The sequence below is a fragment of the Lampetra planeri genome, chromosome 1, assembly GCF_965212315.1.
Source record: "Lampetra planeri chromosome 1, kcLamPlan1.2.h2, whole genome shotgun sequence".
Taxonomy (NCBI): domain Eukaryota; kingdom Metazoa; phylum Chordata; class Hyperoartia; order Petromyzontiformes; family Petromyzontidae; genus Lampetra; species Lampetra planeri.
Window position 1 is genome coordinate 17,486,063 of NC_136107.1, and position 72,089 is coordinate 17,558,151.

The 72,089-nt window shown below is 50.4% G+C and overlaps 1 protein-coding gene across 3 annotated transcripts; it reads right to left on the minus strand.

Moving 5' to 3' along the window:
• Nucleotides 1-13,766: 13,766 nt before the first annotated feature.
• On the minus strand, nt 13,767-47,305 carry LOC144719294 (ETS translocation variant 1-like). 3 transcript variants are annotated; one of them, XM_078595124.1, is made up of 13 exons: nt 46,878-47,305; nt 44,852-44,910; nt 44,031-44,094; nt 43,849-43,896; nt 41,290-41,343; nt 36,396-36,525; nt 35,794-36,108; nt 34,788-35,110; nt 30,091-30,156; nt 28,476-28,544; nt 27,295-27,473; nt 25,897-25,998; nt 13,767-16,936 (listed from the first exon to the last, which is right to left on the minus strand). In XM_078595124.1, the coding sequence occupies exons 2-13, from the start codon at nt 44,894-44,896 to the stop codon at nt 16,694-16,696; spliced, it is 1,638 nt and encodes a 545-aa protein (XP_078451250.1). In that variant the 5' UTR covers nt 44,897-44,910; nt 46,878-47,305; the 3' UTR covers nt 13,767-16,693. The 3 variants fall into 3 exon arrangements, with proteins under 3 accessions (XP_078451250.1, XP_078451242.1, XP_078451257.1); XM_078595116.1 differs by lacking the exon at nt 46,878-47,305 and adding an exon at nt 46,051-46,143; XM_078595131.1 differs by lacking the exons at nt 13,767-16,936; nt 46,878-47,305 and adding exons at nt 16,944-17,656; nt 46,051-46,146.
• Nucleotides 47,306-72,089: the final 24,784 nt, after the last annotated feature.

Consider the following 72,089-nt stretch of genomic DNA (forward strand, 5'->3'; position numbering starts at 1 on the left):
CCTCAATATTTCAAGAGCCGCTATGCAATTTCATAAGGAGACGGTGGTGGTGGGTCCTTAATAAACAACGTCACGAAGGCAGTCATTAAAGAGCTGCGTGCGGCTCCGGAGCCGCAGGTTGCCGATCCATAACTTCACCACGCTGGTCATTGCATGTTGGTGATTGGGGGACAGCCACGACCGATTTAGTCAGACACCTCTGATGTTAGCCGTAGCCGGAAAATCAATTGCGGCCGCAGGATTCGTAGCACTGCGCCACCGCTCCACTCGGTCGTATACAGTATGTGTAAACGTTGCTGCTAGCCCAAGTCCACGCGTATATTTTTTGGCTAAAGGTGACGGGCAGCATTACATACTGTGCCTCGGAGCTTCTCATTGGCTGAGGACCCATTTCCCAATTCCATTACTCATTCGTCACACAGCCCAGTGGCAGCCCAACACTGACAAGAGAAGACACGAAATTAGGTCCACGCGTATATGTTTTGGCTAAAGGTGACGGGCAGCATTGCATACTTGCCTCGGAGCTTCTCATTGGCTGAGGACCCATTTCCCAATTCCATTACTCATTCGTCACACAGCCCAGTGGCAGCCCAACACTGACAAGAGAAGACACGAAATTAGGTGACTCCTAACTTCGCCAGCCCTCGCCTCGTCCTTGAGTCAAACCCCCACCACACCCCCTCCCCTCGGCATATCTCGTGGTATCATTGCTTCGTCAACGTTACTTGCAGCAGCAGGAGCAAGATATCCATTATGCACTCATCGTCGTCGTCATCACAGCCCACGACGACCTCGTCAGCCGGAGGAAGCGTTAACGTCTGCTGGCATTACGCACGTGTCCTGTGGGCTCCCGTGGTGGTTCCGTTTACAGTTTTTGTTTAATTCATGAACAGGCTGTCAGGGAAGTTGTGCTTGACAGTGAAGAAGGTGGGGTTTGTGTGTGTGTGTCCGTGTGTTTTCATTGTAGTTCCAGATGGACTTTGGTTGCTCCAGGTAGACTTTTCATTAAGGGCAGAAATGCCCATATATGAAACGCGAGGAGTCTGTATTTCAGACGCGGAAGTCACATTGCCAAACCAGTGGCGTATGGAGCAGGTTGGCACGGGCCCTGGTGGAAGGAATTAAATTCCAATCACCCGGCGCCTGGGTGCCTCCGAGCCGTGGGCCCCCGTGCAGTTGCACTGCCTGCACTATCGATAGCTGATGCCACTGCACCACCGAACGCTGTGAATGGTGACAAGAAGCACTTAATGTATATAATTCTTATGGGGCGAAAGTTGGTGATTGCGTTTTCATGGTATGCATTGAACAACCAAAATACTGTTAAATTCGAATCAACTTAAGAGTTATTTATGAATCTGCACTGGGGTAAGAAAAACAAAGAACCCCACGTTGCACTCTATATTATGGGTCTTAATAGGTGCTCGCTAAGAGGATTGGCCCGTTAGTCAATACAATGCAATAACACAAATATTGTATCTCACTGCGAATACTATTTGGCTTAACAAATAACAATACATTACAGTCCTTTGTGGAAAGCCCAGGGCATGTATCGCTCGCCACTGATGCTAATCCCGGCCAGGAATCTCAGTCCACCGGGATTCATTGCACGAGGCGCCAACCACTGTGCCACCACTCGCCCGTGAACATCATATCAATTCTCTCACTCGTAATAAAAATGTACTGAGAAATGCCTCGATGATACATAAATGTCTACTTCTGGAGGGTCCTGCATTTGTGTAGTGACATAGAATTAGTTATGTAGCAGCATAGTGCTGGCTGCTGGCGGGGAAGGGAATCTGCGGCTTACAGCAGCCCTGACGTCAGCAGGCCACGTGGTACACCAGAGGGGGATATCTGGGGGAAATGTTACAGAAGGGGCACGTGGGAGAAGCCCGGCAACCCGCTAGTAGGTTCTAGAGGGGGGGCGTGGCCGGGGCGGAGTGAGGCCACGCTGGAAGCATAAAAGGGGGCTCTAAGCGAGAGCTCCAGGCTGCCGTTTGGAGTGGGATCCCTGTTGTACTGTTGAAGATCGTCACTGTCGTCTCGTCACCATCATCGCTGTCGTTTTCACTCGATATTGCGCTGCTAGACGGTAGTTGTCTGTCTCGGTTCAGCGCCGTCGGTGTTAGACGTCTCGGGTTGTGTATCGGCGAGCAATCCACGTAGAGTTGTGTATAAACGAGCGACAGAAGAGTGTCTACCAGCGTAGGGTGTGTATTGTGCAAAGGGTAATTGGTAAAAAAAGAAGTACCTCCAAGTCTTAGCGTCTCCGAGTAAAAAAAAACCCACAATACAAACGAAATGGGAAACAGAAAAAGTGTGCACACGCACGACATCTGTAACGCTCCCCAGCATGCGTTTATCCTCGTGTAATGCGGGCGTAAACGACCTCCCGGAAGTGACGTCATGTGGGAAGGAGTTACGTCACGTGGGGGAGAGGGTAAGTGTCTATAAGGGGGGTAACCGGAAGCAGTCGGGAGTGATCGGAGACTGGGAAAGTGGGAGGCCACGCAGGGCGAAGGGTGAGGAGAGAGTGGCGAGATCGCCACACACCCGAGCCACGAGGATCGGCACCGTCGGCCAAGGGTGACCGACCCCCGGGCAGCAGGAGCAGCGAGGAGGCTGCAGAGAGCAGCGGGTCTGCAAGGGAGGAGTCGGGCAGCAGGGGTCTGCACGATGAGACAGCAGCGGGTCTGCTAGGAGGGAGTTGGGCTACGTGAGCGACAGCAGCCTGGGGCTGCAGAGCAGAGAGTATATAGGGGAGTGCCGTGAGGGAAAAGAGATCGAACCCAAATAAAGGGCACAGGACAGAGAGAAGCGTCCGAGTCTTTTATTACACTGGTGTCAGAAGTGTAACGGCATGGCTAAACAACTGAGAAAAAAGAATATTCCGTCTCCGGCATCGGCTTCATCTTCCGACGACGATGACCTTCCTCCTGCGGTGGACCCGACTCTGGCAGAGGAGGAGATCCGTGCTGGGACCAGTGTGGGTCCGGGGGTCCAAGATGTCGCCGCGTCGGCGGACCAGTCTGCACCAAAGGACGCGGATTTAAGATGGAGTCAGATGGCGGAGCAACTTGAAACTCTCAAGAACGTACTTGCACAGTTGTGTGAGCTCGTTACGCCGAGGACGGCATCGGAAGGAGATGTTGGTGGTCCGCAGGAGCCCGGGTTGTCTTCGATGTCGACGCCATCAGCCAAGCGGCACGAAGACGCCATCTTTGGCGTGGCGCACGACGAAAGGCGGGAAGCCGCCATTTTGGGCCCTCCGCGACGGAAGGCTGCCATCTTGTCGACACCACGCTGCGACGCCATGTTGAACATGCCACCGGAGGAGTCAGCGGCTGGAGGGAACGCGCCAAGGCGTCGCAGTCGTCACCTAACGACTGTCAAGGAATTCTCCATCGGGGGCGATTGGAGTGCGTTAGCCTGCAGATTTTTGGCAGCGGTACGCTCGGCGAGGTGGACTGACGCCGAGGCATTAGAAGTTCTTCCGACTCTCCTTGATGACGAGTCCGTTAGATTCTTTTGCTCTATTAAAGCCGCGAAGAAGAAAACATTGCGTGGTGTGTTCGACGAAATGGCAGACGCTTACGAGCCGCCGGATGATGCTCATCGCCGGTTTGTGCAACGACAACGCGCACCCGAGGAGTCTCCGGTGGCGTATAGAGGCGCGGTACTGGAGCTGGCAATGGCCGCATACCCGGAGATGGAGCCTGACCTGTTGGAACCTCTCATCCTGGGGAAGATGCTGGAGTTGTCCCGGGATCTCGGCATTCCCATGCCGGTGTGCGGTCACGAGAAGCTCACATCCCGGGCTGCGGCTAAGTGTCTGGACGCCCAGTTCAACCTGCGCCGGTGGAAGCAAGTTACGGCGTGGACGGGTGGGCCCATCGTCGAAGGGGGAGCTGTGGGTTGGGACCCCAAGAAAGCAGTTTATGTGCCGGACGACAGGAGCCCGCAGGAGCTGTCGGCTGCCGCTGCTCCGTGGCCGGAGCCGCGGGCTGCGCCGCCGACACGGCCGCGTCGGGACGGGGCGCCCGCAGCAAGGCGCAACAACATCGACTGTTTCCGCTGCGGGCGTAAGGGCCATTATGCCAGGGACTGCTGGGCCCGCGTCCCGGGTCCGCCCCAGCAGGAGGCCTCAACAGCGGCCGCTCCAAGAAAGGATTCGCCAGCACAGGCAAGTCGGTGCGCACCAGACACCCGGCAAGGCTTGACACCTCACTCATCACCGTTATCATGCGATCCGGGTGTTTTTAATAACGGGAGGCCATTGACTGCGCCTTGTCGTTCGGTAACGCAGTGGCGTAAGTTGGCTCGGCGGGTCGTCGCGGCCGCTACCGGTTCGTCCACCGTACCTGGGTCGATACAAGGGGTGGACGTACGGATTTTGGTAGATTCTGGAGCGTCCGCGACCATTATTTCGGATGTAATATTCCATCTCTTGAACATCCCACCAGAGGCCGTGAGTCCGGCTTACGCTTCCTGCGTCGCCGCGAACGAAGGTAGCATGGGCATTGTACGCTACAATCACTATCGGGGGAGTGTCGGCCTCGGGCATTGTGTTAATTTCGAGGTCTCTTGCGGTTCCTTGTTTATTAGGGACCGATTTTCTGGCCAAAATGCCCATTCTAATTAGAATTAATGAGAACTGCATTCAATTACCGGAAGGCCGTAAAATTGCCTTTTTGCCATCGCCCTGGGGGCGACCTGCTCCTGTCGCCCAGGTGCAGGCGTTGTCCGAAGTGTCTGTTGATATTCCACCTGGCTCACAGATTCTCATTCCGTTGCGTTATCGGAAGCCTGTACCTGGTCGTCAAGGAGCGATTGGGGTTTTGTTGTCACCGTCCGCCACCATCACGGGTGGATCGGCGCTGGTTGGGGCACAAACTATTGTTCGGCCAGACCAGCAGCCGTTTTTGCAGGTGCTTAACGCGAGTGCCGAAAGCGTGTGTGTGCCGGCGGGTACCGTTGTGGCACATGCCACTACTGTGTTTACAGCTCATGATGATCTGTCCGGCCGGGGGTTTGTTGGAGGTGTTTCGGGCCTCGGAGCTGTAGATGACCGCTGGATTGCTGAATTGTGTGGGGAGAATTCAGCTCTTTCCGGGGAACAACGTTGTGCGATTCGTACATTATTATCGAGCTATTCTGATGTGTTTAGCTCCGATGATTTGGACTTAGGACGCACCTCGTTGCTTTACCATCATATTGACACAGGGGACGCTGCCCCTATTCGGTTTAACTCGCATCGGATGAGTCCGGCTGAGCGAGAGCATGTTCGAGGGGCAGTGGATGACATGTTGGCTGCGGACATAATATCTCCGTCTAACAGCCCATGGGGCGCACCTGTTGTTTTGGTCAAGAAAAAAGATGGCAAATTGCGATTTTGTGTAGACTTTCCTAAACTAAATAAGGTGTCGGTGGCAGATGCGTATCCCCTGCCTCGTATGGACGACTCTCTCGATGCCTTGTCGGGGGCGAAGTTCTTTTCAATGCTAGATCTCTCTTCGGGCTTCTGGCAGCTTCCCCTCGACGAGTCCTCGCGAGAAAAGACTGCTTTCCGTACGCCGCAGGGGTTATTCCAATTTAACTGTCTTCCGATGGGGCTGAATGCGGCCCCTGCCACTTTTCAGAGGTTGATGGAGTTGGTATTTACGGGGTTGCAGTGGGAGACATGTCTTATATATTTGGACGATATTATCGTTTTCAGCCGCACATTTGACAAGCATTTATCGCGGTTGGAGGCCGTGTTCATCCGGATGCGTTCTGCTAATTTGAAATTTAAGCCCAAGAAATGTCACCTACTGCAACACTCCGTGCGTTATTTGGGGCACATCGTCATTGCGGACGGGGTGACCACAGATCCGGACAAAACTGCGTGCGTCCGTGACTGGCCAACCCCTGCCACGGTGGGGGATGTGCGTCGGTTTTTGGGGTTCGCCTCATTATCGGAGGTTTGTTCCAAATTTTGCTACGATCGCGAGGCCTTTGCATCTCCTGACGGGTAAAGGACACAAATTTGCTTGGGGACCGCCAGAGGAGGCGGTGTTTCGAGGCCTACGCGATCTATTGGCTACGGCACCGACGTTGGATTATCCGGATTTTGCACATCCCTTCATTCTGGATACGGACGCGAGTGACACGGGCATTGGGGCGGTGTTATCTCAGTCCAAAGGTGGTGTAGAACGCGTGGTGGCGTATGGTAGCCGGGTTTTGTCTCCCGCTGAAACCCGCTACTGCGTCACTCGCAGGGAACTTTTGGCTATTGTTTTTTTTCTCCGCCAATTTCGACCGTATCTGTACGGTCGTTCGTTTATTGTTCGCATGGATCATGCGGCCTTGAAGTATGCTCTTAAAATGGACCAACCATCCGGCCAGCTGGCGCGGTGGTTAGACACGCTGCAAGAATTTTCCTTCCAAATTCACCATCGGAAGGGAGTGCGTCACGCTAATGCGGACGCACTTTCCAGGCTGCCGCAGCGATCCCCTTGCGCGTGTGCGTCGGGGACGCATAGGTGTGGCCCGATTCAGCACCCCCCTCCGCCTGTCGCGCTGGCAGTCGAAGTGCCGGAAGCTCCGCTTGAGCCGGGGCCGGCTGATGCGGGGCCGGCTGATGGGGGACCGGCTGATGGCATTCTACATCTCCCGAGGTCTGTGTGGATTCGGGAACAAATGTTGGATGATTCTTTGGTAACGTTACGTAAGCGGCCTGTGAAGGGGAGTGGGCGACTCTGTGCGGGAGGCGTGCCGGAAACCGCTCTCCGTGATGGCTTGCTGATGTGGAGGGAAGGGATGCAGGAACGCTGGCGTCTGGTTGTACCGGCATCATTGCGGTACGAATTGATTAGGACTCTGCATTGTGACACGCTTTTACATCTGGGGGTGCAGAAGACGCTATTGACGCTGCAGCGAGACTACTATTGGCACGGCATGACGACGGATGTCGTTGGGCACGTTCGCGCGTGTCCCGATTGTGCCCGCCGTAAGCCACCTAAACATCCATATGTGCCGCCGATACAATCCATTCAGGTGTCTCGAGTTAATGAGTTGGTGGCGTTAGATATTTTGGGACCCTTTCCGCCATCCGCTAGGGGAAATAAATATTTGCTGGTAGGGGTGGAGTACCTCTCCCGCTGGCCGATGGCCTGGCCTTTGCCTGACCAGTCAGCGGCGTCTATCACAGACGCCTTTCTATTTGGGTATGTTATGGACAAAGGGGCGCCGGAGAGGCTCCTTACAGACCAAGGCCGGAATTTTTCCTCGAAATTGTTGGGGGAGGTGTGTGCGGCGCTGGGTACAAAAAAAATACGGACATCTCCCTACCACCCACAAACGGATGGTATGGTGGAACGGCTTAATCGGACCCTGTCCGCCATGTTGTGCCATACGGTTAGTGAAAAACAATCGGATTGGGATTTGCATATCCCTGGGGTGCTTTCAGCGTACCGGATGACGCCGCATGCGGCTACAGGATATTCGCCGTTTTTTCTAATGTACGGTCGTGAAAACGTACCGCCGATTAATGAACAGTTGGGAACCGGAGCGAGGGGACCTGTCAAGCCTCTTCCTGATTATATTCAGGACACCGTTCGTCGAGTCACTGAGGCGCGGGTGGGGGCTCGCATGGCTACGGCCAAAGCCCAGGCTCGGAACGAGCGGTGTGCGCGACGTTCAAAAGGGGAATGCCCCTGGAAAACGGTGGACCTGGCCTGGCTCCATTGTCCACAGGTGCGGCCAGGTACCTCTCCTAAATTACATAAGCCATGGCAAGGGCCGGTTCGCCTCATCGAGGTTCCAAACCCACAGTCGGCGCGTGTTCGGTTTGGTTCTCGGCGTTGGTTCGTCCATACATCTCGGTTGAAACCATACGTGGCCCCTCGACCGGATGCGTCATCTCCTGAGGTTGCCTTGCCGGGGTCTGTTGCTGCCGACTCGCCCTTGCCTGTGCCTGCTGACTTTGCTAGAGCGCCTGTCGTGCCTTTCCCAGACGAGCCGGCCGTGACGCGGCAGGGGAAAGAAGACCCAGCTCGGGGTGCGCCTACTACGGCTGCGGAACCTTTGAGGCCCGCAGCCCTTCCAACCCCGCCGCGGACCCGATTGCGGGACGCCTCTGATGCTGCGCCTTCGAAAATAGGGGACCGGGACGTTGCCAGGCCTCCAATAGTGACAGACGAACTTCAGCCTGTCGCTCTTAAAACCCTGCCACGTTCCCGCTCGGCGGGAGGGCCACCGACCGTCCGGGACGGCCCGGCGACCCGCACCCGCTCGAAATCCCTCACATTTCGTTAATTATTGTGTTGTGTTCTTGTTCTTTCGGTATATTATGGTGTGTTCTGTGTCCTTTTTCGTATTCGGTCGTGTTCGCTCGCATTGCTTATTGGAGTTGTGTTCAGCCGAGGTCGGCTGGATTTTCTCTACGTGGGAGGGTGGTGTAATGCGGGCGTAAACGACCTCCCGGAAGTGACGTCATGGGGGGAGGAGTTACGTCACGTGGGGGAGAGGGTAAGGGTCTATAAGGGGGGTAACCGGAAGCAGTCGGGAGTGATCGGAGACTGGGAAAGTGGGAGGCCACGCAGGGCGAAGGGTGAGGAGAGAGTGGCGAGATCGCCACACACCCGAGCCACGAGGATCGGCACCGTCGGCCAACGGTGACCGACCCCCGGGCAGCAGGAGCAGCGAGGAGGCTGCAGAGAGCAGCGGGTCTGCAAGGGAGGAGTCGGGCAGCAGGGGTCTGCACGACGAGACAGCAGCGGGTCTGCTAGGAGGGAGTTGGGCTACGTGAGCGACAGCAGCCTGGGGCTGCAGAGCAGAGAGTATATAGGGGAGTGCCGTGAGGGAAAAGAGATCGAACCCAAATAAAGGACACAGGACAGAGAGAACCGTCCGAGTCTTTTATTACACTCGGAAGGATTTCCCTTAATAATCAATGCGTATTCGATCAGAAACAGGAGGACATATCGAAGACTCTTGTGGGCTGTGCTACGTGATGGCCAGCAGAGGACAGCGACATATATACATTGTTGTTGTGTACTTCTTGTACTCCCCCCGCCTTCACAAAACACCACGGTGACCAGCGTGGTGCAGTTTGGTCGAACACCAGCCCCACGTCACGCGCACTGCGCGTGAAGGCCCTTATCCAGAAATGGATTTGGCAAACATGACTGTATAGACATACTGTACTCGCCAGTACAAACACAAAAATCTCCCGTATAGCTTTAACAGACCGGTTCAGATAATCGTCACTGGTGTTTGCCGTGAGCGGGAATCGAACCCGGGTAGCCAGGTCCGTAGTGCAGCGCGCTAACCATTGCACCACCGCTCCCCACGCATTCACACACACGCGCACGTCCACATTCGGGTTATCGCCCGTTCGTTTGGGAGCTCGTGTTGACGTGCGATTGAGGCTGCCCCCGGCTGACAAACATTACAAACGAGCGAGCCGCAAGGGGGAAGACAGGAATGTTATCTAATCACAAATCCTTGTCGCCCATCATAACAAACATTGAGCCAATTCACCCGCTCGGGGTGAGGGATGGAGGGAAGTTACGGGTGGGGGGTGGGGAAGGTTGCGTGGCAAGAATTGAAAAAACAAATAACAATCTCTCCGATGTGTTTTCAGGTTGTACTGCGTGTTGTTTGGCAAAATGTCCGACGTTTTGCTCCACTTGCTGAGAGCCTTCTGGAATTCAGTCCCGACAGTTCTTCAGAAACTCAGCTCGCCAAAATGCTGAGGCTTATTTCTTCCCGAACAAGCTTCCCAGCACGTGGAGCGAAACGTCGAACGTAGTGCCGAAAACAACGCACAGCCTCTGAAACACACCGGAGAAGCTGTGCAGCACGATGCGAAAACATCGACGCACTAAAAAGTGCAATTATTTCACTCTAAACGAGTGAACGAAAGCCGTGTGCGTTACAAATTCAATAAGAATATCATTATTGCGAATTGCACCACCTTCACCGGTGTTGTTTTTTTGCTGGCCGCTTGGCGGCTTTTGTGTGTGTGTTTTTAATACCCAGTCACGGCAACCACGTTGCGCATTTACGCCGCTGTGAGTGTCCGCTCGACTCTATACAACAACAAAAAAAGCCACGGCGAGAAGAAGACTTCCTCTCGACCCCTTTGACTTGCAAATGAGCCATCGCGACCGGAGAGACGCGGCGCCGCTCACCCCAGTCTCATGCTAATGGCTGGAGACACAAGATCGCTTTCCTGTCGCCTTCGCTCGCCCATCACCCACGGGGAACGGGCGCGGGGAACAACCCCGAGCCACCGCGGGGGGTCCCCTCCGAGTTCGCCGCCGTGCTGCCGGGCAGAAGAGGCTTCCAAACGCATCTTGTTTGCTGCACCTTCCTCGCTGCTTGCTCGTCGTATGGCCGACGTTGACGCAGAGGAACAGCTGCAACTTTACATGGTGATTCTTTTTCGCGTGCGAATGATGGCAATACGTTCCAGGGACTGCCAATGTCACAAGGTCTGCTAAGCCACGACGAGAGGGCTACAGGAAGGAGAGATGGTTCATACTCGTTGGTTCTTTCTGTAAAGTCACGTAGGTATAAGATAAAACGAAATAAATTATATCACGACGTTTCGGGCGCAACACAAGCGTCCGTCACCAGGTGGGACAACCACAGCAAGAAACAATTGCTGAAGTGGGCATTTATAAAAAAAAAAAGGGATCTTTTGCCCACTTCAGCAATTGTTTCTTGCTGTGGTTGTCCCACCTGATGACGGACGCTTGTGTTGCGCCCGAAACGTCGTGATTCAATTTATTTTATTTTCTAACTACGTGACTTTACCGAAAGAACCAAAGAGTATGGATCCCTGCAGTCACGAAAACTTCAGATCTAGAGAGATGGTTCGTGTCTTGTTGCTGTTCCTGCCTCCGCTGAAGGAGCGCATGCTCCAGTGGTTTACTATATGGTGCATTCTAGATTTTAAATTTTTGTGACTGCAAGAATTCATACTCTTTGGTTTTTTCGGTAAAGTCACGTAGGTAAAAAATTTAATAAAAAAACAACTAAATTTAATCACGACGTTTCGGAGGCAACACAGACGGAAGCAGATAATTGCGTCAGGAGTCGTGGAGTGTATCGATGTGATGCCTCCTCCTTTCGTATTTGGGAATCGGGCATCGAGTCGTTGTTATATGTCCCATTGTCTGGTCAGGAAATAAATAAATATTACACATTCGTCAATAACACTCATGCCTTGAAAGGGAAAAATATATAATATCCAATGTTTCTACCAATGGTCCTTCATAGCACGTAAATAATTCACGTGCTATGAAGTGTCATTGAGCGAAATGTCGCCTATTATATATTTTTCCTTTTCAAGGCCACAGTGTTGACAAAATGTACAGTTTTTATTATTTGTACTTGTGCACCACTGCTAAATCGCAGTACCACCAAACACTGCAATCCACAAATAAAATGTAATTAGTCGGAACGCTGATGAGATACCGACTGTCAAAACCAGGCCAGAGTTTAACTTGAATCGATGCGACTAATATTGTTTGCGCACTCCCAGAAGGCCGCATTGCTGATTTGTAAAAAAAAATTTCCAGTGGAGAGACAGGGAAGGCGGCTTGTTGTTTGCTTATTTAGTCATTCATAATTTACAACTGTGCTGTGCACTTTTCGTTCACTCTCAGAGAGAGGGAGATTACAGGAAGTGGACAAGCGGACCGGCCCCAAGCAGCGCAAGGGGATCCAGATTCATTAAAAACGGAGCTGCATAAAATAGTAACATTCTAACCGCGAATAAACTAACAAAAAAAACTATAATTAAAAACAAAAACTATCAACATAACATGAAAATTATTCCGTCTTGTCATCTCACGACATCTCTACTACGTGTGCTAGTATCATATTGCAATACATCTATGGCTCTTGTCTATGGCCTTTCATTAAGATTTTATTAAATGCAACGGCGAGGGGTGGGGTGGGGTGGGGGGCCGGGCGGCACATGATAAGGCAACTTTGTTGAGCTATCATTTGTGGCCAGGTCGCTTCTGAATCATAAGTTAATGCCTCACTGGGCTTTGCCTGGTAGGATGGAGATGGTTTCGTTGTTTTTGTTTGTTTTGGGTGATTTGTTTCCCTTGCCTGTACGTTGCACTACGATCGTGTTTTCGTACTGTTTGATATTGTAACGTTCTTACCCGCCCCTACTGTGAACAAGAGCTTTATAGCTCATCACATTCCTCCTGCAGTATAAATATTCGGATTCTGAAAACACAATTATGCCGAGTACCCGTTCCACAGTAGCCTATTATAGCACCATCACTGATACAGCCATGCAAGTCACTAGCACTGGGTTTCCCCATTGGTGCTTAATCCATTGGGCCAAACGTTGGCTTATCAGTAACTAAGTGGGGTGGGGCAAAAGCTATCGGCAATTTTTCTTAAGGCACTATCTCCAGATGACGAATGTGCCATGGAAAGGTCACCCGTGGTGTTTGATACCGAACATGGTTTTGGAAATGATAAAAAAAAAACCGCGATATGAAACTACTTAATATAAAAATTAATATTAAACGTGCATAACATCAAAAAAGCGGGTATACACGCGAAGCTTTCCGCTCATGAGTGGATACTTGCCCACGGTGTATACTTGGGAGCATTTGCCACCGCAGGTGGTTACAACAAAGCCCCCTTGGCTCGTGGGTGGTACAAGCAGAACCTGGCACTTAGTCATGCCCCGCCTTGGCTCTGTTTCCAGGCGCTGCCTTTGCGTTGGTCGCCTGTCAGCGCGCGCGCGCCCCAATCGACGTCGAATATCGTGTCCGTTCACTAAAACTGCGTTGTTTCTCTGCAGTGACCGCTCCTGGAGTCGTGTGTGTCGATTCACGCGTTGTTTTCACGATTCGAAGCATTTTTCGATTTAAAGCTTTCGTGACTGCAGGGATTCATCTTCATGGTTCTTTCGGTAAAGTCACGTAGAAGGGATATAATAAAATAATTAAAATAATACAATAATACAAATACATCCATAAATATGATAAATTCCTCTGTTGATATGCAAATTCCTTTGTCAAGGCGCTCTTCCTCCCCTAACCCAGCTTAAAATAACGCTGCCAACCTTGGTGGTGTTCATTCAGACGCTGTCTTTCCGACAGACCTGTTCTTCACCTGAGGACAGCTGCTTGCGTTGTGGCCAAACGTCGTGAGAATTGTATTTTATTATGTTTCATTTTTATTATTTTATTATTTCCCTTCTACGTGACTTTACCGAAAGAACCAAGAAGATTCGAAGCATCTACGATTAGATGAGATCTGTTACGTGCGGCTTTATTGAAATGTAATTTGTTGCATACTTAAATTTACGCCGCAGATTATACAATACGTGTGCACAGTTTGGACCGATGGACCAAAACAAAAATGAAATTTTATTTAAAAAAAAAAACCCGAATCAGGTGTTCATTTTATTTTGGTACCGCATTATCCAATTCGACACACATTTCTCTTTTTAAACAAACTATGGGGGGCAGAGGGTGGGGGGTCTTTATAATCCATTCGCCGTGTGTGATACCATCTGTATAACTTTATTGACACGGGCACAAGTTTGGGTGGGTGAGTCTTATTTTCCAGTCGACTGAAATCCGGGAAAATATGGCAACTCACGATTTCTCCACGTCAAACGGTTTCTGTTATTCTTCAATGGCAATTGGAGAGAAAAAAGCCCGTGCGAGGAAGAGAGGAGAGGGCCCTAGCCTCGATCACAAATCGCAACCAATAAAACCACAGAGACGATTCGATGCTGCGTAACTCATACTTTTTTTTACTGTAAAACAAATGTACGGAATGAACAACAGATGTACCCAAGGCTACACAACAGAAACGATACAACGCACTCGCATGTAATGCGGAGTGTCTGTTAATCATGTATGTACAGAATACAAAACAAGCACTATCAGTAGCATCATTATGGAATATGGTCAGAGTAAATATAACATAACGCGTACATACATAAAGGCCATAATGCCGCTGGTTATGATTATGCTGTTAATACGCAAAAGCCAAGGAAACGCAAGCAGAACAGATATCAACGTCGTGGAATTTAAAACAGGACAGCTATGAATTTGGTAATTTTACGTTGTTGTCGTTATACGTATAAACTTGATAAAATATTGAGGATGAAAAGCGTCGGCGTAGGTGTATGTACAAAATTACGAAACGTTATGTTATATATAAAAATTAGAAAACAGTACAAATATTTCAAACATTCCAACGTACCTCAAAACAAATTACACTTTTTTTTAAACGTCGGGCAATAGTGTAAACAATCGAAATAAATGCGGAAAGTATACACACCACCCCACAACGCTGCGGACAACCGTTACTGCCTGACCCCTCACCCTAAAAGTCCATGGGGCCCAGGGAAGCTTTAAGTGAATGTTGGTCTCACACTCGGCGAGGCAACTTGGACGCGTTTTTGTTTGGTCCAAATCCCACAGATGAAATTTAGATGTCATTCACCAAATGTGTGTGGGGGTAGAGTGATCACACAGTGGCGAGCACACCGTGCTACAAATAGAGGGACCCAAGTTCGATTAGATTCCTGGCCCACGGCAAACAGCGGAGAGTAATATCTTAACCGATTCTGGGTCAGGCCCCAACTTTCCTCCCTCCTAACTTGACCAACCCACATAGACCAACCTCGTCGAGAATGGTCATACAGATCCATGACCGACACAGTGCGGGAATGCCTTCGACCAATGGTGGATTGACGGTTGAATGTTATTCGGATGATTTAGTCTCACAGGGCCCATGCAATCGTTTGCAAATTACATTTGCAAGGTTTGCAAGTTACAATGAAAAAATGTTAATTCAAAGGTTGTCTCGCAAATTCACTTTATTGTGGTTTTAACGGCCATATTAAGGCATAGGTATCATGGGACCTTAGTGTCAGAATCAAAGTATGAAAAATAGTAGATTTTACACTTTATGGCAATAAAACAAGTGTTAAGATGGTCAAATACCAAGGGTAAAACCTATTATAATTATTGATACTTTGATACTGGCAAAAGGGTCCCATGATATAGCTACTCACCTTAGCTATAAATGCTCTGATACATGCATTGTCTTTGTACTGTTTGCCTTTTTGCGTTCTCTGGTCTGACACAGGTGAGGCGAGGCCATAGAGAAGGCCATCTCTGATGTGGGCCAATCAGTTTCAAATACAATGCATATATTATCAGTTTGTTTGCATGTTCACCACAAGTACGTGTGATTCATACTTGAGTCCTTTATAAAGGAATAGGTATCACCACTAAATCATTACCAGTTCAGGTGGTACCCATCTCTGCTGCATCCAACGTTTAAACAAATGCTGCTGGTTAAGTCTGGAAGGCCAAGAAGACCACGAGATATTTAATATGCGGAGACACAGGAAGGCAATATATTACCCAGAATGCGTAGGTATTTTTAAATAAAATTCCGCAGGGCTGTTCTATCTTCATCATAGCAACTGTGAGGATACATGCCGACACAGCTGTCCATATCCAAGGGGTGGCAAAAACAATGATAACAAAGCTATTAAGTGGGCAAACGCCAACTTAATTTAGCGACTAAAAAAACCCAAACCTAAACGTTTATATATATTTTTGGGGGGGGGGGCGGTGGGTAGGAAATGTGACAATTTATCCAACCGTAAAAAAAAACGTGTTTAATAGCTACTTGAACTAAATTACAAACACTTTCTTCCTGTTCTTCGGTGAAGGCTGCGGCAGTTCCACCTGCTCGCTCGTTAGGAGCTTCGCGTTACAGCGGCCGCGACGACGACGTACAAAACGGGCGGGACTACAAAGTTCGCTTTACGTTCCATGCGCTATACAAAACAAACATTTTGCTCAGCAAATTATGCAACAGATTGTCGTTAGCTTTTATTTTATTTGCAGGCTGTGTGCAAACGCACACTCATTCAGTTGGCAGAGAGAGCGAGAGAGAGAACGAGTCGTCCTCGCGTCCAAACCCATCCATTCCGTCACGGTTAGCAGCCGAGGAGAGGGGGGGGGCGTGATGAGTTGAGGGGAACACGACGCACGACTGGGTTGGGGGTTTATTTCAGCGATCGCCTGAAGACAACACTGCAAGCCGCGTGGTGAAAGAGGGCAGGGTGTGCCGCATTAGCCAAGACACGCGTTCAGTTTATGAGCAATATATTTATTTATTCGGACGGCCGTCCCCCTGCTTCACCCCCTCTTCCCCCTCCTCGTCGTCCTCTTCGGTGGGTTACGCATATCGCTCCGCTAATCGTGCTTCTAGCGGTCACGTGAAGCACCGTGAGAAAACTCCATCGATGCATCGACGCGGGCGACCGTACCGTCTCCCCGCCGTGCCCCCCCCCCACCAGCAGTAGGGAGAAACCCTCTTTCTCCTACGTGAGTGGACGGGGCCGTAGGAGATAGACCAGTCAGGTGGCGGAGGGGTCGGGGTAGGATGGACCCACGGAGGGACCTACAGACCGAGTGGTTTAACGAAATTTGACGTGGGCCCTGATGCGAGGAATGAAATGGGGCCTCTCCCTTACTGTCCAATATCCCAGAATCTTCATATCCTGGCACCTGGGCCCCACCACCAGTGCAGCACGATGCGCCGCCTACACCGCTCGAGATAGCGACACCAAGTGTACGGAAGAACCTACGGACGGAGAGACCCATGGAGGGGACCCCCTGAGCGCATGTCAGTAGCTGTAGGCATCTGCGTAAGTGGCGGCGCTCGCCAACTCCCCGACATACGTGGGGAGGGGCGGCGGGGGCGGCGCCGTGGTGGAGTCGTCGAAGTGCGAGAGCGGCATGGTGGTGCCGTCGCTGGGTGCTCTGCGGCACTCCGACTTCACGAGAGGTCGCTGGCCGTCCAGGAAGGCCTGCGAGAAGACCACCTCCGGGTCGCACACGAACTTGTAGACATACCGCTCGCCCGCCACCTGCGATGGAGGGGGGGCGGCATGAGGGGGAGGGGCTTTAGGGGCTGCAGTACAGGTACTTGGAATTTCAGAATCAGAATCATTATTTAGGCAGGAGGAATCTGATGAGCTATGGAAGCTCTTATTTTTTTATATAGATGTCGAGTATGGGACTGCCCCCCCCCCACACCTACAAAATGTGTGTGTACTGTATATATACTTCTTTGGAATGGTTGAAATATAATAATGGAGCCCCCGTAATATATATCCTATTGGTAATTCGCGACGCTACGGCTTCATGTGTAATGTTACCAGTTATACAGCGAAATGAAATCGTTTGTTATTTAAATGTTGACTTAGTCTTACAATTCACATAACCAAGGTCACTTCATTATTATTAGTGTTTGTTTAGCCACGGAAAGCATCACGGAGCCTCATGATTCTTATTCAGGAGGGTGTTGTGGATTAATCGTGTACCTGAGATTTTGACAAATTAATAACTCATGAATTTTTCCTTAAGCCCAAATTAGTAATCTAAAAACCAGTCATACATTCATTGTTATTCTTGGAAATGCTTATTAAAAGTTACGTGCTTAAACCGAACAAACGTGCTCTGGTTAATCCGAAATTCACGTGATCGCTCTATAGTACAGTAGTTACATATCTTTACAACAGTGGGTGGCGTTTGATTGATGTTCATTGGAGTGGCTCTTCTTTAATCCACTTCGTGGGCCAAGCCTTCTGCGTGGGAGCAGGAAAGTGTTATCACTGAGCACGCGCATCATAGACCGGCCGGTCGTTCGCATTCGTTCTCAATCGAAAGAGTACCAATCGAAATCGTCAGTTGTGCTTCATTTCGAGTAATTTATCCGATCAAGTTTTAATTCACGAAGCTGCACGATGGCAGAGAAAAGTAAACACTATTGATACCTACATTGGGAATTTGGCATAGAGAGATCCGCGGAAAATAAATAAATAAATATATATTTGGATTGTTCGTGATTTTTAATTATTCACTGCAGTCCTCCTCGTCATTCGTGTGGACAATCGAGTCAACTGCACTAATTAAGCACAGCCTACATTATTATTTAAGCAGGAGAGGAAATAAACCCATTGAGACACGTGGAGCAGCATCGGCCCTCTTTTTCAAGGGAGCGAGATCCTGGGTCAAGACATTTTAAGTACAGGAAGCACTTGCAAACGTCTTAAATGTAACCAAGCTAGTCCAAGTGTTGCCAATAATCTCATACACAATTTTAACAAGGCAAAGTAAAGAAGGGGCCAATAGCACTTCAATATTATGAATAAAGAATGGAAGGCAACTTGTGGAAAGGAAAGTTACTCGATGGGACAATTAGGAGGTAATGACATTTTAAGAAGGTTCTGAATCTACAAAGAGACCATCCCTAAAACGGTAACACCCTCGGGCCCCCCCCTTCTCCACCCGCTCCTCTCCCCTCCATAAAAAGTAACATGGCCCAGTGTGCAGGCACGACGCGTTTGAGCAGTAATCTCGCGGGAACTTTCCAATTACGAACACGGAGTGCAAAAAAACATTTAAGCTGAGAATTACAAAATATGTATTACAAGTCGACATTTTGCACAAGACGAAAAGGTGCCGTAACAACTTCTAATTAGTGATACAACTTAACCAAATCACAACAGAATTATCATTATCATCGTCATTTTTTATGAAAGTATTAGTGGCAGAAAAATAGCGGAATGCCTCTGGTGTCGCCGTCAAGACGCACTGGGGAGGGGGGGGGGGTTCGTATTCTCACCGAACATATTCTGGGTCGCTAACACTCCAGGTGGTTGGTGACTAATAACAGCGGTCTACAACTTTTTAGACGTCGTCTGCTTCAGAGATGAAATGTGCTGTTTATTATGGATTTTGACTTGCTGAATTCAAATATGACAATTAAAACAAATGATTGGCTACTGTTCCCAAGATATTTAAGTTTTTACATTTCACGTTTATGTATATTTTGTAGAGTTTTACTCATAAATTGTAAACCTAGGGCTTTTCATCTGTTTATGCTTTACATGATAACATGTCACCTGTCCTATTCATGTGACACTTTAAAAATCAGCAAAAGGGTTATATAAATGAAATGTATGATGAAACAAAAGGCAAAAAACTATTATGTATATGTAGTGGGTTCGAATTAGGTGCACACACACGCAGCTTGGAGGCAACACTATTTATTAAACGGTAAGTAACATAACGCTGTACATGAGGTGGTGACCACCTTCCTCAACTCACTAACACTCTGGAACGCGACACAGACTGGACCAGGCAGGCAACGGCCTGCCTGGCCCAGGACGACGACTCGGGACTTGACGACCGATGATGTCTTCACTTTGGAGTACAGTACAACCCCTAGCACGCGTTCACACCACGCTTATATCTGCTTTGGCGTGGCCGGCTCCGCCCAGGCGTGGCTGGCTCTGTCCAGGCCACGCCTCCCTTCCCAGGCCACGCCTCCCTTGGGGCCCCCAGCCCTCGTACGGGCCGACACAGTAGTGACCATTCTATGTCACTACATCACCCCCCCCTGTATAAACACACAGCCGTCCCCGGCTGTAACACAACTGTGAAACATCGAAAAGGTGTGCCTCCGAACCAGCAACATCAATAAATGACCGGCGACCGATAAGAAATACAATCACGTAATATATACAGAATCGACGAGGGTAAAAGGGAACCGCATAGAAAACGGGGAATTAACAACAAATATACATGAAAACTGGCTAACCCACTTACGCTCCAGCACAGCCTCCCCGTGAGAATCACTCATGCACCGACATGTGAGTGTGGCCATTGGAACGACGGCGTAGGCAATGAGCAAGGAGTCTGAGAGGCATGTAGAGCAGCCAGTCTTCAACGGCCCAAAAGGGCACGGCCCCTCCCCCCCAGGAGTCAAGAACAGGAGGAGCAGGAGTAGCTGACGCAGGCTCCACTCCCTCCCCCCCCAGTCCGTAGCCGGTCGGCATAACCGGCGACTCCAAGGTGCCAGGTAGATACTGCCTCCTGTGACGAGAACAACTCCTCCTGAGGCATCACTCAACGAACACTCGCATCCACTCTTCGGACATGACAGTCACCCGTTAGCACCCCCCCGCTTTTCCGACGTGGCGTCTCTATCCCAAACCCATGCACGTCGGCCCTATCGTGGGGGGAAATTCCATGTTACCACCCCACCGCCTTTCCGACGCGGCGTCACAACCAGTAGCACGCATCGGCCATATCGAGGGGGGAATTTCCATGTTACCACCCCACCGCCTTTCCGACGCGGCGTCACAACCAGTAGCACGCATCGGCCATGTCGGGGGGGAATTTCCATGTTAGCACCCCACCGCCTTTCCGACGCGGCATCACAACCAGTAGCACGCGTTGGCCATATCGGGGGGGAATTTCCATGTTACCACCCCACCGCCTTTCCGATGTGGCATCACAAACCAGTAGCACGCGTCGGCCATATCGGGGGGGGGAATTTCCATGTTACAACCCCACCGCCTTTCCGACGCGGCGTCACAACCAGTAGCACGCGTCGGCCATATCGAGGGGATTTTAACCCAGTCTCTCTCCAAGACTCGCATCGCAGCATATAGCTGTACCGACCGAGCTGAGACGACCCATCGTTCACTCACTGCACAACATGCACCCTAACAACTGAGGGATACAGTCCCAACGTAACGGGACAACTCCACCTGAACACTACGAATCTCCAGCTCACTTTTTAAACGCGCCTCGGAGTGTCTCACTCTCCGGGCTGTCAGGTCAAGCCATCAGACACAGCATGATGGGACCACACTCTCTGAGCCATGTGAGCGCACAGCACACTAGGCTAGACAAGCCACGGAGTGTCTCGATCTCCGGGCTGTCAGGTCAAGCTGTCAGGTCAAGCTGTCAGACACAGCATGACGGGACCACACTCTCTGAGCCATGTGAGCGCACAGCCCACTAGGCTAGACAAACCACGGAGTGTCTCGATCTCCGGGCTGTCAGGTCAAGCCGTCAGACACAGCATGACGGGACCACACTCTCTGAGCCATGTGAGTGCACAGCCCACTAGGCTAGACAAGCCACGGAGTGTCTCGATCTCCGGGCCGTCAGGGCGAGCCTACAGCTCCAGACGCACCACGGAGGGTGTAAACCTCCGGGCCGTCAGGTCAAGCTGTAAGCCATTACATGACGGGACCACACTCTCCGAGCCATGTGAGCGCACAGCCCACTAGGCTAGACATGCCACAGAGTGTTTCAATCTCCGGGCTGTCAGGTCAAGCCGTCAGCCATTGCATGACGGGACCACAATGTTCGTGTTAGACACGCAACACTCACTGGGCCATCCTGGTCAGGATCTGCGCCCCAAGATAGGTAACAGCCAGCACCACAATTCCAAATCCCTGGCAGCATGTCACCATCGCAATTTAACAGCATCACAACACACAATTTGAATTATGATCCCCCACTGAACTGATCCAATGCCGAACAGGTACGCACAATTTGTGACGATCCCGAATATTCAATGGTCACAACAATACACCTCACATCCCGTATCCGTACACATCATCTCCGAGACTCGCATTGCAGCATGAAGCTGTACCAACCGAGTTGAGACGAGCAACGCAATTTGACGGCAATTAACGGAAACGCACCCCCGATCCATGTAGAACACAAGGGGCATTCCCGCACAAAAGACATCATCTGTGCAACAACGGACAGGAACCAACCAGTGAGTTTGAAACACACCGAACCTGTCATTTCAAAATCCCCTTCAACATTAACCATGGGACTCAGGGCATTCGAATTTTGAGAGCAAAAAACTATACACAAACCCCATCGCCGAATTGATTCATACAGTATATGCAGTATACGAAGTTCGTACAGTCAATCATATGGAGCAATGCTCCCTCCAGTCCCCACATGGCAACACACCCAATCAATACTCCAGACAATCCGTACATAATAAATAATTACAAGCAAGTACCCAACAGTCCATACACTGTTAACAATTTCAAGCAAAGCTCCATTCGGTCTGTACCTTGGCAACAATGATGATTAAAGTTTCTGACAGTTACACGTGACAATCACGAGCAAAATTCCATACAGTATACACAATAACAATGGCGATTTCGCAACAAAACGATGTAACAACACGAGTCATTAACATGGCCACCTACAGGATATCAACGGAGCTCGGGACACCCAACAACGAATTAATCATTAACTACACCCAGAAGATACCGATCTCGACGCCGTAATTAACAACACTGTTACAAGCAGACACCCGCATGGAAGCCGCGTCAAATTATCACGCACACAACCGGACGAACACGCTCCGCAAACCAGCGAGTTAAAAAAAACACCCGCGATCGCAACCCGGCGCACGCAAGATGGGTGAAGTTATTATTATTTTTCTTGGGGCCGGGTGCTCGTCATGTCACGACTCGCCTGGCAACTGTGAATAGCGGAGGGCGGCAAGGTGGAGCACTGGGACGGCCCGAAGAATCTTTCATGGTGAACACGGCCTGCTCTTGCGAACCCATCCACCTCTCGCGCTCGAGCAGAAGACTGGAACTCCCCCTCCGCAGGCGTTGATGTCGGCGGGAGCGGCATTTCGGCAGCAGGAGCGGCGTTTTGGCGGGAACCGCGCCCCAACCAGCCGCCGAGTTGGCGGGAGCGGCGTTTTGGCGGGAACCGCGCCCCGACCAGCCGCCGAGTTGGCCGGAGCGGCGTTTTGGCGGGAACCGCGCCCCGACCAGCCGCCGAGTTGGCCGGAGCAGCGTTTTGGCGGGAACCGCGCCCCGACCAGCCGCCGAGTTGGCGGGAGCGGCGTTTTGGCGGGAACCGCGCCCCGACCAGCCGCCGAGTTGGCGGGAGCGGCGTTTTTGCGGGAACAGCGCCCCGACCAGCCGCCGAGTTGGCGGGAACAGCGCCACGATCAGCCGCCTAGTTGGCGGCCCCACCGCGTGGCCCGCATGCCCAGGCCTCCCCCGCCAGCCCCCGCAGAGACGACGGTGTCCTCTCCCCGCGGCTCCATCGCTCCGTTCCCGATGGCAGCGAAGCAGCGGTGCAATGCCAGTCCCGCCCCTCCGCGTGCAGCGCCATCTCTCTCTCTCTGTCACCGGGGCTGCCATCCCCGGGGCTGTCCGAAGGATGGTCGTCACACCGTCCCCGTCGTACGAAGGCGTCCAGGTGAGTTTTGTATTTGTTTTTCGTGTGCCCATTTTACTTCCCTAGGATAACACCTAGCAATATTTATATTTCCACAACTTCTGACACCAAATGTAGTGGGTTCGAATTAGGTGCACACACACGCAGCTTGGAGGCAACACCATTTATTAAACGGTAAGTAATATAACGCTGTACATGAGGTGGTGACCACCTTCCTCAACTCACTAACACTCTGGAACGCGACACAGACTGGACCAGGCAGGCAACGGCCTTCACTTTGGAGTACAGTACAACCCCTAGCACGCGTTCACACCACGCTTATATCTGCTTTGGCGTGGCCGGCTCCGCCCAGGCGTGGCTGGCTCTGTCCAGGCCACGCCTCCCTTCCCAGGCCACGCCTCCCTTGGGGCCCCCAGCCCTCGTACGGGCCGACACAGTAATGACCGTTCTATGTCACTACATATATATAAGTACATAGTTTAGTCCTTATTCAGTGTCTACTCGGCACTTCTTGGCTTGTCTCTTGTATTCATTAAATGGAGCATCTCTTGTTACTGTCCTGTAATAGTCTGCAAGCATTGATAGGCTCCATTTGCCCTGATAGCGTTTCTCCATTGTTGCAATGTCCCGGTGAAATCGCTCGCCATGCTCGTCGCTCACTGCTCTGCAGTTCGGTGGGAAAAAATCGAGATGAGAGTGCAATAAATGTATCTTTAGTGACATGTTGTAACCAAGGCTTTTGTATGCATTGAGGAGGGTTTACACCAACTCCCTGTAGTTGTCTGCCTTGTTGTTTCCGAGAAAATTTGTTGCCACTAACTGTAAGGATTTCCATGCCGTCTTTTCCTTGCCACGCAGTGCACTGTCAAATGCATCATCTCGAAGAAGTTCACGAATCTTAGGACCAACAAAGACACCATCCTTTATCTGAGCTTCACTTAAGCTTGGAACTTTTCAACGGAGGTACTTGAAAGCTGCTTGTCGTTTGTCCATGGCTTTGACATAGTTCTTCATCAGACCCAGCTTGATGTGTAACGGTGGTAACAAAATCTTCCTTGATTCAACAAGAGGTGGATGCTGAACACTTTTCCTCCCAGACTCCAATTACTGTCGGAGTGGCCAATTTACTGTGATGTAGTGGGAATTTCTCGCACAACTATCCTATTCGCAGAGAAAACAGCAGTACTTTGTGTATCCACTCTGCAGACCAAGCAAGAGAGCAACAACCTTAAAATCGCCACATAGCTGCCACTGATGTTGATCATAGTTTATGCACCTCAAAAGTTGTTTCATGTTGTCATAGGTTTCCTTCATATGGACTGCATGACCAACTGGAATTTATGGCAAAACATTGCCATTATGCAGCAAAACAGTTTTAAGACTCATCTTCGATGAATCAATGAACAGTCTCCACTCATCTGGAGCATGAACGATGTTGAGGGCTGCCATCACACCATCGATGTTGTTGCAGGCTACACGATCACCTTCCATGAAAAAGAATGGGACAAGATCCTTTTGACAGTCACAGAACATGGAAACCCTAACATCACCTGCTCGGAGATTCCACTGTTACAGTCTGGAACCCAACAGCTCTGCCTTACTCTTTGGTAGTTCCAAATCCCTGACAAGGTCTTTTAGTTCACCTTGTGTTATGAGGTGTGGTTCAGAGGAGGAGGATGGGAGAAAATCTGGGTCATATGACCTTGATGGTTCAGGACCAGAAGTTTCATCCTCTTCCTCTTCCTCGCCTGACTCAAGTGAGAATTATTCTGCTGCATTAGTCCTTCTCCGTGGGGTACTGGGTGTATAGTTGATGGAATGTTTGGATAATGCACAGTCCACTTTTTCTTCTTTGACACACCTTTCCCAACTGGAGGCACCATGCAGGGGTAACAATTGCTGATATGATCTGTTGGCTCTTTGCTAATCATTGGCACTGCAAAAGGCATAGATTTCCTTTTCCTGTTCAACCACTGGTGAAGATTTGTTGCACAAGTGTTGCAGCATATGTGTGGGGCCCACATCTTGTCCTGATCTCCAATTTTGCAGCCAAAATAAAGATGATAGGCTTTCTTCACCATAGTGGTTTTCCTGCGCTTTTGTGATGAAAACGTCACTTCACCACAAACATAGCAGAAGCTATCTGCTTTGTTCACACAAGTACGAGGAATCTCTGCTCACTTTGGCTAAACAGAAATGTGTCCCTTTGCAAAATCAAACACTGACAAATAAGAGAGCACGACACTGCATGATTTCTAGAGCTGATATAGGGCAATTTGTTCAGCAGAGGGATGTAAGCCTAGTTATGATTGCATCATCCATGACTTCTAGGAATAACATGATGCAATTCATATCATGTATGACACAATACCAGGTTCAGATTGCATCATTCATTGTTTTGCTCAAAAAGCAAGTACTGTCATAGATTTATTCATAGATCCAGTCAAAGATATATTTTAGTCATTTCTGGTTGAAATTGCGATCCCTTCCCTTTATAACTCACTTATTCTCCACCATTCCCAAGTTAAGGGTCGTATATCCTGACCCAGTAGCATATCCTGAAAACTAGAGACAATCAACAATTTTAAGCATAATTTTCATTCTTAGTGACTCAGAATGAGTAAAGTTGGACTACATTTATTTCGGAAGCAGTTTGGCTGTAGATCAGTGTAAGTAATGGGCGTAGCGCGATAAATGCGCTGGATGACGTGTGGTGGGTGTGTAAATATTCTCCGGGTTCCCGAACCCCGTGAAATGAATCTCTTTGATGAGGACGCGTGTCGCCTGTGCTTGCACGTACCTTCTGCATGATGCCCTTCTCGTAGTAGTACCGCAGGGAACGGCTCAGCTTGTCGTAGTTCATGGCTGGCCGATTCTTCTGGATGCCCCACAGCCGAGCGACCTGTGCAGAATAAAGCCGTGTTTATTTAACTGGCCACCAAGCTTTCGGGGGGAGATACTAACATCTGGAAAAAATTAGCTGCGTTTACGAAATATCTCCTTGCTTTAATCGACTCTTTGTCAATACTCCGACCGCCCCTTCGTCGGAAAACAAATTCCTTCGGAAAAATTAAGCACGCAACAACGAATTTCACCACGCACGAGCTGCCCGGGAGGCCAATGAAAGCTTGTGTGTGCGTGCGTGCGCGGGCCAAAAGAGAAAGCAGCAAAGTTGACGAGAAGAACAAAATAATTCACATCGGGGACCGCTAATTGAAATATGCCACCATCTGAAGAAATAAAGAGCTTATTGAAACGGCTCGTAATTACAGTGAATGTTTCAGTTGTTTTTTGGTTACATAAATTCTTAACACGAGCAAGTGTTGCTAGGAATAAATTAATAAATACTCCTGAAAGGAAGTCAGTGGTTCTGTGGTGGATTATTTTTTGTTTTAACCGACTTGAGTCTAGGGGCCGGAATTCGCCCACGGTGTCTCGGAGACTGTGGTAACACCCAGTGGAAGGCATTGGCAAAATGTTACCGCCAATCCGCTCATAATTGGGATCAGAAATTGTTACGGGCATAGTTGTGGGGGCAGAGGTAAAATATTCTGTATTTAATCTAATTCATGGTCAAGAGCGCGACGAGAATTAGCCAATTTTGTGGTCAATGTTTTACTGTCAGTCTTGCTGGATGTGAAACAAAACCAATTCAGCCAGCAGCCAGGACAGCGGAAGCCCCCTTTGCACTCGTGGTGCTGTAAGAAAATTCAGCTTCACAAAGCCACAATCAAGGCTCCAACCGTGGGGTTTGCCAAACAACCCAAGATAGGGCCCACAGGGCTTGGGAAATTGTTGGTGCCAGTTCTGTGTTTTCCCACACATCTGTGCGAAAAGTGCGTGCATTACATATTCTGCAGAATTTGGAGATGCAATTGTTGCTATTGAAATGTATTCTTTAAAAATATATTGAAAAGATGCATTTTTGTTTAAACATTTTGAAGGAGCAATACTAGTTACTCGTAATAGATATATGAAAATATAAAATATGTATATATATGGAAAGCGGTAGACAATAGATCTTGCAAATGAAAGAGGATCTAATTTTTTTTGTTTTACGAGGTGGAGCGGTAGCGTAGTGGATAGTGCATTGCGTGTGCACTGTGATCTCTCTGGGAAATAGATCCGGGTGTGTATCTATTTCCTAGACAGACCTGGCTGAAGTGAAGAAACCCGTGACAGCGCTAGTAGCAGTTACCTCCTCCGGGTCGAGCAGCTTGAACTCCATGCCGCGCCCAGTCCACACGATGGTGCCGGCATGCGCCGGGTCCTCCAGCAGCGCCACCAGGAACTGCCAGAGTTGCAGCGAGCCACGGCGTGGGTACACGGGCGGCAGGCTCTCGCGGAACCCACATACCTCGGGCTTCACGTCCCCACCTGACACGCCACAGCACCAGCAAGATTTAGACTGGCGCGCTTTAGGCCACAGCCCTATAGGCCAGAGCCCTTGAGGCTGGAGCCCTTAACGCCAACGTGCACATCAAAACATCTACATGCTGCGTCTTTCCATGACCCGCACAGAATGTGAAGGACTGCCCTCTGACCAGACTGCAAGGAGGACTGAGAGCTCTGAACACTGCCTATGACGATGATGGTGGGTTGCCTGGCCAGGCCAAGTAAGTACATGTGAGAAGAAGAATGTTCTACTTCTGGAGTCCATGGGCCCGTGCAGAATTTGGTACCCAAATTCGGTAACTCTAGAGGTGTCAAATGATTGAGTGACACCAGTTTGTGTATGTGGCTAATTAATGTGGATAATTTGCTTGCTTAATTGTTCAATAAAAAGTATTTTCATAATTCAAAGAAGTTGATATGACTTAAGCTTTGCCATCGCAGGTAATACTAAGTGAACTATTTGGTTTGGGCCCCTGTGGACTGACACGACAGCGCAGGTCCTCGCGTTCGTGCCGTACGGCTCCCCCGGATGTGTTTTCCCGGTTGTGTTGCATTGCTCTTGTTGTTCGGCACGACGTCTGACGCTTCGCTCCTGGGAGCTTCTTCGATCGAGTTCGTGAACAAGCGCCCAGCCCGTGGAGCAAAGCGTTGGAGATCGTGCCAAAACAACATGCAGCACAATCCCAAAACCACAACAATGAATATCCCTCGCGCTTTAAGAATCTACGTAGACACGCATGCACGCACGCGGAGAGGTAATGCCACAACACATAACGGCAAAAAATACATTTGCCCAAGGAGTCTATGTAGGTTACAATCGGGGATCTTTGTTTTTGCATGCCGAGCACATTGTGGGTATTGCGCATGTGAAAGCCAGCACAGCTCGTGAGCGGTGGTCATCCTGTGTACTTGAATTTGTTTTAACTGTGCATTTTGAAAGCAAATCTAGAATTAAAAACACGAAATACGATGCCACGGACGCACCCTCAAACCGGTCTGGTACGACACAGGCATCGTCGTAGTACGACCTCCCTTCCTTCTCGTACACGAACGCTGCACGCAGACACACACACAACAGTAAGTGGAGGAGACAGGGTTAGACGCGTCACCGGTGAGCACAAAACAAAGACACTCTTTGGTTATTTCGGTAAAGTCACGTAGGTGAAAAAATAAATAACTAAATTTAGTTATTTTCATTTTAATTTTTTTTCTTATTTTTCTTATTTAAAATTTTACCTATGTGACTTTACCGAAAGAACCAAAGAGTATGGATCCTTGCAGTCACGAAAACTTCAAATCTCAAGACAAAGATCCCCCGTATAGCCTTAACATACTCTTGGGGCCAGTGCTGTTAGCAAGTAGCACCTATGAAGGCCGGATCGGTACACGAGGCAGGTGGCCAGCACCACGCCCGACCGCCTTTGTCTCCCCAGTGGCGATTTTTACACACCAGGTACTCATTTGAGGCTGAGGCGACCTATGGGAGGCCCAGGACCGGTTCAGATAATCGTCACTGGTGTTGGCCATGAACGGGAATGGAACCCCGGGTCGCCAGGTTTGTAGCGCAGTGCACTAACCGCTAAACTACCGCTCCCCACGTTAGTGTAGCACACACACATACATTCCTCCTCTACACAGACAACAATTACGAGCACACTGGATGACTTGAGAATTGCTCGAGCGGGGAGTGGGGGGGGCGCCCCAACGATCACCGATTCCAATTAGCCGTGTTACGAGCGAGCCTCGGATGCGCCGCCGCCGCCGGCCGGAGTTGTCGCACAAGACACCGCTATCCGCCGCCGCCGCCGCACCGAAGCAGAAGCACTTTATTCCCAAGTGTCAACAACTGCACTAGAGTGGGGGACCGCGGAGGGGGGGAGGGGTTCGAGGCACCGCTTTTCTGGTCACCCAATCCGGTGGTCAAACACGCGGCGCGGGTTCTGCACATTTAATACGACGACGTAAAGCTCTAAAAATAACCTGCCGACTCACTGACGCCAGCGAGTCATTCGTTTAGATTTTAGAACGATGACTCAAGAGCCACGGCGACGAGGGCGCGAGTATTTTTCAAGCAAGAGCTGCCACCTACGCCACCCTACGCCAGTGCGGTGATCATCAGAGGCGTAGCCCGGCGCAGCCATCGGCGGTCATGCTGGGTTGGACCGCACATTACTCGGCAAGGCGAAGACGCCTGCCGGCACGGGCAGCGAAACGTCGAGCATCGTGCTGAACAACACGCAATGGTACCGTCACAATAAAAAAAACGTCAGAGGCAGCTGCCACTGGTAACACTCCTACCTGTGTTGCTGTGAACAAGGCACCATTGCCAAAAATGTCACCGGTGATATACATTTAAGGCAGCGTTATTGCCGAATGTATGGTAGGCCAATGCTTTAATTAGCAATTTATTATTGCCACTTCCCATTGTGGGCACGGGTGCAAATCTTGATGCCCGTCGCCGCAATCATCGGTGCCAACGGAGATTAGCAAAGGCAGCAACTATCGTGAATTGGAAGCCAAGGAGCTGTAGGTGGGGGGCAGGGGTTGGGGGTGGTTTACAGGGGAAGGGGTGAGCAGCAGCTCAGTGCCGCCGACCGACCTTCGCTGTGTTTGGAGGTGGTGAAGCCGTCCCTGCCCATGTACATCGGTGGGCAGCTGGGCATGTCTGTGCAATTGGAAGGGGTGCCAGGGAGAACAGACATCATTATACGAGGTCGCAATCATTAAACGCAAAGTACGTGCCACGAATGAACCACAATACCTTGGCGATCTCGTCAAGGAGCATAAACCATCACGCGAACTCCCGTCGTCATCCTCGCAGCAGCCACTTTTGCCTGCCCATCGAACAAAGACGGTCACCGCATCGCGCGCATTCAGATGCGCTTCTGTGGCTATCTGGAATGCTCTTTCTTCCGATATTAAGAAGCCGCTGAAGCTAGGCACCTTTAAACTAATCTAGATTGAAAACTAATTTAGATTGAAAACTAATTTCTTTAGAACTGCTTTTTGCGTTCAGTTTGTTGTCCTTCCGCCGCACCTCCGATTAGAACGGATGGCTACGTATCGTGCAAAAGAAGTTCAACATACATACATTATGTGTCTGCAAGTCTGTACGCGTAAACATGTACAAACATGCAGGCATCGGTGGTGTGTCTGCAAGTCTGTACGCGTAAACATGTACATGTACAAAGGCGGTGGTTAGCGTGCTACGCTCTGGGTCGACTCAGCTTAAACGTGAAGCTGTTGCGGCATGTACACATGAGTGTTGGGCAGGCAGAGGCGGCCGGGGCTAACAGCACTTACCTCAACAGCCCCTCTGGTTACAGGGGGGACGTTTGTCTCTGTCCTTTGTCTTTCGATATGCAAAGACAAAGATCCCCATATAGCCTTAATAGACTGGTGGGACAAGTACTGTTAGCGAGCACGATGAGGCCGGCATGGCACACGAGGGGGTAGGTGGCCAGCACTAAGCCCAGCCGCCTTTGTCTCCCTAGTGGCGATGTTTACACATCACACCAGGTACTCATTTGAGACCGAGTCGACCTATATATATATACACACACACGCTGTAAACTGAAGTTGGATCCAGTCGTCGTTATAATAAACGCAGCAGCGATAAACGTCACAGAGGAGCGGGCACGCTGCCCAGCATGAGGACATCAAGAACATCACAGGCAAATCGATGATGCGCGCTGGTGACGTTACACGGCTTAGCTGCGACACAACGCTTATCTCATGATCCGGAGATCGCCGAGTTAAAATCCATGGAGGAGAGGGGTTGGGGAGGGCGCGGCTTAATAATACAAAAATAAAATGAGCACTAATTTGTAGGAAGTCAACAGCTGTTGTTCTGTGGATGAAGCCGGCCCCCCTCTACTATAAAAACGTGGAAGTGCCCAGGTTTGCCAATGGACACGATGCAGTGTCCCCGTGTTCGTTTTCGCGCAGGAAGAATAATGCAAAATCATCGTGAAGGTCACTCTTGACAGTCCCGAGTCGTCCACAAAGGCCGATGCAACGACTGGAATTGGAGGAGTCGAGCGTGTCGCCAACGGTGCCACACATCATTACGATGGCTGCCCGTTTTTCAAGTAGTGGCAGAAGGGTGGGGGAGGGGGGTTAACGTAGCCTTTGGCTGGGGAGGGGCCGAGGGTTAATTTATTTAACCAAGGCGGAGGGAATAGGGGGGGGGGGGCAGGGGGGTATGAAAAAGACAAGGAACAAAATAACAGACGAAAGGAACAAGAGAACCACACCCATCTGACTCCGTCATTGTTCTCGACCGTCTGCCATCCGTCACCCCCGTTGTGCGATTCATTTGCACAAAGTCGCCAACGAGCAATTCTATGTGCGCACCGTCGCGAGGGTGAGGATCGATTTTTGTTAAATCGACGAGTTGCTTGCACGTGTTTTGGGCGCCGTGGTGGCGTGATGTTAACTCCCCTCACCTGGAGTGGCTGATAATGATGGTGCTAACTGATGTAAAAAACACGTGTTGCTGTGTTCGAATAATTATCGGCACACGATGCTGCCACGGTATCTAGACTTGCAATCGAGATGACGCCATTTTGATATCCCGAAGCGGCAGTTAGAACGACGGTGCAAGTTTCTAAATCCCTTCGCCTCTGTCCACCCAGCAGCAACAGAAATGGTTACGGCATAGCAGGTCGATGGGCAGGTCACGTGCGGGGGGGTAAAAATTATGGTACTTGCACCGATTCGATCCCGACCCTGACGCCTGTATATTTTGGAGTTTGAGCGTTCTCCCCGGGGTCGCGTGGAACTCTCTCTTGGTCCTCCAGTTTTTTCCCCTTCCACATTTAGAATCAACAATAATTTAGGATATTTGGGAAAAAAACACGTTTGCAAATAGCGCATTTTTTTCTGTGGCATTCGTCCCAAGTTTTGGCAAACCGTTTTATCAATTTGGTCGGTTTTTGATTGGCCGAATCCCGAATAGCAATACCTTAATACTATAGTTTTTTTGATAATATCCCAGTGGCGGATCGTCTTTAGGAGAGTCATGGCGCCCCTCACGCACACCCCATGCCGCATTATTGACCGATATCCAGACAGGGCTAATGGACGCATAGAAACTCGGCAGAAAGTGTCATGATATCAAACGACAGCGGTCATCCACGAAGTTGATTTTCCAGGTAAGCAGCCTGCAGAGAGAAGTGTGCACAGAGGGACGTGGAGCTCTCCATTATTAACAAGTTGCTTGCATTTAGAAATGTTCCGAACATCAGATGGAATAAGCCTAACGCATGAATGGAAATGCACTCGGTGCCGCTGCCTTGCTCGGGAACAGATTCCCACGTCTTGGGCTGCTCTGCCAAGCGAACGCTGAAACCACGTTTTTTTTTTTCTCCAAAACAGCTGCCCCCCCCCCACCTTAGGTTAGATTTAAAAAAATGGCACGATTTTTAAATGAGCTTCACGAGGCCAGATAACGCACATCGCCCCTCTCTATCCGCCATTTCCACGCAAGCGACTGCAAATTGTTTGGAAATCGGTGATCGCTAACGTTGCGCCAACCGCTCGTAAGTGGGAGTGCAGTCATTACGAGCTTCTTTCGCCCAGTGCCACTGGCGCACCTCCTCGCTTTGAAGCTAACGAGCTTGACGGCAAGGCGCCCCCCCCCCCCACCACTCCCTTCCCCGGATACTTTTTTTATTCAGCGAGACAAGGCGGATCAATAAGAGGCCCTTTTAGGACATTTGAGCGGTTTTGCCGGGGGAATCCGATATGCCATCAGCTAAGCACTGCGCCGTTTCATGCACTCGTGAGCAAGATGCATCTCAACCAATAGAATTGACCAAATATTGGGTGGGGGGGGGGGGGATTAACGATGCCAGAGAAATCAGCGCAGCGGTCAAACCCATCCGGCCGCTCGCCATTCCGCGAGCCGCCAAACCAGCCAACGCCCGCCCGCCGATCAAACGAGGTGTGGACGGCTGAGGGGAGGGGCCGAGGGGGGGGGGGGAGGGGGGGTAAGGGAAGCTGTGGGGGGGTGGGATCGGTGGAGAGTGGACCCAGAGATTTGTAACCCACCGAGTAAAATTCTGCACTGCAACTGTGCTTGACGATGCAGACATTCGATGCTCTGCTCTCCCCAGCACGACACGGGCGGAGTGGGGGGTTGCATCTCGATGCGAGCAGCGATTTTCTGTTATCAATGTCGTTTGTTTTGACCCTCTCGTTCGTATCGTTTTCTCGCAATTCCTGTCGTCAATGCAGTTTTGCTCACTCCAAGAGCACAAACATTCGTGGGACGTTTGCATAAGCAGCAAGCGACCAATTCTTAAACGTGTGGTTCGACGCTTGTTATTCTGGACATTTATATTCGATTTCGATTGAAAAATCTACCCGCCGTGATGTGGCCACTCGTCGCCATCACAGACGTCGCCTGGTGTGCTCCAGACCGGTGGGGAGGGTGCCCGAGTTGCTTGGGCGTGATACTCAGAAGCCGTTGCCACGCGTTCACTGTCACACAATCTATTACTATTTTTTATTTTACCAGGTAAGGCCCATCGAGCTAGATAGCTCTTTTTCAGAAGCGACCCTGGCCACAAATTATCGCTCAACCAAGCGGTTTATGACGTGGACACTTATAGAAGCCGAATACTCTCAAAGCAAAATCTAGAGGAAAAAAACGGAAGATCCACACGACGAGGGTTAGGATCGCTTGCGAACATGGTTTAAATGCGCACGACCAAGTCATGAATAGGGACTCGGCAAATCGTTTAATGTCTGAAGTCTGCAAAGTAGGGGGCTTAAGCGACGTTCATTTCCACTGGCAACAAAACTGAAACCTTTTTACAAGGACTCATGTCTGCATTAACCACAATACTTGCAGTCAAAATGCAAACAAGTGTGTTTTTTGTTTGCATTTTGACTGCAAGTATTGTGGTTAATGCAGACATGAATTCTTGTAAAAAGGTTCCAGTTTTGTTGCCAGAAAAAAGGGGAAATACCCTATTATTGCAAACTCTTCACCAATGAAAGTGTCTATTTCCGCCTTGTTAAGGACCAAGTCACAAAACCACTTTCATATGCATTACCTTCACGAATACAAGTAACAACAACAAAAACTATAACGGCAGCCATCAACGGAAAAGCTGTTCTAAGCACGTGCAACGCACGCACGCACGCACAGACAAACGGTCAAACCAAACTGGTTGCACAGCAGTAGCCCACCTCCTCCACGACGCTCGCAGCCAATTACGGAGATGTTGTTAAACACTCGCGATCTCATTAGCGAAGCAGCTGCTAATAAGGCACACGCTCGCTCACCCATCTGGTAGGGGCACTCGTTCCTCTCCTGCTTGATGGAGACGGGAGGAGGTGGTTGTGGTTGGAAAGGGGGGGGCGGTCCCCCCCCTAGCGTGTGGTGCGTGTGGCCGTGGGGGTGCTGGTGGGGGGCCCCGGGGTAAAGCTCCTCCCCGGGGTATCCCTGCGGCCCCACGTACTCCTGCTTGAGGCCGCCTGGGGGCCCCTGTGGGGGAAAGGGGCCCGCCGAGAGTGGCTCCGATGCCTGGCGGTGGAACTGCGGGCAGCCGGAGCGTGCCACGTGCAGCGGGAATGGAGGGCACGGATCCGACAGCTGTCGTTGCAGCCTTGGAGGTCGGGGGGGGGGGGTAGTGGGTCAGAGGGGGGAGGTGGAAATCAACACCGAGGCATGAAATATGCGGATTTAATTATTTAACTTATTTTCAACAGATGCTCGGGTAATGATATTCTGTTACCCATCTGCATTATCATGCTCCTCACTATCGACAGGTGTCGATGCGTAAATTACGCGTGGAACCTGCTGGCCATTGGAACATGTGAACACGTTGGGCCGTGAACAAGCACGGTCCTCCCCATAAATCATGATTCACCACTCCAGCGATTCGATTGTCATGATTACAGTTATGAAAAAAAACAATTATTGTCATCGATTTTCCACGTCTCCTTTGTTTTTTTTCTGGTTTTTCTCCGTCTCCTTTTGTACAGAATTGGTCTCCATTAGTCTGAACGTAATATCAACAACTCATTTGCGTATCGTATTGCAAAAATCGTATATAATACATTCTCACATGCTCAATTGGCCACACGTATCGTGAGCGACGTGATGCATTTCTCATCGCCGAATATTCCAGCGTCAATTCCTCGACGACACTCTAACCCCAAGTTCAACGATTCGCCACGGGAGACCCTCGTTCTATCCGCGCCGCGACTGCGCCCTGCAACCAGCATCCACTCACGACCCCTGACCCCCACTCTCTGCCCTCTGCCCCTTGGTGCGGGTGTGGCTTACCGGCCGTCCTGGTAGAAGGCGCTCTCGGCCGGGTTGGGCAGCGTCGCCGCCACGTTGCTGTAGCCCTGTGACGGCACCGACGAGGATGAGAAGGATGCACTGGGCTTGGAGCGCGTGGGCGACGGAGACGGCGCCGCCCCCGCCAGCCCCGGGGGCCGGGATGGGGGCCCCGACACGGCCGCTAGCGCCACCGGCCCCAGGGCCGCCGCGACCGTTGCCGGCGGCGGCTGCAGGGGAGACAGTGCGGGCGTGCAGGCCAGCGTCGGGGTCCCCCTGAGCTTCAAGCCTTCGGCACCGCCATTCTGCATGTAGGCGCTAATCGCGGTGGACACGTGGGGTGGGGGGGGTGATTTGAAAGGGGAGCGAGTTTGGAGGAGGTAGCACGTTACTAATAGCCACAGCCGTGGCGAGAGATATGCTGTACGTTGTATGCTGGGTGCTGAAATAAATCAATATTTTCGGGATTCTTGACCCGGACGGAGCAGGTGTGAATGCAGTGGCGGTGGGATGTATGTAGGTTGAACTTCTTCCGCACCGTATGTAGCCAACCGTGCTAATCGGAGGAGGTGCAATGGGGTACGGTGCGACAGGACGCTCCTCACTTTGGACTGGCGAGGTGAGCCGAGGGATACGCGAGGCGCGGCGGTGGCCCCTGGCTGCAGGCGGACGCCGGCCCCAGGCACTGGCTGGGAGCCTCCTTCTTCACCTTCACGAACGGCGCGTGGAACGCCACTGGCGGGGAGAGAGGGTCATGCGAATGCCACTCAGGGAAGGCGCCACTCAGGGAAGGCGCCACTGGCAAACAGGTACAGCGCAAATGGTGTGGGGGGGGGGTGGCGCGGGAGCGGCGGGGAGTGGTGGGGAGCCCCCCACAATCGTGAGGAATCTCGGTTTGCCTTACTCTGTTGATTTTTTTTTATCTGCCGTGAAGAAAATTTTATTTTATCTTTTGGTAGAAACAAAAAAATGCTCAATTTTTTTAAAACTATATTTCTCTGGATGTAATGACAAAACAATATTGCAAAGACAAGCCGGCGTGGCAACATGTAATTGAGTCGTTTTACATTTGTCACTCAGTCATTGCTACGTTTGTATTCTCTCAAAATAAATCTAACGAGCAGTTTCAAGCTCAAAAAAATATGCCACGGCGTTTGTGTGGCTTGCAAGAAATTATTCGGTGCATGAGCGATCAACGATCAACTTTTCCACAGGTATCAAAACAATTGCTCAGTGAGAAACATTCATTTAGATAAAAAAAAAAACCCAATGAAACCCATTTAACGGCACTAATTTCCAGACTTACAACAACAACAACAACTCTCCTCACGCATGAACGGACGCTCTGTGCCGACACCGTGGCTGCCGTCGCAGCTCCCTCGCACGGAAAGGGGAGGTGCGCGCCTGTCGACTGACGTCGAGACAAATCGCTGGTGGCTAGCCACCTGCGCGGATGAGCCAACTGAGTAAACATTCTGCGCGGTGTGGCACACAATGCCGCGCACACGCACCCAGCGACCGCGCAGCCTGGTCATGCTCGCTTGTGCCCACTCGTGCTCCGGTTACTTGGCAGGGGCCCGTGTTTAATTTTGCATCATCGGCGTCAATTGCTGTCTCTGTGTGGCGTGTCGTGGCGGTGCACGGAACAGATGTTTGCCAGCCTGTGTTATTAATCCGTGCCCCCCCCCTTCCACCCTCCCCCGTAAAACAAAACGAACTGGGGTGCGATTAACGGAGAAGTAGTATGGCAATTTGGCGAGGGGCCATGGCTGTAGGCATTCTGCACCATTACTCATTGCCTCGTTAGCTTTCCTCTAATCTGCGCTCTAATAACGCTCGTTAGGCCGTACAACGGGTCCTGCTGCTCTGTGCAGACTCGCGGGACAGGAACAGAAGCCCTTAACCGTGGCCAGGTCTGGCAAAAGGCGAATGCATGCCATTATCTGTTGCGTGCGCAATCCATTATCTGTTGCGTACACAATACGTTGAGGCCTATCTGAAGTGTCTCCAGTTCAGCAATTTTTTTTCTCCCCCCCCACCCCACTGTGGAGATTACATGAAAGTTTGTGGGTTCTTTGCTACTCGATGTCAGGAATGGCACTCATTTGGCCATGGCATTTAGGGAGACGTAGTCGGGACAACACCACCAGACAGCGCTTTTATCTGAGAGCCTTTGCGAGCGCCATTATGATGCTGTTAAACGCAACCTTCTGCTACCCGATTTGTGTTATTTATAACGGAACATTTATAACGAAGCCATTGATCCTGGCCGACTTAAAAAAACGTGAAAATGCCAAAGATAATGTTTTTGTCCGTGTCTCACAGTCTCTCAAAACCGTGGCCATGTTTTTTTGTTTTTATTTCGCAAGGTTTTTCAACTCAGAGCACCGCACCACACCGCGCCTACCGGCATGGCAACAAAGAACGACCGGCAGCAGCATCAGCGGCCGCAGCAGTGGCAAGAACCCAAGAGGGTCGGGCAGCAAACGGCGCAAACATAACGTGCACCACATTGAACACGATGGCAAAGTTTGTCAATAGTACAGTGCCGCTAATCAATGTCATCTCTTACAAAAGAAGAAGAAAAAAAACCCTTCAAGGTCACACGGCATGGACCGATGATGCGGCTGTGCCAGGAGGACATCAGCAGCACGAGTTCCATAAATGGAGACGCGGCTCTCCGTATCTCCGATCTTAGCCGGCGGGCGATGACGCGCAGGATGTTTACAGACCCCCGTAACCGCAGCGTCAACAGGGCGGGCTTGACCTTTACGGGGCAGCAGCGACTGAAAGCTGGAGCTTCAAACGCAACCTTCTCTCTCTCTCCTCTCTGTTGGGCATTCTTCAAGCCCCAGCGCTGCCATCGCCATCGGATCCGTCTGCTTCAGCTGCTGCCACCACCGCCAACCGGTCTGTAACCATTTAATAAAAAATGCTACCGAACGGGTTGTAGCGGTGGGGTGCCATTGGCTATAGGGCTGCGCTACGAAGCCAGTGGAGCAGGGTTAGATTCCAGGGCCACGGCTAACGTCGGTTGGCGAGCAATGTTTGAACAAGCCCTGGGCACCCCCTTCTCTGGTCCCGTTCACCGACCGGCGCGTTGGAAAAAAAAGAAATGGTTTCCAATCCAAGGGGGCAAAAAAAGAAAACAGAATGCTACGTTTTTGTTTTCGTTTAAATAATAAATGTTGCCGCACATTATCCAGACTAATTATACTCCCTCTCCCCATCTCGGCTGGTTGTGGAAATGTTCCATAATGTATTCCCTTTTGGGGAAACGCGCTTAAAAAAAATAGTTTTACGACCTTCAGCCCAAGCCTGCAGTTTCTTCGGTTGACTGAAACCAGACACGTGAACCCCCCCCCCCGCCACAAAAGACTTCATTCATAAAGTGGGCGCAGCGTGCCGCGGCAGGCTGCGAGCCTCCGCAGCCCAAAGTCCATTCACAAAAATCCCTCCACCCGAAAGCTCACTTCCCGTCCTCCTCTTCCCCACTCAAGCTGTCAGCAATCAAAAACCTCCTGGTGCTGCTGCTGCCCCCTCCGAAAACAAGCAGCGCCGGTGCGGCCCAGGCAGGCCTCGCTCACACACGTGGTGACACAAAAACACGCCGGGGATGCGTGGCCCCGGCGCGTATGCAACAACGCTGATGGCTGAATTTCTTTCAAACGTCGCACCGCGTACACATTTTGTCCCGCCGTCCAATCACAGATAGAGAAGGGATGCCGTGCGCATGCATGTGGGGTGCAGAGGCGCAGTGGTTAGCGCACTTTACTACGAACACGACTACCAGAGTTCAATTCCCACTCCACAGCCAAGACCAGTGATGATTATCTGATGAAAACGATGAAATGCTGTTCATGTTTAAGTGAACGGAGGGAACAAGAACCCCTCAAAACGAGAAGAAAATGTGAAATGATGCAATTAGGATGGCAAAAAAATAATAACTGGACGCCCGCAATCGTGACATTCTGCTGAAGCGCTCACCCCGTTCAGGGTCAGGGGGCGAGTCATTATGTGCCCCGAAATCAGCGAAATCCAACGGCACACAAACGAAAATGTGGAATTTGCACCACTGGCAGACTGGTCGCTAATAGCGATGAGCAAGGCACTAACAACTAATTTAAGAAAGGAGACACTCGAACTTTTGGACTTTTCTTCTGCACTCAGAGATAGATGCATCTACACGCAAAATAAACGGGCATGTGTAGGTGGAGGAGAGATGGAGAAGAGAGTTGTGGAGATGCCACCGGTGAAGGGCAAGAAAAGTAGAGAGAGACGGGGGGGGGGGGGGAATAAACGAGGTGGATGAACGAGGAATAAGGGCAAAGAAGAGTAGCAGCACATTGTAAAACAAAAAATTCTGAAAACCTGCCTCTCCCCCGGAGACCGAGCGGCCGCTGCCCCCCGCCTCTCGTGATCCCCCTCCCCAATCGATGGTCTTAAATCGTCGTAACACGCCTTGTTTCACGGTACGGTCCACACGCTCACCGCGCGTCCACTTCAAAGACTCGGGACGCATTTGGACCAACGCTCGATCGTAAAAGTGACAACGAGCGCGCGCGTTGCCCGAGGAGGTAGACATCCACCTGGCAGCATTGGCAGTGGGGCCGCGTGGGCAAAGGGACTGGGCGCTCATCAATTGGCGACAGTGCCACGGACAAGAGAATGGGCGATCGACAAGAGCCCTCATCATCGTCACCACTGTTGGCACGTGGTCATTAAACACAACGAACACCAAGAGAATGGAGACGCAGCGGTAGGAATTGATGCGTGAACTTAGGATAGCATAAAAAAATAGAAAGTTTCCAAGGCAACCGACAATATCGTGCACACGCCGGCGTGTGTCACGATCTAATGCACGGCGTAGCTCGCGCATATCCTTAACTAATGAGCGTTGCACTTCGTCGCCTTATAACACTTCAGCGACCCCGGATTTGGAAAGGGGAAGTGAATCCCAGTGTTTCTCAACCGCACCCTCCATCCCCCGACCCCGACAAAACCCCTTTCCCAATCCCGCCAGGGTCCATGCTTTCACGATTGCCAAAATCGTTTCTGTTCACGTTCGTATTAGAGCAAGCCAGCGCACAGCATACGCCTTTGCCAGTTGGTAGTCGTGTAAATACGCGTGGAGGTGGCGTTGAGAAACACTGCCCTTAAAACGGCAGGGGTGTGAGGATGAGCCTCCATGACGGCCGGGTTAAGGTGGCACTAAGCAATGAGTAAAGTCAATAAGGATGTCGCATACAAGGCCACCACACACAGCAACAATCTGACGTAGCGACGGTACGCCAGGTGAATTCGCGTGGCATGAAAAAAATAACCCACACACGCAGCATCTGCGGATTTTTGCCCGAGCGCTGTCCGCTATTTTTTTTTACTATACAAAACAGTATGGAATTAAATGGATGAATAACATTTGTAGGTGGGAGGAGAAGCTTCGGGAGAGGCACGGGGAAAAGGTGGTGCAAGTTAAAAAAACTAATCTTGGAAACTTACGGTTCTCTGCTTGGAAGTCTGGCACAAACTGCTCATCCTCATCTGGGACTTTGGCTGCAAACGAGAACACCCCAACGGTCAAAAAACGGAAGAAGAAACGCACTTACATCATCAGCGCTAGCGGCACGTAAGTCTGACACATTACAGTGCAATGAACATATAATGCGCCACTTGTGAACACCGTCACTGAAGGATATAATGACAACAACAATTTAATCAACATTATCATTTCAAAGTATATACATGTACAACAAAATGTAGTGTTGAATATTATGAAGATTTTGAAACAAAGTGCTTTGGTCAACTAACTTGACGAGCCATAAAAAGCTTGGACTTCCCGAGCACAACAACAACAAACATCCACTTCAATAAAAAAAAATCACCCAAATCCATTCAGCAAAGAAATATGAAATATGCATTAATATTGAAAGGGCGACTGATCAATTCGGCCTCATCGGAAGAACTGCCACGGCGGCAAAAAATCATCAAAGTGGCCCCCAACACAGATGAATAATGAAGGAACGCGCGGCCGTAATAAATTCACTGCTCGCCAGGAAAGGCGGCTCAATGCGAAATCGGGTGGCTCCAGAGACGAAACTCCCAGCAGGACGTGTGGGGCTGAGCGGTGGCGCCACGCTCCGGGCCAGTATGCACCGTCACACGGGCACGCCCGCACGCGCAGCGGCCACCCACCCCCCCTTCCCCCGCAGGCTCACCGACAAAACCCTCCACGGGCACGGCCGCTGCCGTTGTTGCGGCCGTAGCTTCCGCTGGCGGCACTGCAGCCCGCTGCGAATGCCACGCGGTTCTGCTGCTAGCGCGGGTAGATTGACTGCATCGGAGCCTCTATCCCACATCCCTCGCCCCGTGCGCCCCCCCCCCGCCGCCGTCAGCCGAGGCGAGTGGCAGCGGATGCGGCAGCCCGAGAGTAAAGCGCGCAACGGCACTGGTGCGGCGGTGATGACAACGACGATGATGATGATGATCGGTGTCATGCTGCTTTGCCTGCCTGCTGGCTTGCAGGCGGGACAGCAGACTCCCACCTCACCCCACCCACTCCCCCTCCAACCCACATCCCCCTCCACAAACACCACCACCCATCCATCCATCCGTCACCGCCTCCCCCCCCCCCAATGAATGCGCAGTGCAGCCCTATAGAAGCGCGAAGCCGCGATCGCCATTCACGACGTGAAGAAATGATCAACATCGTCTGCGATTATTAATCTGCTGCCGGATGAATACGTCAGGGCATCACCATCCGCCGTCCGTCAAGATGGTGGCACGATGACGGGGAGTGACAAGTAAACATCGCGAGTGCTTGAGGGGGTGTTCTGGAAAAACCCGAGAAACCACAAAAGTTCGTTTCAGAAAAGTCGTTCTCGTTGAGAAGTAGATGAGGCAAATGGATGAAAGTGAATTACAGTATGAAGTTCGTTGGAATACCAACTGTGGAGAGAGAATATGTACTAAATGAGTGGACCGGAGTGTGTTCCAATGGACCTAGCATGGCTTATAAAATACATCTGCGGGTTACCAAGATCATTCTTAAACACCTCTAAAATTATATGGACCGGTTTATCATAACAACAGATTTACACAATATCTGAGAGGAAGAGGACACAAGCGACGTGTGCATAAGAGTAGAGCTCCACTGCACATTGTCTGGCCAAAACAATCAACACCGTGATACGGAGGGGGGAAAATCATAAAACTTAACTTTACAATGAAATATTTTGAGAAGTCAAATTAAATGATACGGCACAAAAAGATGAAGACGCATTATTTGGGAGTTACAGGCCACACGGAGGAATTGTTTACGCATCACCGTTAATGACCGAGCGGCTCAAGTGGATGCTGAACACAAAGTTGCGTGCTCAGACCATTATGAGATTGTGGGACCAGACGTACACAAATTTGGGTTTCCAAGAAACAGCAGCCATCGAGTTCCCCTTTCTCAAAACGAAAACGGGACACACGGAATCATGCCTTCTTAAACGCTCTCCCGCTGCACATACGCAAAGCATCAAATCACCACCTGCCTTCAAAAAGCAGCTCAAGGCCCTCACCTGTTTAGGCAAGAGTTCTGGCTCCGTGCCTCCGAGCTCTCGATCGAACAATGCGTCCGATTCGTAGAATATTTACGTGTTCGAAATTGTGTTTATTATTATTTACTTTAAGTCAATGGAGAATAGCAAAAAAAGAAATCACATATATTTTTATTGTACAAACAACACATGCCAATTCTTGAAATGATGTAATTAGCGACAAGAACGGCAGCGCTCACGCCAGCCGCGGAGGAAGTGGTTTGTCCAAATAGGGTAAAAGTTCCTGAGCTCAACAAAATATTATCAAGTTTTGTTCCAAGTGGATCGTCGATAGGAGAGTTCTTAAACATTCCCCCCCTATAACTCCACCCTTGCATCACAGTCGAGAGACAGAGTTAATGCATTAACGGTGTTAACCTGTACTTAAAAATGTTTTATCCCGTGAAACAACAACAGCAGCAGCAGGTACCGCGAGCGCACAGCTTGGAGAGAGAATCTAGGCTGAAACCCTCACCTTCTGCGAGCCAGGCCTCCTGGAGCTGACGGAGGTCTTGAAAAAGTTCTGCAAGAAATACAAAAACACGCCACTTTACAACGATTTGGTGCGGTCACTGCGAACGTCAACGCCACGGGGAAGTCTCACGGACGTTGCCGGTGAGACGCCAGGCTGGTGTTCGTATATCTTTCAGCCCATACCTTCAGACTCCTGTGCCAAACCCACAGCTCCTTCCAATACGTGCTTGACCAAGCGATCTGGCGGCTGGAAAAACAAATCGCCAGCGAAGAAAACAACAGGGCGCGAACGTTACTTAAACACAACCATCTCATTTGAACGTCAACTTAATTGCATAGTACACATGAAAATACATACGAAAATAATGGAAATAGTTTACCCGTGCAAAGCCAGACTCTTTTTAGGCGGGTCCTTGCACAATTGCGATGTTTTTGCCCACTTACATTCATTAGTGTTTGGCTCCCCACGGGAGGAAACGGAAGTACCCGGAGAACACCCCACCCCCTGCATTGCGATGTTGCGGCACTATCTCGGCGAAGCCATCTCCTGGCTAACCTCGTGAGCCCCCACAACCTACCACACCTTGGTAAGCCCTGGCGGCGGTCACCCATAGAAGAGACACTCGGGCACAACATTTGCCTTACGTCCGAGATTCGACAAAATTGGGTGCGCGCTCATGGCGATTTTTTTATCTCGTCAAAAGGAATTCTATTGACCGAGGTTCTGTTGAATGTGAAACCTGCCAAATGTGAACATTGCGAGCACAGCGAACGAGAAGGTTCTCGCTCGCTAAAGCAAAACTGGCCAAAGATTGTGATGTGGAAGGCAGGACCCTCCTGAAAACATGTGTAGAGACTCCAGGTGAGGGTTAACATTTACTCGTATTGTTACACACACACACAGACACACGCCACTCGTATACCAGTGCACGGCACACACTCGCTCGTTCCCTAAATGACACATTCGAATGTGAACACTGCGTATCTATGTAAATAATACTTACGCCACTGGCCGTGTAAGGCACTTCTTGGTCGTAAAATCCGTCCATCACAGCTGTCGGTTCTGCCGGCAAGAAAACAATAAAATGTCACACATCCTCAATCACAGGTCCGTCCTCGTGTCACGTACGTACTATGCAGTTGTCACGGCGGCGCTTATAATCTATGGGATAGCGCCTTCTTTGGTCCTGTATCTGTACGTGCGTGCGCCTCGGTTTTTATGAATGGAATCAGGCGGCGCGGGCTGAGCTCCATTCACAAACTCCCCCCCCCCACATCCCACCATCAACTACAGCAGCTTCAGCAACTGCAGGAGGACCCTCCCCCCACCCACCCTCTCCAATACTGCCCGTGGGTGTGGGGGAGGGGAAAGCGGAGTTCGCCCCGACACACTGCTCGGACAACCCTGACTTGTGCTATAACTATGGCTTAGGGTTCTGGCTATACAGTCCTCCCAGCACTGGACTAGCACCAACAACAAGAATCAGAATCTTTATTTAGACTGGAAGAATCCGATGAGCTATGAAGATCCTTTTTATTTTTTACAGATATCCAGTATGGGCGGGTCAACAAGTGATAACTTACCAGCCTCATCAGGCCACACTACGAGAGCCGTAAGCCATAAGCCCCGGTGGTATTTGGCCTTAAACGCCCCTAGTAGTATACAGTCCTAAAGCAAACCCAGCCTGACACTCGCCCTTCGTCCTAAACCATGAAGCTCACAACACTACCCCCTAGAGTCTCAAGTCGTCTCATCACAACGTCATGTCCTAATAGTCGTAAGTACAAGTAATTCACACGAACAATTATTCGAGAACTATAAACCCAGCCTAGACACCGCCTCTTAAATATATCCCTCCATCATGCCCCCCAGATCCACCAGTCCTTAAGGCCAGTCTTCTCTCAGTTGTAAGTCCTATGGCTTTTGGGTCTGTAGATTGGTGCCGCTTTATGTCAAATTAGGAGAAAATGCCACCGATCGTTTCATGCCACCGGGCCAACGAACCCTACCTCCTCACTCTCATACTTCTCTATATTTGTATATTCTTAAAACTCAGCCTATACCACAGATGTAGTCCAAAACCCAGCTTACACCACACAGCTCGTACTAAACCCAGCCGATTCCTAAACCCAGCTAATAACACACACACCTGACGTCCTAAACCTCGCCTACGCCTCACGACTAGTCCTAACCCCAGCCTACCTTCACGAATGTAGTCCAATACATCTAAACTCAGCGCACACCACTCGCGTAGACCAAAGCCGAGCATGTAGCGCCAACCCTTGCAGTGTTCTCTGGTCAGTGAGCCCAGTCACCACGCAGGGGTTATCATCCATCCACCGCGCATCCACCAGGAGCCGCCCCCCCCCCCCCCCAAACAAAAAAAACCTCAACACAACATCCCGTTCCTCACTCACTCACGACTCGCATCCTTTCTCCGTTACTCCCCTACACCACCCGACTCAAGGAGCGAACTCATCCCCCGAAGCATTCGCCGGTAGGATAATGGCGATTGTGAGAGTTGCGTCCCTTGCGGGCCCCTGCGACACCCAAAAGACGCCGTCTCACCCGGGATGGCAATTTCATCCCTCCCGTCACGGTGTCGTCCACCTGTTATCCGTGCGTTTGTGTGTGTCCCACCCCCATCTGTGTTCCCCGAGTGTCTATCCGCGTCCGCCTGTCCGTTCCGTGTGTCCATGTGACCGACCGTTCGCATGCGTCTGATGCGTCCTCCACACGCACGGCGTGTCCTTCCATTCGTGCCGTCCGTGTATCCATGCGTCTGTTCCAATTGTCCTTGTATCCGCACGGCGTAAACGCAAATGTATGTGTGTGTGCGCGCGTGCGTTCGTCCACGTGTTTATCCATGCCGTCCGTCCGTCCGTCTGCCCCGTCCGTGCGACTATCCGCGTCGATCTATAATATAATCCACGTGTCGGTGTGTCCATGTGTGGGATTGTCCCATCGCCGGAGCGTGGTGGGACAGGAGGGACAGGCAAGGCATAAAGACAAATCCCTCGCTCGCTCACCTCTCGTTCGCGTCTTTGTCTCAAATCACACGGAGCCACCCAGCGCCGTGTCCGCTCGCGATCACGTGGGCCCAGAGCATCTGCTTCAATTGTAGTAGCACCATCAACAAACACCGCTGTCTTCTCCACACTTCTCGTTCTGCTGTCACTGCGTCGGTAGTTAATTATTTTCCGTCGGTATCATCGAGGTCCAATTCTTTTTAACAGCAGCAGCAACAGCAGCTGCAGCAGTCCGCTGTGCCGGCAAACGCTGTAGCGTCTAATTTAGACGGTGCGTGTGTGCGCCCGTGAACGTGGACGAATTAAAAAAAAGGACTGAGCGACTGCGTTGGTGTCGGATCAGGGACAGCAACAGCAGCAGCTACAGCAGCAGCAGCAGCGACAGCAATGTCCGAGTGTTTGTGTGCCTCCCACCTCCCCGCGGCTCCCTCCCGGCACCCCACCACCCCCTCCCAGCACCCCACCACCGCCTCATTGGGCCCGGGGTTTGACGAGTGGGGAGGGAAAGAGAGTGAGGGGGGCGGTGGTGGAAGTGAGAGAAGGGGTGGGGGGGGTAGAGTGGAGGATGATCGAGGGGAGATTGGGGGGGGGGTCTAGAGGCGGGAGGAGGAGTGGAGGGCGTGCAGAGATGGGAAGGGAGACAGGGGCAGGTAGATTGGAGTGAGCGATAGAGGAGGGGAGGGTGAGAATGGAGGAAGAGAGTCCGAGAGGGCGTGCGAGACGCGAGCGGGTGGGGGTGGTGGGGCGTGAGAGGGGGGGGGGCGAAGGGGAGAGGAAGAGGCGGAGCGTCACTTCGCCGCTGCGGGTGATTGACGGCGCGAGGGGTTCATTCATAAAAAAGCAGGGGGGAAGGGGATAGGAGGGAGGGGGATAGGGGGGAAGGGGATAGGGGGGAGGGGGGTAGGGGGGAGGGCGATAGGGGGGAGGGGAATAGGGGGATAGGAGGGAAGGGGATAGGGGGGAAGGGGATAGGGGGGAGGGGGATAGGGGGGGAGGGAGATAGGGGGGGAGGGTGCGCATCGCCCTGGCCGAGTTAATCGCCCGGCCGCGAATCGCCACCGTTCACCAAAGCCATTGTGTTGCGTGTGTCTGTGTGCTTTGTTTGGTAGCGCCTCAAGCGGCGGCTGAAGGCAACACACATGGCCGGTCGGGCTGAACGATGAATGGATTTCAAATGGAAATCGCAATTTGAAACAATGCGATCAGCAAATCGCAATCCTGCGATTTGAAAAGTGCTATTACTTTCTTATTGGAATTGTTTTATCTTATGGTATAACTTTATTTGTTTAACTTAACAATTGTTCTATGCTTGATTGTTCTATTTAAATTGACACATTTTAATAAATACATGTTGGAAGCAATTCATGTCTTTAAAGTTTTCATCCTTGCATTATAATATATAGAGCTGTTCATATTTTGATGGTATCATGTGGTAATGCTCCATCACATTCTAGATTTGAAGCTTTCGTGACTGCAAGGATTCATACTCTTAGGTTTTTTCGGCAAAGTCACGTAGGTAAAAAGAAATAATAAAATAATAGAAATAATAATAGAAATAAAATAATAAATCACGACGTTTCGGAGGCAACACAAGTCTCCGTCATCAGGTGGGACCGTCACAGCTAAATTTACTGTATCAAGTGAGCTCCATCACATGTTTTAAATCTAATACACTGTGAATATTGAACTGAAGCTGGAGTTATATTTTTTTTATCGCAAATCCAATCGCAATATCTGTTTAACAAAAAATAAATCGAAATTAGATCTTCCCTCTAAATGGTTCAGCCCTCCACACGGGATGCTCGCGCGCGTTGCCGACAGCGCAAATGGAAGTAAAACTTTTCTGACACATCGCGCTCTGCCATTGCCCGTTTCGTGATGTTTAACACTTCCATTCTAATGCGACGCAATCGATGTTGTCGCTCCGCGCGTGTTCGCCGCTATGCTGTTAATCTTTGAGAACAGTGGTTCTTATCACATTTACTGCAGCCTTGCACGCCTTTAGTTCTCAATTGTAATAAAAAAAAAACTATGTTTATATGTACATCGGTTTAATGAAACAAAGTAGTTGTGTACTTAACAGTGCACCCCAGGTGAAGGAACCTCGCGTTTCAAGTGTGGGTGACGCGCACCACTGGCGGAGTATATACACTGCCTGGAACTCTAGAACGGATAAGAGAACTAGAATGAGACATTTAAACAATGTAATCATTAGCCTCGCTGTGGGAAATATAAATCACAAAGAACACGTGATATATCAGGAGTCAAAGCAATGTGTCTTCTACGTATAATACTCTCCACGTAAAAAGGTATTTCTTCCACGACAATAATAAAGTAGACGGAAAGACAAATATGCTATTAATATACCGTTGGTTATAATCTATGTATTATGTAGAACTTCTTTCCCACAGTATGTAGCCAACCGTGCTAATGGGATATCCATTTACTAAAGTAAACGATTTACTCTATCGATTACTTAATGAATCGGACAACATGTGTCACCTCTGTTCCCACGTGCGCCGCTGGACGGGAGGTGAGGGGTATGGCTTGATGACGTCATCGGCATCAGGCGCTTGTGGAGGCGGCTGTCACTGTTAAGTAATTGACCACAAAGTGATCGATTATAATTGTTATCGATGAATCGTCCACCCGTTTATGTTCTGCCATAGCGTTCACGTGACCCGTCCAGCGACGAGAGGCGTTCACCCACGATGCCGGTCTTGAATTAAATAGCCCTCCGAAGCCCTTATTCGATTACAATCGAATCGGTAAACTGCAGACTGACAGTGCTTAGGTGCCGGCCTTTCACAAGACACATTACCAGAATGGACCTTTGACCACTGGCTACCACGAACGCTGGCAATACCCCTAACCAGGGTATATCGTATCACGGCTTCACGGGTCGGTGGTATGCAGGTGACTAATAGCCACAACCATGTCGAGAGAGAGGTATTCTAGATGTGTCATGTCACGTTTCATTATCATGATTCCAAATGTTACGTTTCATTTCTCGGGTTCGGATATTCATAACCCATTGTATTTGGTACGGCTCTTTACACTGCCCCATTGCCCCAGAACCGAACCAGACCAGCCACACATTGGAGCCAGTTTGGCCACTTCGACCAATTTGAAGAGTCGCGGTCTTGCATCACTGTACGGCACATAATGAGCGAATCGCGCGGAATGCTCCAGATCATAACACGCATTTCTGGAAGCTAAGCAGAGTTGAACGTGGACAGTGCTTGGATGGGTGACCAATCAGTGACCACCACATCGCACAAACAGGTTGTCATAGGATTGCTTATATAGCTAGGGTTGGAATGTATGCTCTTCGTAGCCTGGGTTCGGTTACCAGCCACTGGTGACACGTGCATTAAGTGGTATGCGAACTTTTCCTGGACATCGCTTAGGTCGAGACCTCCGATTAGCACGGCTGACTCCATACAGTGCGAAAGAAGTTTAACATACATACAACATAGTATGAAAAAATAAGAATACGTTTTTTCTCTTTCTGGCAATAAAACAGGTGTAAAGATGTTCAAACACCAAATACAACCCTTTTTCAAGAAATCAAGTTCGCATTAACCACACGTACTTGTGGTGAAAATGCAAAAAACATGCTCTGATAATATATGCATTGTCTTTGAAACTGATAGGGCCTGGTCTCACCAGTGTCAGACCAGGGAACGCCAAAAGGCGAACAGTCCAATGACAATGCACTATCGGACCGCTTATAGCTCGTGGTGAGCAGCAAAAAAATGGGAACCTTTTTATGCGGTATCAAAGTATGAAAAAATAAGAATAGGTTCTACCCTTTCTGGCAATAAAAAAGGTTCCATTTCATACAGACGACACGCCGGTGTGTGATGTGTGAGACAAACGCGACCCAGATGTGCTGCTGGCCACATCATTTGTGTACCATTCCGGCCTTAATAGCTACTTGCTAACAACACTTGTTCCGAGAATGAGTGCGGCTTGACGGTTTACCGATGATAACATCGTCTGTTGGGGGTAATCGCTGTTATCGAACAGTGATTAAGGCCGTTCACGGTGCATGGTGGGGTGATTCCATCAGCACCAATATTCTACGTACCGCACAAGTGACTCATTTATGGCTGAGTCGACCTAGGGAACGCTCAGGACCGGTTTGGATATTACATGCCACTAATGTTAGCCGCGGCCGGGAATCAACTTATGTTTTCGTCAGTTTAACACGTAGGCTTTCGCGACCAATATCATCCATAATATAGATGTTTTGGGTTAGATCGCGTAAATATGAATGTGTCGTGAAACCCGCCACCACCTGACACACCCAATTAGTAAGGGTTGTCACGTAAACAAAACATGCCAATTCGTTACTAGTACAGCACACCGATGTGTTGGAGAACAAATTCACAACATTTACAATCTGAGTACGACGTTTTGCCAGTAATTAGCATCATCAGGCGGACAGCCAGATTTGTGGGAACAAAATATATTAAGAATTATATTTTCACGTTCATAGCGCAGCGCATGAACCTCTGCGCCACCGCTCCCCACACACACAGGCTCTGTGTCAATGTACCACCTCGACGATGATGATAATCATGAGAGCATGAATTTTGTGGTTGCTGCACTTTTAAGCAACCCAAGACCAAGGATTTCTTGTTACGCTTCCGATTTGTGCAATCGCTTGCACGCAGATGGGACATCGATTTCCGATAAATGGCAAGGGCATATTGCAGAGCAGTTCTAGGACGCGCTTTTATCTCCAGAAAGTGCACGCACGGGCGTCTTACAGGAAGCAATTCCTTGTGCAAGAGGGCAGTGGTTACCCAACGACACTCGTGCCCAAACCGACGTGACGCTTTTCGAAGCTCGCTCTGCGTGCCCCACATTCTGCGGTCTGACGCAAGACATTGCAATAGGCAAATTAGATGCCAGGGTACACACGACGTAGCGAATCTCTGTGTGAGCTCGAATCCTGGGCCACAAAAGACAGGTTTCTAAAACGCTATGGCATTGGCATGGCAAAAATCTTCTGTCACGGTTTTTATTGACCTACTTTAAAAATGCACTCTTTGGTTCTTTCGGTAAAGTCACGTAGGTAGAAACATCAAATAAAAAGTAATATATCACAGCTCTCTCGCTGGTTCAGCAGTTCCACTGCTGGATTTTTTTTTCTGATATATATTTTTTATATTCTTCTTCTACCCACATGACTTTACCGAAAGAACCAAAGAGTATAGATTCCTGCATTCACGAAAGCTTCAAATCTAGTTGTATACAATTAGCTCATCATCATTGCCCTACTTCACTGGTTACTTAAGATTTGTATTGAGCACCGATTTGACTTGATGAAGATTACTCACGTTCTGACTCACAGATGCACAAATATATTTTCACGTAATATAGTTTCCACAAAACCCTATATATGTGTGTTTCAGTGAAGGTGTATCCGTGCTTGTGAGTGCTGATTCAGCGTTGCAAATTACACATTCGTATGGCTGGCACCATAGCATTTACAGTACTATTTGTATTCGGGGTCCACTCGCAATTCGCTTGGCTATCTTTGTAATCTTAGCCTGGTCCCAAGTGATGACGCAAAAAGGAGGCATTGCACTGCTTAGGTAACACAAGGGGGCATGTACTGCTTCAGTAATACATGGGGCAATGTACTGCTTCACTCACACAAGGGGGCATGTACTGCTTCACTCACACAAGGAGGCATGTACTGCTTCAGTAACACATGGGGCAATGTACTGCGTCACTCACACAAGGAGGTATGTACTGCATCACTCACACAAGGGGGCATGTACTGCGTCACTCACACAAGGGGGCATGTACTGCTTCACTCACACAAGGGGGCATGTACTGCTTCAGTAACACATGGGGCAATGTACTGCGTCACTCACACAAGGGGGCAATGTACTGATCGGGACAATTGTTTTGTCTCAGTGACACGATACTGGTAGCACAAAGCATGGCTGTTAAAGTTAGGGCGGGGGGCAAGAGTGTCGATCTGCCTAGGTCCTAGGACCTCGGACCTCACACAAAAGAGGAATCTTACAATAGGCCTGCGGATAGTGGAATAGTTACAACGCGGCATTCTGGCCCCGGCCGCGGCTAACCTCCAGAATCCTCTGGGCTGCGCTGGCACGAGTAAAATAAAAATGGGAAAAGCACATATGAAACGTCAAGATTTGTATTTTGTTGGAGATGCCTGTCTTGGTCTTTCCCGCCGCAAAGTCTGCCCCGGTGTGAGTTCACCGCTGCCAGGGAGCCTGGTACAATCTTTACGAAAGCAAGGAAGTCGCAAAACAAACAGAGTTGCCTCTTTTCAAATGGTTATTTTATTGAGCTGTGTGTGTACCTTCTTGTGTCTCACGCTGGTTGAATGTGGCCATATACAGAGACAAAGCCCCCACCCCCACCTCGTATAGCCTTACAGACTGTAGGGGCAAGTGCTGTTCGCGAGCACCTATGAAGGTCGGAACGGCACACGAAGGGGTGGGTGGCCAGCTTCACGCCCGGGCGCCTTCGTCTCCCTAGTGGCCAAGCTTACACACCGCACCAGGCACTAATTTGATGCTGAGTCGACCTAGGGGAGGCCCAGGGACCGGTTCAGATAATCGCCACTGGTGATGGCCGTGAGCGGGAATCGAACTGGGGTGGCTGGGGCTCGTAGCGCAGAGCGCCACCCGCTGTTCTACCACTCCCCATTTATCACACTGTAACGACAACAACAAAAACTCATTAACATGCACATCAAAGTGAAAGGCTCTCATAGTTTACTTCTGAAGGCTCTTAAGAGACAAACACGTCAAACACAAATTCTGAGTGGCCGCGGCATCTCTGCCCGTCTCAGGGACAGTTTTAACGAAGTTGTAAACACAACTGGGCTGGATTTCGATTTAAAGCTTTCGTGACTGCAGGGATTCATCTTCTTGGTTCTTTCGGTAAAGTCACGTAGAAGGGAAGTAATAAAATAATAAAAATAAAACATAATAAAACAATTCTCACGACGTTTCGGCCACAACGCAAGCAGCCGTCCTCAGGCGAAGAATGAGAACATTATCAAGCTAGGAGCTTATATAGGTGTAGCGAGGAGGAGCGCCTTAACAAAAGAATGTGCATATGAAGAGGAATTTAGCATACCAATGGACAATGCGTAGGGGGTGGGCGGAGGGGTTTCAAAGTCCCATTATGCCCATGCATTATGCAGGATCAACAGCACCACGGGGGGGCGCAAGGAACAGCGTTAATAAAGGACAGGAATGTTAGTGATATGTAGCTGCATTTACCAAACAACCACGTAGAAAACCGAAGTGAAAACTACATAAAAAAAAAACTAAAATATAAACTGATACTTACTATACTCTACAATAAGCTGAGTTACTAACAACAAATAATAAAATTACAATTCTACGTCGTAAGAAGTATATAATATACTTCCATCTAAACTTTATTCTCTTAGCATATACAGTACTATATACTGCCATAGATAAACCCAACATTAAATTATATACTGTATTGCTGTAAACCACCCTATACTTTATACATTTTAATATAACACTATGTATTATTCAACTCACCCTAATGTGTATCGAAATGGTTTATTACGTCCTTCCAATGATTGCTAAGCCTGAATCCATCTTCTCGGTTAAAATTGTCTCTGTGTTTGTATATGTGGATCGCCTCATGAACGAATCTCTCATGATAGCCAGATGGCTTGCAGAGAACCTCCGTCTTGGAGAAGTCAATGTCATGTGAGCCCACTGAGTTGTAACAGTGGTCTGCCACGGCTGAGGTGTTTGTCCTACCGTGTTTTAGATCAGCTTTATGTTCACGAATGCGGTCTGAGACGTGTCGTTTGGTTTCCCCAATGTAACTGCTACCACAGAGGCAACTTAGTTTGTAGACGCCAGGGTACTGTATGTCTGGAATCACATCTTTTACAGATGGTACCAGATCACGGATTTTATGTACTGTGTTGAATCGGACCTGGATCTTGTGTTTAATCAGGATTTTGGAGATCTTTTTTGTGACCCCAGCAATGTAGGGTAAGGTGATGGTCTTGAAAGGCTCCTCAACAGGATCTTTCTTGATGGTTGGAGTGATGGCTTTGCGGATGGCTTTGCGGATTGTGTAGTCGGAGTAACCATTAGCCTTAAGAGCTTGGCGTACGTGTTTGAGTTCACTGGAAACTGGGCTGGGGTTTTTTTTCAGGTTATGCCGTACGCAGAGAATTCCAACGTTGCGAAGAGCGAGGGAAGACGCGGGCAGAGAGCCGTTTTGACCTGTAATGTGGTGGTGAGCGGTTTGAACACAGCGTGGCTCAGATGAAACAGTCTGGACAGGGGCACAACTCCCTACTTCAACGGGGGGGCTAAGCTAGATCCGACTGTGTGGCCCCGCTCCTTTCTCCCGACTCACTTTTACTGGAATAGCTACGGATGTTTTTAACCCGTATGAAATAATATGTAGGCTAAAACTATATAGTTATTATTCTAGTTCCACCGTGTATTGGGTTTAGAGGAAGACAGTGTCACAGTGACAGTATTAATAAAAACAAATATGAAAAGTTCTCGCAATTAAGTTATCGCGTGTCTTTCTTTCATGGCGCCCCATCGGTCTAGGATTTCCTCAACGTTATGCTGCTCGATTAATACGATAGCGAAATGCGTTCATCGGGCTTGGTCCATGATAGACTGCAGGTAATTATTAATTTATTTATATTTAAACATAATTTTTTACATGTTTTCACTTACATCATTAGACCTCCTTTGCCAGTACCAAAATATAATAATAGCGGGTTTCCCCTTTTTTCTGGCAACAAAACTGAAACCTTTTACAAGGATTCATGTCTGCATTAACCACAATACTTGCAGTCAAAATGCAAACAAAAACACACTATGATAATATATGCATTGTCCTTGAAACTGATTGGTCCACACCAAGCGACGACTTTCTTTTCAGCCTCGACCCAATTGGTGCTCGACCACCAAGTATTGTGGTTAATGCAGACATGAATCCTTGTAAAAAGGTTTCAGTTTTGTTGCCAGAAAAAAGGGGAAACCCCCTATTATTATGTTTTTACTTGTTTATCCGTTGATTCGGGGTCCCCTTGTGGCCGATTCTGCCTCTGCGCGTCGCATACGCTGCCACATACCCCATAGTTGCGCCTTTGAGTCTGGATGTCAGTTTCTGTGAAAATAAACCTCACCCTATCTCACTCGTTCATTCACTTTTGAATGCACGAATTGCAATAAAAAAAACCCTTCTGTGTGCGACTGTGGTGACACAGAAAAGACCGCATGGGACGTATAACGCCTCGGTGCCCAATTCCCGAATACAAAGGAGGCATTACAGTAACCTCCTGATGGAATCATCTGGCTCAGTCACCTCGGTGTAATACCATCGCTGTTGCTTTAGAGCAGTGGTTCTCAGATTGTGATCCCCGCACCCCACCGGTGGTCCGCGACGGTCCTCCAGGTGCGCCGCGGGGCTGTGATGCAAATGTAGGTTTAATTTGGACAATAATGACAATTGTTTCGGACATGAAACATTTATTTTACGTATATTTAATAATAATAATATAAAAAATGAAGTTAGATCAATTACCGTGATGAAACTACCCGAACCCCAATAGCCAAATGCAACTCCCTCCTCCCAAAAAACGTTATAGCTGCGTTAAAAACTACAAACTATGTTCCGGTTATATGAATAAATGTTGTACGAGTGGTATTTAGAGAGAGAAGTGAACTCGTTTTGTCACCGGGGGGGCTGCATGGAACGCGGAAATATTTGCATCGGCCGAGTGGTTCGCGGGCCAAAACAAGTTTGAGAAACACTGCCCTACATCAAACATCATCCGTGCGAAGAATAAGATTCACTTATACATCCGTTCTTGCCATATTTCACGCGAGTGCTATCTTACCCGAGTGGATGGGAAACTCTATGAACGTGATGAACGCGTCGCTTTGAGCAGTACAACTGACCGAAGGAGGCGAAAAGGCAGTGGAGGATGCTCACTTACACGGGGCTGTGTAAATATCCCCCAGCTAATTTGCGCGTCTTTCTTGGCAGTGCAGGCATTGAGTCGGGGGGGCGCTCGTTGCTTTTTTTGTGCGAGGACAAAAAAAACCCCCACGGTGGGACAGCCTCAGCCCGGCCTCGAGAGAGAGGCAATCGGATGTGCGCGTCGCTTTGTGGTCAACTTGGGGGGGGGGGGATGGGCTAGATTTACATTACAATGTAATTCACTTTGGGATGCTGTCGTGCCGTAATGCATCGCTCACTGGACTTGCAATCATCCACAGGTCTCGATAGTTGAGAGTCGATACCCCGGTGCGGCAGTTGACACAAAGGGGTTTCTTAACATCCCCCCGGAACGCCCGCTCCTCCCCCCCACGCCTTCCCAGCCTATGTCCATCCAGCAGTGGTGGAGTAAAATGTGGGTACTTCCACTTTTTCCAAGAGGTGTCTGGTTAGTGTGTAAGGGGCGCCGTGGTGGCAAGATGTTAACTTAAAACGCATGGTATGCAGGATGTCTACATTTGAAGTTTGCATGATCTCCCCGTGGGCTTTTGTTTTTTTTCTTCGGGTCTTCCGATTTTTTCTCTCCACATGTAGAATCAACACGCGTTTAGATTATTAGGCTGCTATAAATTACCACAGGATAAGCTACTTCGTCGAGCTATCATTTGTGGCCAGGACGTTTCTGAAAAACAGCTATCTATGTATGTTGAACTTCTTTCGCACCGTACGTGGCCAACCGTGCTAATCGGATGAGTCATATAGCTCAGTGGGCCTTATCTGGTAAAATAAAAATATAGTTTAGTTTATAGTTTAGGTTAAATGCCTTCTAGAGGAGCTCTCTTGGACTGCCCCTCGTGCAGGCGTTTCCGCCAGCAGCGACGTGAGCGAGACATCGCATGGCCGACTCAGCTGCCGCTATTTGCCCCACAACCGAATCTGTTGCTGCCTTGACAGCTGAACACAAATGTGACGAAAGAACTCCTTTTGATGAAACACCAAAGCCACGTGTCCTGGCAGATGCTAGTTTTGCCTGGGGAGCTGAATGCTTTCCGTCGCGCATTCATAAGATGCCCATTTGAACTGCAGTGCTGTTGAATTTCTTAAAATTTACACAAAGCGCAAGAAAGATGCATGCTTGGAATTAGAACTGTGTTTCAAGTTCGTTTGTTGTCCTTCCCCCGCACCTACGATTAGGACGGTTAGCTACGCACGGAGCGAAAGAAGTTTAACATACACACACTGCACCGAGAGGCAGCATAAGGAAGGCTTAGATCGGAGAGATATATACGCAAGCTAGAGAGATCGTGTTGACTGTTAATAAAAGTAAGAGGGCTTTGCAGGGACAGGCCTCAGCTGGAAGGGATGGTGGCCAGTGTTCGAGGCTAATGACAGAGTGGCAGCCGACGGAGGCAACACGCCTGAGAATCCATCCACTGGGAAGATGGAGCGATGAAATCAGCTCCATGGATTGTTACACACCAAGACCACGAGACAGGGTGACGTCCTGCGTATGCCTTTATTCGGCAGTGGGCGAGATCACGGCTAATTGTGGAATGCTTTCATGTTGTCTGCCGGGCCGAGACGCCCTTGAAAGACAGCGTCTTAGCTCAATGAGCCTTACTCATTGTGTAATACACTTCTGATTCTAATGATGATTATGAAAGGAAATACTCGACATGTGTAATACTTAAAGTATTTTAGTCTAAAAGGAATTTTGGTGAACTCCTCTCCGCTGACCAGGCGTCTTTATGTTCTTCTTGAGGCCTCAAAATAAGAAACAAGCCATTCGGGAACAAATTAGTTAGGCAGATGGCTCAGCTTTTGTGTTCATGATGGCGATGTCAAAGCACTGAACCAGCCCCATTGCGATCGTGGGTTTGAATCTCGGTTTATTTCCCTTCTACGTGACTTAACGAAAGAACCAAGAATAAGGTTCTCAACTGTCGGCAGGTCGATAGTTTCAGCGTGAGCGACGAACCGTGGTTAAACCAATTCTACTGCTAGGTGGACAGAGGCAGGGGTGAGGATTTAAGAAGCTCGCCCCCAATGTTTCAACCGCCACACCGCAAGGTCGAGCCGGCGAACTCCGAATTGCAAGTCCAGTGTGCCGAGCATTGTTACACCCACGTATGTTGAACTTCTTTCGCACCGTACGTAGCCAACCGTGCTAATCGGGGTGTCCCGTGAGGGAACCAAAACCTCCCGCTCAATTCCGGCCGATTGATTAAGAAAAGCCCAAATTGGTTTAAATACCCGCTCTTTGCTTCGGCCCACGATTGTCCCAACAATCACAGACCCTTAGGTGCTACAGTTTCCTTAATTCGAAGCAGCCAGAGCTAAGTGAATTGCATGTAAGTGAACAAATGTGCGCATGACCAAATTGCCTGGAATGCGCTTGGATCTGGACAAATCTCGGAAGCTAAGCAGAATTTGCGCCCGGAGAGTGCTTGTATTGGGTGACCACAAGGCACACAAACAGGTAGCTGCGGCGCGATACCTTGTCAGGAGACTGCAGTGCAGGGAGATCAACTGCTCGACCAGGGGCGGTTTCTTCATTAGGGCGATTGGGCGACGCACCACCAACGTCATTCAACCACAGAGTCACGCTAGCCGTCATTGTGCCTCTGGATATAGTCCAATCAGCGTCATGCTACGTTCTGTGGAGTACCGCCTCTTTTTGGGCGATTTCCCTCCAGCTGAGAATCGCCCCGAGTGGTCCCATAGACTTACATTCAAAGATGTTTTTTTTCGAACGGGGGCGCTGCAATGCATTCTCTATGGCTTCCGGGAGGGCTCGCCCTAACGTGCTTACGTCATCATACGTGCTTACGTCATCATACGTAAGCACGTTTCATCCAACAATATAATGTGTCGCCACCTAGTGGAATCTTTAATAAAATAAACTTGAGTGGTTTGTTTTAATAGTGAGTATAGAAACAAACAAGATGTATTGTAAGAGTCACTTTATTTTTCATTAATATTAAAGATGTGAAGTTGCCTTTACATGCTTAAGCTGTTAATTTATCCATTGCATGGGTGGACCTTATCCTTATCAATCATCCAGACATTTGCCCCCCCTGAGAGATTTTGCAGGAGCCGCCACTGTGCTCGACTCTACTGATATGCATCAGAGTCTCTGCTTGCCCGCCTCGCCTTCAACCAACCCGCACTGACCAGCGTGGTGACATATGGTCAAGCAGCCCCCCTCCCCGCTCGCCCCCACTACCCACGAGAGAGCATGGCTCTCCCTCAGGGCAGCAGTGGAGAGAGCGCGGCTCTCCCTCAGGGCAGCAGTGGACGGAGCATGGCTCTGCCTCAGGGCAGCAGCGGACCAAGCACGGCTCTGCCGCAGGGCAACAGTGGAGAGGGTGCGTCTGGCTCCCTCACGGCAGCAGTGGAGACAGCGCGGCTCTCCCTCAGGGCAGCAGTGGAGAGCACGGGGGTCCCTCAGGGCAGCAGTGGACGGAGCACGGCTCTGTATCACCCTCACTCACCCGTCTTCTCACTCTGACTCACCCGTCTCCTCTGAGCTGCATGCGATTGTGTGTGAGTGTGAGTGAGCTGTGTGTATGAGTGAGCCGTGTGCGAGTGGATCGACCGTCAGCTTTCCGTGGCTGCGTCTCCGGCGCTGTGGCCGTGATGTTGCTGCTTCTTGGGGCTCCGAGGTGCGGGACGCACCCACAACATCACGAAGTGGGCAGCTCGCGGTCACGTGACGCACTTCAACCAATCCGGGGGTGTGCATGTTTGGGAGGGGCTCACCTCTGGTTGGCTGCTTGCTCGTCGTCACGTGACGCACTTCAACCAATCCGTGCCGCGTTAATCACAGTCACAGAGTGACAGAATGACAGAGCTGGGTGTTTATATATATTAGTATGTAGCTAGCCTCGATACGGCTGCGTGCCACGTGGTGATACAGAGCCGGGGAGCTCTGTTAATAATTATTGCCTTATTCCCCGGATTATGAAATGCCATAGAATATGATGCACGCCACACCTGTTCCAGTGTCAATAAAGTTATACAAATCTGGTCACAAACACACGCATACCGGATTATAAGACGCCAACCCTCCCCCCCCAATGTTTTACTTTAAATTATAAGGGTGTGGGTGGGGGTTATAATACAAAAAAAACATTTAGGTGACTTACATTTAAGCCACCATAGCGGTACACTTTAAAATCTGCAGTGACGTCTGTCTGGAATGTACATGAGAGCCCAGGTGACATTGTCTGCTCATCTATTATATTAAACATTAACAGAGCTTGAAATTGGCGTTGCGCAGCCTGGCACGCACATCCCATAGACGACGATGATGATACAAATGTACAGCCCTTAGTCAATCCACAAAACTCACTCCCGCCATAAGAATGTGGAATTTCCACCACTGGCTCAGGGCTGTATTCAGGAGATGAGAAGCGCCTCAAATGCTCATTTGAGAAGAAACAATAAATAACTTAATACCTTTCTTTTTTATTTCATCAATCTACTGCTGGATGAATGTCCAGCCGCGCCAAGCCTTGTCGACCACGTGAGTTGTTTGACCATACTTCACCACAGCTGGTCAGTGCGGGTTTGTGAGAAGCTGGGCGCTTTTGGATGGAGTGGGGTGGGATGGGGCAGGCCCCACCGCGGACGTGAGAGATCTCCTGGCCGTCATTCGCGAGAGGACGCCGTTGTGTGCCGGCGTCAGGTTCCCGATTTCTAAAATGACACCGCGAATGACTCAATTTGGGAATATAGACTGCGGTCATCGCCCCCTACGAGCAGACTACTACTACCCGAGGTCACTGTTGCGAGTGAGACTAATCCTGGTCCCTTGAGTGCTCACCTAGCGAATGCAAAATCAACTCGAACCTGTAGCTGTCGTTAGTCGTGGCTGCGAATCGAACTCACGTGTTCGAGTTCGTGGCTCAGGAGTGGTGGTGGGCGCTAACGACGACTCCGCAACCCTCTTCAAAATCTGTGTCTGTAATGTGTTTCATTTGATAGCTCTGCCTGCTCTCGCACACACGCCCCCCCACACCCCAACGCCTATTTTGTTGCGATTAAGTGCAAATTGTAGCCGTGCGTCGGACGTACAAACCAAAGAGAGGTGTTTGCCGTAACGCTGTCACTTGAAGTACTCACCAGAGAGCCAAGTGTTGCGTGGACAAACACACAGCACAATAACGACTGCGTTGTGTGCGCGTGCGGGAGCGATCGCGCGCTACTCAGCGCGCTGCGACAGGAACCCGCCGCCCCGAGTTCGATTGCCGCTCACGGCTGAAATCGGTGACGAATATCTGAACCTGTCCTGGGTCTCCTCTAGGTCGACTCAGCCTCAAATGAGTACCTGGTGCGGTGCGTGAACATCGCCACTGGGGATACAAAGGCGGCCGGGCGTGGTGCTGGCCACCCACCCCGTCGTGTGCCCTTCCGGACTTCATAGGTGCTCGCTAGCAGCATTTGCCCCAACAGTCTGTAAAAGCTACATGGTGGATCTTTGTCTTTGTGTGCAATTACAACAAATATTGTGCAATACAAAGGCATGTGTGTTGAGGAGCGACACCGATGATGCTATTATAGCAGGGCTATGGAGATGCCGATGCTGGGCACATATATACAGTATAGGGAGTTACGGAAACCGCGGAGATGAAGCGGTGAAAGCAGATGGACGTGGCGACGGCTTGGTGGAGAACCAACATCATCATCATCATCCAACTGCGGTTTGATACTGGCTTATGGTGACGACGATGATGATGATGGGCACCTGATCGTATAGGACCGGGGAGAATTCACGTGACGTCCATCCCGATGAAGAGGGTGAGAGAAACACTCTCTGCTGTCACGCACTTTTGTTTGTCCAAGGCCATGCGCGTATCTGCTCCTTTTGAGAGGGCGAGCGAGAGACGCGGCTATGAGGTACAGTGAGGGAAACAAGTATTTGATCCCCTGCTGATTTTGAACGTTTGCCCACTGACAAAGAAATGATCAGTCTATAATTTTAATGGTAGGTTTATTTGAACAGTGAGAGACAGAATAACAACAACAAAATCCAGAAAAACGCATGTCAAAAATGTTATAAATTGATTTTCATTTTAATGAGGGAAATACGTATTTGACCCCCTCTCAATCAGAAAGATGTCTGGCTCCCAGGTGTCTTTTATACAGGTAACGAGTTGAGATTAGGAGCACACTCTTAAAGGGAGTGCTCCTCATCTCAGCTTGTTACCTGTGTAGTGTTGTACAGACGGACTCTTCAACGTCTTTTGTAGCACACACTTTTATTCGTCTTATGAACACAGTCTCTATGCACTGAGGGGTATACGGTCCCCTCAACCGTTACACTCAGAATGTACAAGCCTCCGCACCCTACAGGCTACTTAATATCCCGCTCTTTCAGTGTCCTCTGACTGGACCTAGGGGATGTCTCCCCGACCACTGGTTACACTGAACCCTAGCCCTTATAAGGGCTGGAGGGCTTGGTCCAGGGTCCTAGGCTTCTTCGCCGTCTTGGGTCTTCGTGTAGTCGAACTCTTCCAGAGCTCTCAGCGCTCTGGCTTTATACTTGTTCGTGGCCGGGTTGTCCAATCCCCGGCCACCTTGTGGAACCCTGTGATTGGTCGTTCCCAATCTGCTTTTGGATCCCAATTCACCCTATCTGACCCTGACCGTTTGGTCGCACGGGAAAACCTTGTTTACGGTCAGCTCTCACAGCTTGTGAGACCCTGACCGTTAGTTTGAGTGGGAAAACCTTGTTAACGATTTGCTCTCCCAGTTTGTGAACATCGAGTAGTTAACTCTACTATATCACCCTTCCCTTTGGAAGCCTCAGCCGTCCCGGCTGTTACAAGCAGAAAAATCCCCAACAATGAACCAAAGTGTGTGCCAAAACCAACAAGAACAGGAACACCCACTATAAATACCCCCCCCCCCATCAACAACGCAACATATGTACATGGTCAGAACCAATCACAAATAACAACATTCGCGACGCACAACGCATGCAGCATTCAGCTGCCGCAAAAAAATTATGGGCAATCAAGAAAACCTACGCGATCTAGCCCGTGTGTATTTCGCGGGCCCGTCGTAGGGGATGGGTGCCCTTTTCCGGGCTGCAGGCTGACCAGGCATCCTGGCAAAAATGTCAGCAGGGGCAGGAGGCCTCTCTGCGAAGACCCTTGGAGCAGACAGGTCGGGCAGCCTGGCAAACATGTTGGGCGGGTCAGGCATCCTGGCAAACATGTTGGGTGGGTCAGAATGTCTCTTTGCAGAGACTCTTGGTGTAGACGGGTCAGGCATCCTGGCAAACATGTTGGGTGGGCCCAGAGGCCTTTTTGCAGAGACTCTTGGCTCGCACGGCTCCCTCAGTCCCGCATCATCTGCGGGAGGAATGACACGTCTGCGCTGTGGGTTAGGTACTAACGGGGCGACATCTGGCTCGTCGGGCATATCACACGCTCGGCCCTCGTGTTTTGAGTTCTGACGCAGAGCCGCGCGGAGCAACAAATTGCTTCAGACGAGAGGGGTGCACGAACCAGCGACGTCGTCCCCAACGGATTTTAACACATTGTGGGTGCATTATCTCGACCACCTCAACCGGACCTCGCCATGGTTTAAGGAGTTTAGCCGATGTGGACACCGGCACCTGGGGGCAATGAAGCCACGCCATATCACCTGGAGCCCACTGATGCACGGACGTGCGAGGGGCTTGCAACCTTGAATTAGCCCACTGGCGGGAGGCGGAATTTTCGATCGCCGCATCACGAGCCTCAGACAGCTTTTGTAGGTTGAACCGCAAATGGTCAGTGAGCTTCGATGACCGTGGAAGCTGCTCTATCCCGAGCCGCACGTCAGCGGGGGGGGATGGCCTCCCTGCCATACATTAGGAAAAATGGGGAGAACCCTGTCGCTGCATGTGGCGCCATGCGGTAAGCAGCGAGGACCCCTGGGATCTGCAGGTCCCAGTCTACGTGGGATTCGTCAACCTGATGGCATAGCATAGAGGTGAGGGTTCTATGCAACCGCTCCACCATGCCATCTGTCTGGGGGTGATAGGGCGTAGTGAGCACCTTCTTAGTGCCCAACAGGCGGCATACCTCACTCAGCAGGGTACCTAAAAAATGTCTTCCCTGATCGGTCAGCAACCGTTCTGGAGCGCTCTTGTCCAGCACATAGCCTTGAACAAAGGCGTCCACCACGGCTGTTGCCGACTGGTTGGGGAGGGCTCAGGCCATAGGCTACCGTGTAAAATACTCCACCCCAACCAGAAGGTACTTGTTACCACGAGGCGTTGTAGGGAAAGGCCCCAAAATGTCGAGAGCAACCAGCTCGTTCACACGGGATACCGTGATGGGCTGCAGCAGCGGGCATGCCGGCTTCGCTGGAGGTTTACGTTGCGCACATTGGGTGCAGCCCGTTAAAATATCAGTTACGTCGCGAAGCATGCCCGGCCAGTAAAATTGTAATCTTAGCAACCCAATGGTTTTGTGCACACCCAGGTGCGACAATCGCTCGTGTGCCGCGCACACAGCCGTACACCACAAAGCCGATGGCACTAGAATTTTGTACTGGCAAGAATCAGCATCCCAATGCATGAGCAGACCGCGGCGCATGGCAAAAGAGTTCGATTTACTTGAACGTGAGGACGAATCACATGCGCGACGACGCAGAGGCAACAATGACGCATCGTTCATTTGGTGCCGACCCCATTCGTCCAACGTTATCCCCAGCAAGTCGTCACTTGCTGGCGGATTTTCGTGGTCCGCACCCGGCGCAGGATCGGAAGGAAGGGCAGCAGAAACCGTTTCAGGAGGTGCAACCGGGCGTACTATTTGCGGTTTGCACCGGCCAAAACCCGTAAAACAGGCGCATTCTTCTGATGGGAGGCGAGATAGCGCGTCCGCATTATTGTGCTGTGTACCCTTACGGTAAATCACCATAAAATAGTAGTGCTGGAGGACTTAAAGCCATCGGGAGAGCTGGCCAGACGGTTGGTCAATGCGCAAAGCGTATTGTAACGCAGAGTGATCTGAGCGCACGGTAAACCGTTGACCATACAGGTATGGCCTGTATTGTTGTATTAAGTAAACAATGGCCAGCAGCTCGCGTCGGGTTACGCAATAACGTTGCTCTGCAGGGGACAAAACCCTGCTTCCATAGGCAACCACCCTCTCAACGCCATCAACGATTTGGGACAGCACCCCGCCGATCCCGGTGTTACTGGCATCGGTGTCCAAAATAACGGCTTTGCGAAATCGGGGTAAGCCAGGGGCGGTGCTGCTACTAGAGCGTTCCGTAAGGAGTCAAATGCGGCCTGTTCCGCGTCTCCCCAATGAAATTTTAGCCCTTTCGCTGTAAGAGCGTGTAGTGGCTTGGCGATCGTAGCGAAACCAGCCACAAAGCGTCGGTAATACGAGGCAAACCCGATAAAACTGCGAACATCCCCAGCAGAGGTGGGGGTAGGCCATTGGCTGACACATTTAGTCTTTTCAGGGTCTGTGGAAATACCCGAGCGGCTGACTATGGCCTAGATAGCGCACAGACTCACGCAGAAGGTGGCACTTCTGTGGTTTGAATTTGAGGTCCGCAGCTCGCATCTTTTCGAAAACAGCGCGTAACCGTTCAATGTGTTCGTTGAACGTGCGGCCAAAAACGATAACGTCATCAAGATAGATAAGGCATGAGTCCCACTGGATCCCAGCGAGGACCAGCTCTATGAGCCTCTGAAACGTCGCTGGGGCCGAGTGGAGCCCCATGGGCAATCTATTAAACTCGAAAAGGCCCTGTGGTGTCCGAAAAGCAGTCTTTGGCTTTGACGCTTCGTCGAGGGGGAGTTGCCAAAACCCTGACAGAAGGTCCAAAGTGGGAAAATAACGCGCCCCTGCCAGAGCATCCAATGACTCATCTATACGTGGAAGAGGATATGCGTCAGCCACGGAAATTTTATTTAGGCGCCGAAAATTTACATAGAATCGAAGACTGCCATCGTGCTTTTTGACCAGCACTATCGGAGCACTCCAGGGGCTGTTGGAAGGAGAAATTATATCAGCCGCCAGCATGTCGTCAACTGCCCATTTAACATGCTGTTTCTCCGCAGGGCTGAGCCGAAACGGGTTTTGGCGGATAGGGGCAGCATCACCAGTGTCAATGTGGTGACGCAGCAGCTTGGTGCAGCCAATATCAAATTGTGATTTGCTGAACACATCCGAGAATTCCCGCAAAAGAGCTCGCAATTTACTCTGCTGTGACACGGATAAATCGCTGGCATCCGCGCAAAGAGTGTCAATCCATCCCTCGTCTATGTTATGAGGGCGAGGCTGCTGACTGTTCGCTACGTGTCCAACAACCCCGGTCCCCAGGGGCGCCACCATCGCATGAGCGAGCACTGTCCCCTGTGGAATGACGGTGTCGGACAGACCGACATTCAAAACTTGCATAAATGGCTCCCTGTCGCCCGCCACAAGAGTCTGTGCAGCCATCAACGATAAGCTCTTAACTGCTGTGTTGGAGGGTCCCAATAAAATGCCATTTACCGAGGCGGTGGGAGCGGCGGTTTCTTTAACCGCAAGGGTACGAGCATTTGTGCCCCTGGCGGAATGCGTACGGCGCAAGCCGCAAAAGCCTGTACGGAGGCATTTTCCGTACGTGAATGCATGGTTGCGGGTAAAAATGCCATCCGCCGGCCCGACGGAAGTTCAATACATCCCTGATCGATAAGGATTTTAATGGGCATTTTGGCAAGAAAATCGGTTCCCAGAAGGCACGGCACCGCAAGGGAAGAAGACACAAAAACAGGGCCGGCCAATTTAATATCAGCAATGGCAATTTGCGTCCGAATTTGCCCGAGAATCCCTAGCGAACTTCCATTTGCGGCAAAAAACGGAACGGAAACCTTTTCCAATGATCGACATCGCACGGGCAGTATGTTGTAAATTAACTCGGAGATGATAGTGGCCGATACACCGGTATCGACAAGCACGCGCACTTCTACCCCCTCGATCGAACCAACAACCACCGAGGAACCCGTCGTCGCTGCAACCATTCTATGGGCCAGCTCTGACCACTGCCCGGGTCGTAGTGGTCGCGAAAAGTCGGCCGAACGCCGCGCGTTATACGCCGTATTCCGAACGAAGTCAATGGTGTGTTGTGGTGTGTATGAGGACCGAGCGTGAGGGGTGGCGCGACTCGCCTGGTTATGCTGCGCCGCTCTGGAAGCTCTGTAGTCTCGGTCTCGGGATCCGGAGGAGCGGCGGCGAGGTGCACGGCAGTCGGAAGACATGTGGCCTCGGCGGCCACAGTTGAAGCACGTCACGTCGCCGCGGGGGAAGAACCGTCCCCTCTCCCGGTCGTCGCGGCGTCCGGTGCGATCCAGTGATCGCTGGAGCGTCGTGCTGAGCGTCGAGAAGACTCGATCTGGAGAGCGAGCGTTGTCCCTGCTGGCAAGCCCCACTGTCGTAGCCGATGCGGTGATGGTCTCGTCCTGGTCGAGCATCAAGTGAGCATGAATGCTCCGGGCAGCTCGCAGTGAGCACATATCCTCATCATCCACGGCCTGGATGACAAGGCGCAGTCCCCTCGCCATCTCCAACAGCTTCTGTAGGACGAGTGCGTCGATAGCCTCATCGTCCATGCGGGGGTAAGCCGCTCTTCCCATGGCGAGTAGCGCGGTGCAGAACGCCAATGGCGACTCCCTTGGCTTGCACCGTCTCTCGTTGAACTGGTGGCGTGTGGTGGAAGGAGGTCCGTAGACATCGGACAGCCGCCGAAGTGCTGCTTGTAGTGTCGTTCTTTGTTGCTTGGGAATGGAGATGAGTGCAGCGAGAGAATCGTCGTCCGAGGTGGCTGGCAGTGCACGAAGGGCTTGTGCATCCGACCAGCCCACCATCTCCTGGTGGCTGAGGAAGCGACGCTGAAATGCCGCCCAGTCGCCCCCTGTGGACGAGAATTCGCGAAAGACAGGCAGTCGTTGCTGTAGAGCAGCTGTGTCGTCGTGATGACGCGGTGTTGCTGGAGCGTCCTGCAGAGGCTGCGTCATGTTCTGATGACGCGGTGTGCCGTGATTGGCCCCCGGAGGTCCCAGCATGCATGTGGCTTCCGCCTCCGGTGGCACCACGTGACCCATCGGCGGGAAGGTCGACCTCTTTCGGGTTTGCGATGGCGGAAATGTTCGCTGTCGGCCGCTCCTCTCCGGGTGGCCGGGTTGTCCAATCCCCGGCCACCTTGTGGAACCCTGTGATTGGTCGTTCCCAATCTGCTTTTGGATCCCAATTCACCCTATCTGACCCTGACCATTTGGTCGCGCGGGAAAACCTTGTTTACGGTCAGCTCTCACAGCTTGTGAGACCCTGACCGTTAGTTTGAGCGGGAAAACCTTGTTAACGATTTGCTCTCCCAGTTTGTGAACATCGAGTAGTTAACTCTACTACACCTGTATAAAAGACACCTGTTCACAGAAGCAATCAATCAATCAGATTCCAAACTCTCCACCATGGCCAAGACCAAAGAGCTCTCCAAGGATGTCAGGGACAAGATTGTAGACCTACACAAGGCTGGAATGGGCTACAAGACCATCGCCAAGCAGCTTGGTGAGAAGGTGACAACAGTTGGTGCGATTATTCGCAAATGGAAGAAACACAAAAGAACTGTCAATCTCCCTCGGCCTGGGGCTCCATGCAAGATCTCACCTCGTGGAGTTGCAATGATCATGAGAACGGTGAGGAATCAGCCCAGAACTACACGGGAGGATCTTGTCAATGATCAAGGCAGCTGGGACCATAGTCACCAAGAAAACAGTTGGTAACACACTACGCCGTGAAGGACTGAAATCCTGCAGCGCCCGCAAGGTCCCCCTGCTCAAGAAAGCACATATACATGCCCGTCTGAAGTTTGCCAATCAACATCTGAATGATTCAGAGGACAACTGGGTGAAAGTGTTGTGGTCAAATGAGCCCAAAAAGGAGCTCTTTGGCATCAACTCAACTCGCCGTGTTTGGAGGAGGAGGAATGCTGCCTATGACGCCAAGAACACCATCCCCACCGTCAAACATGGAGGTGGAAACATTATGCTTTGGGGGTGTTTTTCTGCTAAGGGGACAGGACAACTTCACCGCATCAAATGGACGATGGACGAGGCCATGTACCGTCAAATCTTGGGTGAGAACCTCCTTCCCTCAGTCAGGGCATTGAAAATGGGTCGTGGATGGGTATTCCAGCATGACAATGACCCAAAACACACGGCCAAGGCAACAAAGGAGTGGCTCAAGAAGAAGCACATTAAGGTCCTGGAGTGGCCTAGCCAGTCTCCAGACCTTAATCCCATAGAAAATCTGTGGAGGGAGCTGAAGGTTCGAGTTGCCAAACGTCAGCCTCGAAACCTTAATGACTTGGAGAAGATCTGCAAAGAGGAGTGGGACAAAATCCCTCCTGAGATGTGTGCAAACCTGGTGGCCAACTACAAGAAACGTCTGACCTCTGTGATTGCCAACAAGGGTTTTGCCACAAAGTACTAAGTCATGTTTTGCAGAGGGCTCAAATACTTATTTCCCTCATTAAAATACAAATCAACTTATAACATTTTTGACATGCGTTTTTCTGGATTTTGTTGTTGTTATTCTGTCTCTCACTGTTCAAATAAACCTACCATTAAAATTATAGACTGATCATTTCTTTGTCAGTGGGCAAACGTATAAAATCAGCAGGGGATCAAATACTTTTCTCCCTCACTGTACATAGTAAGCGATTTCTATTCTCATATCTCGGTAGTGCGCAAACAGAAATGTGAATGGCTCTGTGCACATTCCATTAATGCTCGCTTACACAAGATCAGCCGTCAATCAAAACGCACAATTGGGACGCGGTGAGTCGGTTGGGGTCCTAGATTAAACGCGTTCGCGCGCGCGCACACGCACACACAAAGACAAAGACCCCCCGTATCGCTTCGACATACTTTTGGGGCAAGTGCTGTTAGCGAGCACCTATCAAAATCTGAATATTTATTTATACTGGAGAAACCCGATGAGATGTAAAGCTATTTTTCACATATGTCCAGTAGTTTTCGCAGATGTCCAGTAGACATTTGTGCCACACGAGGGGATAGATAGCATGCATCACCATCGGCCGCCTTTGTCTCCCTAGTGGCGACGCTTACACACCGCAATAGACACTGATTTGAGGCTGAGTCGACCTAGGAGAGGCCCAGGACCGGTTCAGACATTCGTCCTGATGTTGATGGCCTTGAGCGGGAATCGAACTTGGGTCGTCGGGATCGTAGCGTAACGCGCTAACCACTACACTACTGGAGAACCAACATCATCATCCAACTGCGGTTTGATCGTGGCTGACGGTGACGACGATGATGATGACGGGCACCTGATCGTTTAGGACCGGGGAGAATTCACGCACACACAAAGATCGCCCGTATAGCCTTAACAGAACCGATGAAGGCCGGAACGGCACACGAGGGGGTGGGTGGCCAGCACCATGCCCGGCCGCCTTTGTCTCCCTAGTAGCGATGTTTACACACCGCACCAGGTACTCATTTTATGCTGAGTCGACCTAGGGGAGGCCCAGGACCGGTTCAAATAATCGCCACTGATGTTAGCCGTGAGCGGGAATCGTCCCCGGGTCGCCAGGTTCGTAGCGCAGCACGCTAACCGCTACACCACTTTACAACAACAACAACCGCCATTCGCCACTAAGTGGCGGTGACGTCACCACGACACTTGTGCCAGGCTATGTGCATCTTGAGGCCACGTGAAGTGTCGAATGCCCGCTGGCAGGAGGTCACGGGGCAGACCCAGGTGCTACGGGTCGACTGACTGAGATGACTGAGATGACTGGCTGATGCACCACTTGTGCCCCCTACTGTGCCAACTTGCTGTGCTTTAGCTACCCGGCGCTCCGCTCGTTGTTGTGAGCGTCGCTCCTCCGCCCTCCGTTGTTGTTGGAGGGCGACTGCCTCCAACTGCCCAGCAGCGTCCTTCACGAGCCTCCTCCACAGAGGCGGATCTTGACACCGCTGGTACCAGTCATCAGCAAGTCCACTCAGCTCCACATTCTCCTGTACCGCGTCACTCCATCTCTTGTATAGCCCGTGCAGCTCCCGTTTAGTCCCCTCTATCCAGCCGAACAAAAGCTGTTAAGGCATCTGGTGACTGGGCATGCGGGCTACATGATCCAGCCAATGCAGCCTTGCCTGCCGGATGAGCTCAC

What these genes read in the sequence shown, in the direction of transcription:
- LOC144719294 (XM_078595116.1), bottom strand. Translation starts at nt 46,117, where the DNA reads ATGCTCGGCTTTGGTCTACGCGAGTGGTGTGCGCTGAGTTTAGATGTA. An exon ending in GCCTTCTACCAGGACGGCCG is followed by an intron (nt 35,111 to 35,793) that starts GTAAGCCACACC and finishes CCGACCTCCAAG; the next exon opens with GCTGCAACGACAGCTGTCGG. An exon ending in CGTACCAGACCGGTTTGAGG is followed by an intron (nt 27,474 to 28,475) that starts GTGCGTCCGTGG and finishes GTGGCGTGTCAG; the next exon opens with GTGGGGACGTGAAGCCCGAG.